The 60,967-nt window shown below is 38.7% G+C and overlaps 3 protein-coding genes across 4 annotated transcripts; 2 read left to right on the top strand and 1 right to left on the bottom strand.

Annotated features, from left to right (window-relative positions):
• Positions 1-2,622: 2,622 nt before the first annotated feature.
• LOC137281255 (serine/threonine-protein kinase PAK 3-like) lies at positions 2,623-36,991 on the top strand. 2 transcript variants are annotated; one of them, XM_067812400.1, is made up of 15 exons: positions 2,623-2,762; positions 14,526-14,626; positions 19,430-19,506; positions 25,130-25,239; positions 25,662-25,818; positions 26,359-26,420; positions 26,896-27,006; positions 27,667-27,839; positions 28,782-28,968; positions 29,349-29,441; positions 29,706-29,805; positions 30,374-30,470; positions 30,982-31,081; positions 31,806-31,943; positions 32,504-36,991. In XM_067812400.1, the coding sequence occupies exons 2-15, from the start codon at positions 14,571-14,573 to the stop codon at positions 32,585-32,587; spliced, it is 1,545 nt and encodes a 514-aa protein (XP_067668501.1). In that variant the 5' UTR covers positions 2,623-2,762; positions 14,526-14,570; the 3' UTR covers positions 32,588-36,991. The 2 variants fall into 2 exon arrangements, with proteins under 2 accessions (XP_067668501.1, XP_067668502.1); XM_067812401.1 differs by having other exon boundaries at positions 2,647-2,762; positions 26,908-27,006.
• Positions 36,992-40,745: 3,754 nt separating this feature from the next.
• On the bottom strand, positions 40,746-50,815 carry LOC137281256 (eukaryotic translation initiation factor 4E type 2-like). The gene is made up of 9 exons (XM_067812403.1): positions 50,745-50,815; positions 50,274-50,337; positions 47,394-47,516; positions 46,190-46,294; positions 45,367-45,519; positions 43,531-43,667; positions 43,207-43,245; positions 40,900-41,750; positions 40,746-40,835 (listed from the first exon to the last, which is right to left on the bottom strand). Exons 1-8 carry the CDS (start codon positions 50,762-50,764, stop codon positions 41,744-41,746), a joined length of 648 nt encoding a protein of 215 aa, XP_067668504.1. The 5' UTR covers positions 50,765-50,815; the 3' UTR covers positions 40,746-40,835; positions 40,900-41,743.
• Positions 50,816-50,911: 96 nt separating this feature from the next.
• LOC137282237 (mediator of RNA polymerase II transcription subunit 4-like) lies at positions 50,912-57,339 on the top strand. The gene is made up of 6 exons (XM_067813970.1): positions 50,912-51,034; positions 51,607-51,728; positions 52,998-53,113; positions 54,017-54,161; positions 55,783-55,893; positions 57,135-57,339. The coding sequence occupies exons 1-6, from the start codon at positions 50,970-50,972 to the stop codon at positions 57,323-57,325; spliced, it is 750 nt and encodes a 249-aa protein (XP_067670071.1). The 5' UTR covers positions 50,912-50,969; the 3' UTR covers positions 57,326-57,339.
• Positions 57,340-60,967: the final 3,628 nt, after the last annotated feature.

Consider the following 60,967-nt stretch of genomic DNA (forward strand, 5'->3'; position numbering starts at 1 on the left):
GAGGATGTCACACATAACACCGTAACTTGCAAAAATCTGTTTCTTCTCCTTTTCCTTGACAGCCGCCTGTACCTGTCCATGGTCAGATTGAAATGAGAATGATGAATACCCATCCCTGTCTTAAACCCATGTAAACGCAAATCCTTTTGCCCCTTTGCCCCTGGGGGTAAATTAACCCCCGGGAGGTAAAATACCCCGGGGGCAAACAGGTGTCATGTAAACGCGGCTGTAATGTTAATGTATGGCACTTACGACTATCTTAGCGCTAAGAGAGCTTCGATATTCTAGGCCCATCACTTTAACATCACGACGGGCCAGCAGAAATGGACTTACACAGTACAAAAAGTGTATGGAATCGAACACGCGTCCTCGGTGTGAATCAAGGTACGCTTAAACCACAAGGCTACCCCATCGCCCTCACAATAATAATAAACCAATACCCCATCATCACCACAATATCACAAACCAGATTTCACAAAAATATCACAAAATAGCAATTTAATTTCATTAAAGAATATTTCATTAATATTCTAATTTTTTAGCCCAAGAAGGAAATTAAGGCATTGTGTTTGTATATCCATGTTCAATTGTGGACAAATGTATTTAGATTTTTTTATTACAGTCCTTGAAAGGGCAAAAAAGGAGCTGTTTTCATTGTCCCTCAGTCATGCAGTGTGTTGTTCGTTTTTCATATCTGTTGATATATATTCACTACATTAGTTAGCTTTTGGGGGCTGATTTCATGTGTATGAACTGTTTAGTTCACACACATAATGATTGAAAGATGTTTGACTTGATATTTTTTTAAATAAGACATGATTTGTAGCTGTCCCTCAGATATTGTTCTTTCCCGTAACGACAGCCTCAAATTTGAAATAATGTATGATCCCTGATGCCACGATACCCAAACTTCTGAATGCTCTTTGGCACTCCCTGGGTTCTCACGATGACACAAGTTCCAGATGTTCTATTGACTGAGAGCTGCGGGGAAAGGACTTAAAATGTTAGGACTTGGAGCATATATTTATTAAGCATCTTTCCTGTAACAATACTGTTGCACCGTGACATGTACAATATTGCAAAATCTTGTTTCCATGGTTGCGTCTGAACTATGAAACATTTGAAACTTGGAGGGACATTTTTGTGAGGGGGCATTAATTTTCTCAGAATGCAATTTGTGTTGATGTACTTCTTTCCTATAACTTATCACTTATCATCTGTTTTTCACATTGTATAAATATAATACATTGAACCAAAAGTGTAACAGGTTCATACCTAACAATATATTAAGATACAAGTTTATATTATACATCGTTCCTATTTAGACGTCTGATTTTTTTCTTTCCAGATACAATTTTTAGCTTTATAGGAAAGAAAAATCAGACGTTTAAATAGGAACTATGTGTAATAAAAACTTGTACCTTAATATATTGTTAGCTATGAACCTGTTACACTTTTGGTTCAATATATTATATTTATACAATGTGTAAAACAGATGATTAGTGATATTTTTTTCCTCAGACTGTTACAGTAGAGAATGGTAATTGTTACGGGAAAGAATAGATCTGTCACTGTTATTATCATGTTCAAGGTTTTACTAATATCTCACCCCATGTAGGAGTAATCGTTACATAAATATTATTCTGTCTAATATCATATCAGTCTAATTAATTCTGTTACTGTAAAGAACGTGTATGTTACGGTAAGGAAAAACAGCAGTTCACAGAGGATCTTTGTATAAAATATGCATATGTCTCAATGTATTCTTAGGTGTAAACCTGTGTAAACTCACACTTTTTGGTTCAATATATTTGAATGTTTATGTAATGTGAAAAACAGACTGTTAAGCGACATTTATGTCTTTCCAGTAACAAGCGTATCTTTCCCAAAAACAACAATATTTTATGTATTTTAAGGTTTTAACAAATCATATTGATTTTAAAATACTGTGTCAAGAAGTATGAATGTTTTCATAACCATTAATATAATAAAATGTTTTGGGGGTGAGGTTTTGCTGAAAAATCCAAAATGGAAACTTAGTTCTATGTTTGATCTTTAGAAAGTATACATACAAATCTATTTGAACAAAGAAATCCATGCAAAGTCAAACATTTATGTGGGTATACATACATTCTAAGCTTATCTTCATGACTGTTACACAATATTGCTAGAAATATCATTTTCATAACATTACATCATCTAAAGTGTTGTTACGGGAAAGAAATGTAAATTTGGTGATTTGAGAAAAAACAACATATTTTTTTTTGAATAATTGCAATTAAGGCCGAGTTCTGTTATGTTTAGGAAGAGCAATAGCATATGATGCTATTGAAACAATGAAAAAATAACTTTTCAATCATTTCATTTTGTTATTTCATGGGAACCAAATCTTGAAAACGACTCCTATAACTCATGTTTTGTCATCGTGGCATTGTTCAGTTTCATTTAATAATTAATTTTTTCTCATTTCATGTTGATATATTGATATATATTTCTTTCCTTCACTTTGCCACACATTACATAACTCATACAATCCCGTGAACATCAAATGATAATGTTGCTCTAGATGAGCCACATTTTGATTCACTTTTGCCCAAGCCCCGAGAGAAGAGATGATATTGTCTTTCAAGTCTCGCACGCACCTGCGAGAGTTCAGCGAGATCGATGCAGCCATCTTGTTGACTTCCTGGAGTTTCGTGCTGCACCTAGAACGAATGTCTGTCTCACTGCCGTTGTAATCTGCATATTTATCCGTTCTTATCGTAAGTACTTTTGTGGATAGCATGCTCAACCTGATTCATATTATTTGTAAGATCGTATTGACTGTAGTTTTTGATCCACTGACTAATGACAAACCGGCATGACAGACGAAGTTCGTGGACTTGATATTTCGTATTGATCGTAACACAACTTATAATTTATCATCACCGATTTAATCCTTGTAACATTCTTGCACCGAATTTAAAACAGAATTTATGCGACTGCGATATTATGAGTCAACAGTCTTTTATGTACAGAAGACCTTTTAGCTCTAAACATGTTATTTAGTAAAATAATTTCATCGTTTTGAATTGTCTTTAATGTTCTTCAAAGACGTTGCAGTTTATACAGACATTGTGATCATGCATTGAGATAATTCTGGTTGTATATTTACTAAATCCTGTATCGGTATTCTCAAATCCATACGGTGAATTGTAGCTTGAGAGAGTATGATAATCCAACAGAGGATTAGTCATCAATTGTCAGTAGTTGGGAAAGTAGTGTGGCTGTCCAAGCTTGAGTCACCAGTCGCCCCACAAAGGATGGGCATGATACGAAATAAGTGAAGATATGTTTCACGCTTGTACAGATTATCTCAGTGAAATATATACGATTAATTCATGCATTGTGTAAAGTCAAAATCTCACATTGACATCAGTGAAAAGGTCCGATGAATGATACATCTCCACACCTCACATCCAAACATTTATGAAAATAAGAGTCATTTCAAGTCTCTTGAGACCAACTGTAATTATGACACGCTTTATTACTCGCTTTCTTGTCAATGGCAGTATAATAGATGTTAAATACTCACTTGCTGTTTTGATGGAATGATGAATGGGCCTTCAAAATAGGATCAAATTATTTAATCATGTAATGGTGTAATTTCATTGCTAACATTGACATATAGACTTGGTAGATATATTGTACAGATGGTGGACCAGTGTTCATGGCTACATGTATACTGCAGCTTGTAGAATTAAAAAAATAGTGGTTTAAGTTGCAGCAGGTCACTGTCGATGATCAACATGACCAAGACTAATATCCACTAGATTACATGATATTGTTTTTCAAACCCAATTTACCCCAATAAGTTCCCTCCAACTGGACAATGTGCTAAATGGGGTTTTGTTTTTAATAGTCATAGGTGTCCACTGTCAACAACAGTGTGGAATTTTTCCCTAATCATGACCTTTTAGCACTGATAACTTACATTTCCTAAGAGAATAGTGAATACAAAGCCACGTTTACAGTGTGTTATGACCTCAATGATAGTTATCAAGAGTCCCTCGTATTATTCTTGTCACCTATGGGTTGGATAAAGCAGTGAGCAGGTGCTAGTGCTTGTAGTTCTGTGAGTGAAGGTGGTTTACTGTTCTAGGTAGTAGTAACCTATCTAGCGCTTTCAAAATCCAGTAATGACAGATTATTTGTCTCACTGTCCTTGTCATCAGTCACTGAACAGCAAAATATTCACATGCACCAGTGCCAGCTGGGATATATATTATTGTGCATTTTGCGGTTTGGGGTTGCAGTAATGCAGGTTCTAAAGGTTCATGTAGAGTTCTGTGATGTCTCTGCATTTACGAGATACTGTGCTCATACTATTAATCACTAAGTGAGCCAATACAGATTGCCAGATTAGCTTAAACAAACTCTTCAGCTGTTAACATGATATATAGCACTCGCTTTCAGTGACAGATGTGACACTGAGTTATTTAAGTCCCCAGCAACCAGTCTGTATCTGAATAGTGACTGCTGGATCACATGGTGAGGCTGGGCATCTTGGCTGGTTGTATGCCATCATACGTCTTGTAATGCCAGTTGTTTCCCTTCAGCCAAAGGTGTATGGAAAGCCTAGAGGTTAAAGCCTTTGTTCCTCTCACCAAAGACCCGAGCTTCCCCACATGAGTACAATGCATGCTGCCCATTTTCGGTGTCCCTGTCATGAAATTGCAGGAATATAGCTAAAAGTGGCTTAAAAGTAAACTCACTCTCTCAGAGTCTCTGTTTTTACTTCAGTGCCCCATATAACATGTTACAGGTGGTTACTCCCTAATTGTCTCATTATTGTGATAAATGACAGATTAATCACTGTTCTAGGTATTGACCAAGCTGCTTGCACTCACTGACATTAATACACATTTTCTGTAGTTATTCTTGGATGGCAACACATTTCATTTCAAATGTGACTCAGGGCACTTGTAGAGATATCTAAGTGGGGTTTTATGTATATCGATACAGTGATTTTGATCGGGACAAATGGAAAAAGGACATTGCCATGATTTTATGACCATTTGATCATGTGAATGGTATGTTCTGCCATATCATTCTGCCATACCTAATTTTTAAAACAGTTAGGAAATGTAGGGCATGTTGGATTATTATCTTTGTCCTAGAAAAGGAACTTGATGGAAACACTGCAGGATTCACTTCAGTAGTAGTTCATGTTTTGAATTTAGTGAATGCCAGCATCTAGATCATATATGTAGATGTGTTTGTAACAACAGTTATGTAAAATATCTGCCAGCTTCCTTTTTATTTGATTTCCATTATCTATTTTCGGATGAAGCCTGAATCACGAGTTCCATTTTGTGAATGATAGGAAAAATCAATACTTACATAATTCCTTTTGTGTCTGTCTTTTCCTGCCTCAAAACACGATCACACTTGTAACAGGGTCACATAAACCTGCACTCATTATTAGAGGTGACCAAGTCGGTCAGGACTTGTGCCTTGGTGTAGGTTGTTTTAGCTTAGGTGTCATGTAGGATTGCACAGTATTGGATATTTGTATATATATCAATGTATCACAATTCCCCTTGCAAACCATACATATTGCAATTTTTTCTGGTATAGTGAGTGAGTTTGGTTATATGCCACACTCAGCAATATTCCAGCTATATGGCAGCAGCCTGTAAATAACCGAGTCTGAACCAGACAATCCAGTGATCAACAACGTGAGAATCGATCTGCACAACTGGGAAAAAGTGACAGGTGTCCACCAAGTCAGCGGGCCTGACCACCCGTTCCTGTTAGTCGCCTCTTACGAGCATAGTCGCCTTTTGTGGCAAGCATGGGTTGCTGAAGGCCTTCTCTACCCTGGGACCTTCATGGGGCTCTGTTATAGTAGGTAATAGGATACATATGAAGTTATGTGATCTTTATGGTTTAAGTCCATACACAGACCTTCATGCACTCTGACATTTTCAGTTGTCTGATTGACAAGACAACATAAATCATGTACAGTACATTTTATAAAACAGAAAATACATTCCCTCAAAATCAAATCTAAATTTGAAATATTTGTTATACAACCACAAAGTTTGTTTTCATGTCTTGAGTATGTAGAAAATAGGCTCTTTATGTACAATGGATATCATTCACCGTCAGGCACTTTGGCTCCTAATATGCCACAGTGCGTGTGGATATACAGGTATCAAGATCACAGTATACTGCAGTTTTTTTATCAATACACGGCTCTAGTCATATGCATATGTGTAACATTAAACAAGAATTTTTGTGTGAAAAGAATTTTACAGGTTTATTTAACAAATTTCTTCACAAGGTTTTGTTGTGAAGTTTCTGTGAACAGGTTATGTTTACAGAATAAATATGGTTTAACTCTGCTCTATGGCTATAATAGAAAGGAATTTCCAACTCTGTTGATCCAGTCCCGATGATTTACTGGTATCAAGTGGACAGTGTGTTGCTTATGACTAAACCACCAGAGCCAAGACAAGTGGTCATTAATTTAAGAAATGTAGTCATGGTTTCTCAGTTATAAATTGTGTAGGACTCCCCTGTTTGTGTCCACTCTCTTTTGTGTGTACAGATTACGTCAATTTTACCATGATGGTTGTGGTCAGATTATGAATGTAATTATGTATTCCTGAAAACTGATCATAGCTCATTATGTCTGCATTTAGCTATAGTCGCAGTCCTCTGTAACATGAAATAATTTTTATTGCTACTAATTATCCAAAATTAGTGTTACAAATTGAACAGTTATGCATTACAGAGCGCTTTTGTACAGCATGGCTCAGGTAATCAGCCAACAATTAGGATTAGCTACCCTGGAAGTCTGACTCCTCTAGTGATTATAGTCTAGTGGTGAAGGGACTAATATGTAGATAAATGTGATAGATTAATTTGCTACATTCCTAATAATACTCTTTATTCACAGTCAAAGGATGAATTGGTTTGTTTCCACAAAATTTTTATCTTTCAATATGTTTTTGTACATATTTTTATTTCTGGGAGGGCAGCAAACTGTCAAATGTCATATTGTCCTTTTTTCCATCAGGTTTATTACAAAATTAAGAATTAACCTCCCTTTCAGGTTCACCATGAACATAAAATATGCATGGATGTGATAATGTGCTGAATTATAATTTTTTGCAAATATATCTATCTGTTTCTTGTAAATAAATATGTCAACATGTGATGTTTTTTTCACGAAACCTGTAAATGACTTGAAATGAGGACATCTTTATGTGGATTTCTCTATCACATGCCCTACCTGCACATTTATTATTCACTACTGGAAAATGTTGTTCACAAGTGAAGTGAGCAAGCTAATTATATTTTTTTAAAAATAATCAATATTGCTCAGTCAAATGGCCTGGAATCAGTTGTCATGTAAATGTGATTTCTGTCTGGATGGATTGCTCCATAGATAACCTACTTTGTAAGTTAGGTCTTGTTTTATGTATTAGGAACTTGTGTTGCAATCTGTAACTGCAAATAATCCTCATATAGAGGAAGAAACCTTTGAAAATTTCCAACTAGACCACAGGACTAGTGAGTGGACAATAATTAGTGGTCCTGTCTCTGCTTCAGTGGTCCAAAATAACATTTACTTACCATCAGTACAAATTTCACTGGCCACCAGCACCTCTGTAAAATTGTCATTTAGTAGTTTAGTGGTCCTGATGATTTTTTACTAGCCATAGACCAGAGGACCAACAAATACTTCACACACTGTCATACTAACACCAGGTTTCACTCAGTGCATGTGAATATTTAACTATTCAAAGAACTCACACTTCAGTTAAGAAACAGAATGATGGGGAACTGTCTTGGAACATTGGCTCCATCGACTACATAGACAGACAGTGATTGAATAACTGTTGTTATTCAGGTCATGAAAGTTAATGAAATAAATTAAATTGATCTTACCAGACCCGTAATAATTTTGTTGTGATAATGTTATAAATTATCAACCCTTTAAGCATAATTGTATATTGAGTGACATGTGCAACCTGTTTTTGTCTGGTGCAAGAGGGTACTTAGTCAAGATTGCACCAGGTGCAAATAATTAGGTTTCATTTCCTTAAAATCAAACTGAACCTGAAGGTGTTGATATTTTCTACTTATACATTGTGTGGGAAGGTGAAACTCATGGAGTAGTTTTGTCAGTTGGTGGTCAACCTTTACAAGGAGATTATCTTGGATTATGTTGCAAGAACTTCACAAAACATACAAACCTTGTTTTTGAAAAATGGTCACTTCTTTAAATGCATTCTTACTTAGGTGATAATCCACACACGTTTTAACTCTTGCAACACTTTACAAGAAACACTAGTCCATGTTGTCATGCAGAGTGCTCCACACCAGTTATTCCTAAGTAGTCAGTCAGCAACTTCAGTTTGCAAATTTTGAAATTGATACTTTTTATGAAAGTGCAGTAATCAGCATGTCTGTCTGTCTCAGAGTTGATCTGTCTCAGAGTCCCTGAACTACATTATTTTCTCTACTGCCTAGCTCTCCCTGCAATGCTAAAGCTCTAAATAAAGCAATCTAGATTTCCCCGTGTCCTGAATTTCCAATTTCACTGGGGACTCCTTTTCAATTTGATTGGGTTTATGTTTTATTATCAAAAGTATATATATTTAGAGTCTAGTCTGGTCTGAACTGGACTGGTCTGGTTAACTGACTCCTGTTTTTAATGATCAAAACTCCTAAACCATTAAACATTTCTTGTTGCATCTTCCTGTACAGATCGTTGAAGTGGTGAACGAGATGCCTGTGGATGATTTAGGATTTCTATTTTATTCGAGATACTTTTTGTCGTTTGTTTTCATTAAAACATCCTTTTTTTTTCTATGATTGGGATGTTTTTCATGTGATTAACTCGGCTAGGGTGAAAATTGTTTCTGGCATCAAACTCCAAAATGGTGGAATATTTCTGGACGAAACTTGCTATACAGACCAATCATGTGGTACCTTTTGATGATTTGTAATTTTTCTGTTTGTTGTTACTGTGTTTTCATGGGGAAAACATGTATTTGGACAAACAGAAGGGTAGCTCAAAAACATGTTTTTAGGAAATTTCCCCACATTAGTGGGGAACTAATGCCTGTTATCCCAATTGTATACCTCAGTGCTCACAGTGTCAATTACTGGATTATCTGGTCCATACCTGATTGTTTACAGACCTGGGTCATATGGCTGGATTATTGCTCAGTGCTGCATTTAACAGCAAACAAACAATCACAGAATTGCCTGGTCCACCGTAGGTTTATCAAGACTTAAGTCATATAACTGGAATAATGCTAAGTGCAATGTGAAGCACCACTCACATTATCAGCCATCACTTTTATGCATGAGATCTGACGATGGTATCATGGGTTTTTCTGCCTTGGCTGCATTAATTCCAGACTCTTAAACCAGCAAAAAGATCATAGTGATAAAGCTGGAAGAAATAGCCCATAACAAGCATCAACTCTCCGTGCAGTAATTGTCTGCCTTGTCCAGACAACAGTGTCCCGGTATTGATTGCAAGTCTGCACACTGCCCATTGCTCTGCGCCTGCTTACAGGCAAGGATAGTCTTGACTTATTACTCTCCTTGACATTCTCAAGCCTTTGTACACAGAACATGCTGGTGCAGGTGCCCCCTGGCACTGGGTTTCAGGGACTGTTTGGTAGAAATCAATGATAAACCTATTACATTTTCCTATGCTGAGTCAGCAGACAAGAGACCTCATAATGTTGTAATTGATTCTAACACTTCACACAAATCAGAGACTTAGGATGGATGTTAGGGTGAAACTCAAGTGTTTGGGGGTCAGATGAGTTTCTTTTTAGGTAGTTTCATCACTGGAGAGGATGCACTGAGAGTGTTGCTAACCTCTTCATCCTCTTGTAGCTGTAGCAACGGATCAAAGGACTTTAAACGAAGGAGTATGAGATAGTTGTCAGGAAAGTATTTTGGGTTTTGTCTGACAAGGAGATTGTACACAACCTCACAGTTGTGGGTAAGTTCAGAGGAATCAGGTCTCTGGCAAGGATAGTTTCAAGGAGTCATATAGCATAAAGAAACATATGAAGTCTAGAGGATCCTTTTATTGCTATGAAGGGACACAAACCATCTTGTGCTGTGGCAGCACACCCGGAAGAGTTGTGTCCCTTTCTTGTGCCAGTGTGTCTCATCTGAGGTTCAAGTCCTAGGTATACACTTGTTACTTGGGGTGTTCCTCCCAACTACTCTCTCTCTCTCTCTCTCTCTCTCTCTCTCTCTCTCTCTCTCTCTCTCTCTCTCTCTCTCTCTCTCTCTCTCTCTCTCTCTCTCTCTCTCTCTCTCTCTCTCTCTCTCTCTCTCTCTCTCTCTCTCTCTCTCTCTCTCTCTCTCTCTCTCTCTCTCTCTCTCTCATCACTCACTCTTGTGGTTATCCAACATTTGCTTTGTTTGATTGTACTTCTTTCTGCTTCAATGAAATATCCACGTATGGTAGCCAGGACTCCCAAATAAACACTGAAAACTGAAAATATCTAGTGTTTGCTTAGTCATTGCTGTCAGATATTTACAAGAAATGTTCAACTGGCTGTTGTGAAGGACATCTAATAACATTAACAAGGATGCAGGAAGGGAATTTATCAGCCTTGATTAATGGTGGAGGCCGTCTGCTAAATAATAAAGATGACTGATTTGGAACATCTGAGACAAGAAAATTGTGCTTTTTTCCAAGAACACACGTCTTTCAGTAATGGATGAATGGATGGCCAATAGCTTGATGGTTGTTCAAAAAGATGGATTGACCAGATTCCTGTTTCATCTATGTCAGTGCTTTAATGGTTGTGGAGAGTCTTATGACATGCAGTTAGTGTGTCTTACCTTGATTAATGTTCCATTTGCTGCAAATTATAGACACAGAATTAACATCACATTTATCTACTCACAGCTGCTTTAGCTTTACCATTTGCTTGCTTAACTCAGATTTCACACACTAAACATTGACTTACACAGACTATGAGTCTATTAGTGGTTTTTCCCATACGTTAACATAGATATCTTAGCTATATTGTATATACTTCTGCAGTCTTAAAGTGGTTGGTCCCATGCTTTAATACATGTGTGGGTCTGTGCGTGTATGTGTGTGTGTATAATATTTATGAAATGGCTATTTATTATATAATCGTGAAGTCCTGTTTTAATCAAAGTGGGTCCAGATAATTTAAAATAATCCAGAAATAAACATGTTGAGATTTCAGTGAGCAACTGTGTGTATGTATCAACAGTGGAATCAAGCTGACCCTGACGTAGAACAACAGGACAATTACCATGAAACAATCACAAACAATTATCACTGTCTGACATTCCAGTGAAAGATATTAGTCTAATTATAGGCTGAAAACTATGAAAAGAACAGAACCATTTCATGCAGCATGTTTTAGTCATGTGTCATTGATACGTACACTATGTCAAGTGATGGGAACCCACTATAATATTCCCTCTCACAAGGAAGCTGGGTCATTGTTGTTGGAGGCAAGATGTCACTGACAAATTCTAAGAAAGGAGGTGTTAGCTAAAGGTGCCAGTTCCTTGGACAGTGGTGAAAAGTTTTAATTTGTTTGAGGGAGTGAGTTGGATTTGATGTCACTTTTGCTTTTAGCAATATTTCCTCAACATCACAATGGGCAGGACTCAAGCATTCTACCAATGTGGGATAAAAGGCCCAACCTTCGGTATGAAGCCAGCACTATGCTACCACTAGGCTACCACATGTATTGTTAGGAGGATTCGGAGGACAATATGTCATTTGTCGTGTTGTGTAATCATCAGCAAGATGGAAGAGTCCTTAATTTGTTGTTCATGATGATCACATTAGACAATAGATCGTTACATCTGATTGCCTGTTTAGATTTTCCGTCAACAGTCAAGATGGCACATGTTCAGGGGTTGGGGGGCAGTTTGCTTTGGTTTGCAGAGGTGCCATCCCATATGATTTTATCATATTCATCATGAAAAAAAACAACTCAAAATATGTATGATTGCTGTAAAAATCTACAGTCTTATAATAAAAAAAAGTCTAAGTAAACTTAGTCTCAGAACTTTTCGTTACACTCCACTACTGAGTCTAACAAAACCCAGTAGGAGGTCCCATCAGGTAACCTTTGAGCAACCAATGACCATCCAATCAAGCGTGAGAAGGCCAAACGGATTTAACCAATCAGATGAAGGCTATTGTTTAGGTTTTGGTGGGACTTAAAAAATGGCTAGTCACTGACACTGATGACATGGCTTCTTTATGACATGGTTACCATTAGCTAATATTTCCGCAAGCTGCCATCCTTGAATATTGATAAAGACGCTATTTACAGCGACTGTTTGCTCACTGTTTGCTGACAGTGTTGTAGCATGCTCCATATGCATTACTCGGTAGTGATCGTATGGAAAACAGCATTTGGAATCATTCGGGTAGAAACCTTTCCGAGGTAACAGTTCAGAAGGTATGTGCGAATGTCCACTTTCGCGATTTGGTAAGCTGTGTTCTGATTTGTCAGTGTCAAAGGTTACCTGACGCGACCTCCTACTATGATTTGTTAGACTTGTTAGTGGAATGTAACGAAAAGTACTGAGACTAAGTTTACTTAGACTGATGATATTCAGTATTAAGCTATATGTACTGATTTAGGTCAGTACAATGTTAATTAGAAATATTTAGAATATTAAAAATTAGAATATTTTTTCATATTAAATATGAAAATTCTTTAGGAAAGTTTATAATAATTTGGTCCCCAAATTTTAATTATTGCGTTAGTTTTTGGCCCAAATACTAATATAGCAAAGTTAAAATTGGCATCTCTAGGTGTGTCATACTTATGGCTGTCCCATAGTGAAGACACCATCCCTGCATATTCCTCATTTGGTCATCAATCACTGTGTTGATAACCGGGAGAGCTCAAAGTATTCAGCTTCACACAGTAGTGTGTGTGTGAGTGTGTTTGTCAAATTGACCAAAAACACTAAAGGAAGATTATTATTGCCTGATTGATACTCAATCCCACGTGTCCATTTCTGCAAGTCGTTATGCTTATTTATGCAGCTATCAGAGAATGGTCAGGTGAATGTAGTATTAATAGTAGGGATGTCAAGATACATGAGTTTTGTGAATCTATACGTATCTTGAACCCATGTCACTATCCTGTAATTATGACAATACCTATTTTCGCAGCATTATTGTGCAAATTAAGTTACGTTTTGAACATCAATATTTCATATCATTTCAATTGTCAATGAAAATATTAACATGTTTGATTCCCAGAGAAGCTATACCACATGATTTTTTCATATTACAGATAACTGAATACAAATAATATTGTCTGATAGCTGGCATTCTACTGATTTCAGATCACTTTTCCTTTTGAAAATCGGACCATAAATAAATATTTTAGGGGCCATTAAAGTCTCGAATGAGTCAGAGATTAAAAAGTTCTAATTTCCTACTTTTATGCATAAAAAATAATCATTTATACCTCTCATAGTAATAACATACAAAGACATTATACAGTTGCAAAATGTAAACAATACATGAACTTACTTTAACTGACAGTATGAATGTATCAAGAATTGCATTGTTTCGGAAAAGTATTGATGTATCATGGCATCCCTAGTAAATACATACGTTTATGTAATGAAAAATGTGAAAAGCATCCAGTTTCATGTTTATAGTGATTCAAATACATCAGCAGACAATGGCTTAAATAATTCATTACTTTATATTATTTATCTGAAAATTGGCACTGCCATAATATTGTTTCTAATGTCAACTAACTACTAAGTAAAGTAATATCAAGTTGTGGAACTTTGTTCCTGAGTCGATGACAGTGATCGATGATGATACTATCAAGATGTTTGAATATGATCTAAATTATTGCTCCATTTGCTGCAAAAAGGGAGGGCCTGCCTCATGCTGATTATTCTGTTATTTGATGTTTTGTCAGATTGATTATTTTCTACATAGAGGATGTTCCTTGTATCTAGTTTGTCTTCTGGCATTACCATGGTAACCCAAAGGAGAGCCGAAGTAAACTATAGAACATGTTCAGGGCACATCTAGTCTTCACACAAAATGTCTATTTTTTCTATACATCAAAACCATAATAGCCCCTAGTACAGAGTGAGTAGACCATAGAAAGGGTATATCGTGTCATAGACATGAAGTTTTGATGTTAATTTGTCTATTAAGTGTCACCATGGTAACATATAGTAGACCATAAATAGTCAGTAGAAACAGCACATCAAGGCTCGAAACCAAGTAGCAATATTAATGTTGTCTCGACAATGTAACCATGGTAACACCTATTAGACCATACATGGTTAGTAGAAAGGGCACATCATGGACAAGTGGCAGTGTTTATTTTGTCTCAAGTTGTAACCATGGTAACACCTAGAACTAGTAGTAGACCATGAATAGACAGTAGAAACAACATGTCAAAGCTTGACAACACCAAGTGCCAACGTTTATTTTGTCTCTACAGTGTAAACCGTAGTGGAGAGAGGGCACACCACAACTAGCTGAAACAATGTCGGAGGATGTAGACAAGCCCCCAGCCCCACCTGTCAGACTAGAGAGTGCCAGGTAAGACTCACGGCAGCACCGTGGAGAGAGTTCAGGACATGAAGAAAGGGAGATCAATGAAACATCTTGCATATTTACCACAAATCCAAATCCTGATTCTACCAAAATGTTTCCCTGCTGAATAAGAACAGATAGTAGTATGTTACCACAATTGTCTTCAGAAGTGATACAAACAGGTTTGGTCAGGCAAGCATGAAGTGTTTGACTCTGAGACTCTGGGTGCTGTTGTACAAAACAACCTCAGTGCTAAGACTACCAAGGTATGGGAGTTACGGTCACCATAGCGCTAACATCGCTTTGTGCAGCAGGACCCAGGGCACTAACTGTCATCACAGCCCTGACCCACGAAGGTCCGGAGTAGAATAGGCCTTCACCAACCCATGCTTGCCATAAAAAGCAACTACACTTGTCGTATAAGGCGACTAATGGGATCGGGTGGTCAGGCCGATGATTTGATTGGCACATGTCATCGGTTCCCAACTGCGCAGATCGTTGCTCATGCTGTTGATCATTGGATAATCTGGCCCCGACTCGATTATTTACAGACCACTGCCATATAGCTGGAATATTGCTGAGTGCGGCATAAAACTAAACTCACTCACTCTTAACTCTGAACTCGCTCTGAACTCACTAATTCACCCACTTTGAACACTCATCCTGTTTAGTATTTACCAAGAAGAAACACATTGTACCAATGATATGTAACAATACAGTAATACAAATAATTAAAGAATGCATACCTGTTTTAATTCACGGCTGAGTTCTTTGCCTGAACATGAAGATGAGGTGAGATTTTGCTATTTACAGCCTGCACTGTTAAAAATGACTTGTGCAGGTTACCTTTAGTAACAGGTTTCAGTCAATGCAGGTACCAACAAAGCTTCCAGCCTGTTAAAGCTTTCATGGTGTGTTTTAATTGGGAAGTAAGTGACTGGAAGTAATACGCCTCTCTCCGCACGACTTGTTACAAACATAAACATTTGCAGTGTTCACTGTAGGTTTTGTAGGAGTACGTGCAGAAGAGAAATAAAATAATAAATACATAGTCAAGATCTTTTGCGTATGAAATTTTCAAAATGTCTTGGCTTTTGTTTGTTGCTGTTTTAAGGTACCTTTTAAAATTAGGTAGATCAATATCTATATGTCCCAAACATGCACACCAAGTATTTTTTGCGTGTTTTTAACATTTTTTGGTGTGAAAAATGCAGGTTTCTGCATTGAAATAGTCACTGATTTGTGTCCTCATAAATCAGTAATGTAGACGTAATCATGCAACTGAGATTTATAAATAAAGTAAGGCAAAGTTACAACAGAACCATTGATCATTTATCATCATGGGGTCAAAGTCGTACTGGTCGCGGCCAGTATGTTAATGAAGGGGCAGATATGTAGGACCTACCCCAGATCTAACAGTAAATATTCCCAACTGGGAATTAAAAATTTCATTTCATAACAACAATAACAGCATTGTGAAGGTTTCTTGCAATCTGATAATAAATTATCAAAATATAAAGGAATAATAAAATGGATGGGGCTTTAACTCTTAACTTTGAATGATTGACATCAGTGCTCTGCAGTGTCAGAATGCTGAATTTGGAAACCAAAATCTTAAATGCTTAAAAAATGTCAGTGAACATTGTTTTCCAAAACTGCTGCTTAGGGCTTTTTGTTTGGAATCTTAACTAAGTCAGAGCATGACAGAGTAACATAAAGCAAAACTCACTCACTCACTGTGCACTAATGTCAGTGTGAGTCACTCATACTGAGGGCGTGGCTGATCAAGTACACCTGACTTATATGTTTATGAAACTAATTATCCCAGATCGATGTGCGTATACTCTACTCTGCAATGACTTTGATGGCTTTGAACCATGACAAGGTATGGATCTCAGGTGGCTGTAATGTCATGTTAATGAGAGGGTAGCTCCAGCCAGCTCCAGGAGACAGTCACCACCCTATCACGTCAGCAGTAGGTTAGGAATGGACAAATGTAGACTGAACACTGGTACTCACTGATCTACCTGATGCAGGCTAAAGTGTTGATGAGAAAGAAACATGGCCGGTAGGTCTCAAAATAGCATGTCATTTAAGACGTATGTAGTTATGATAATGTATGTCTGTATTCTCTATTCAGAAAATAACATACTTGGTGTTTGTAAGGCTGATCTTGTTCTAATGAAGACTATCTATTTTGCAAAATGTTTCATAAAGAATATATAGTTTTGATGCTTGAATCTATGCTTGTGTACTTGCCACATTTAAGCATGAATATGTATTGGTTGACCATAATTGGGCAGTAAATTGGGAGGGGGTACATGTTCTTTTGGGTTTTTGTCTTATTGCATCTATATGGCCATTAGTGACGGAAAAAGAGTGACTGAGTTAAAAATTGCTGCTGCATTGATACTATGCTATTGTAATACATACAGATTTGGACACCACACTGCAGTGTGGTTTGTAATACCAGTGTACTTGGAATACCGGTGTACTTGGAATACCAGTGTACTTGGAATACCGGTGTACTTGGAATACCGGTGTACTTGGAATACCAGTGTACTTGGAATACCAGTATACTTGGAATACTACGTTGTCTAGGCAAGTAGTAATGTCATAGGAATAATTATTGTGGAGCATAAACTTCTTTAGTCTTTTGTATCACAGTAATGAGCCCTGAATTTAAGACCTTAAAGAGAGTGGAAATTTTGAACAAATGTTTGTCTAAAAAAGCACTCAGTTTGTAGTACATGTATTAGCTGATTTCATAAATAGGCAGAGAGTTAGTTGTCACAGTATTGACCCCCAGCTCTTCAAGATTTGTATGTTGTTAACGCAGCATTCAGCAATATACCAGCTATATGGTGGCGGTCTGTAAATAATCAAACCTAGATCAGACAAACCAGTGATCAACAGCATGAGCATTGATTTGGGATATATTGACTTGTCGGGGAAGTCGGCAAGCCCGACTGCCAATCCCAAAAGTCACTTCTTACAGCATACGAGTACGTGGGTTAGTGAAGACCAGTTCTAACCGGTATCTTCACAGGTTGTTGGAACATAACACAATGAATGCATCTTCATGAGTGGAAGATATTTAAGGAAAGTGGAAATTATTTGTAAGAAAAAGCATTGTTTTTAGGCCTAGACAAATGTCTGAATTATTGAATAATTGATAGAAATATAATTATGATGGGCCTAAACAAAGTGAACGGATATGTTTCCAGCAGGTTAGCTGTCGATGGCCCACTTACTCCCACTACAAGTGTAGTGGTGTCCGTCAGGAATGTGGAATTATGTTAATGATGAGTTATTTTCTCTAATTGTGCTCCTTGCCTGCCCACATAAGGAGCAGATGGTGACAGCATCAGCCATACTTGGCCTTGCTGGACTAGCAAAATAGTAGCATTCTGTATGGACGTGTCCTACATGAGGGATACTTCACTGTGGTGTCCTACACCAGGGATACTTCATTACGTGTCCAACACAAGATCTGCTGGTACTTCATTTTGGTTTGAGACACCTGGATACTTCATTTAGGTGTCCAACACCAGGGCTACTCATTTAGGTGCTCTACACCCAATCTGAATCATTGTTGCCAGACTGAATTATGCTGTTTAGGGCTTTCAAAAAGAGGTAGGTTTACAAAGTGTGGTCGTTATTGCCTGGAGTAACGTTATTCATTTATTAAATTCTCTGTTGGACTGCCCCATGAAGGTCAGATCTTGAATTGTGGGTGGACGGCTTTTATCCAGTCATCGATCGAGCATGGAGAGCAGATGGTCAGTTACGGAACATCCTGGAAGCTTTAAATATGTTAAAAAGCACTTTTGTGACATGAACTGTTGCTTAGTTTGAGCAAAGGAAAGGAAGGATTGGTCATCTCAAAGTCTGAGTAGTCTATCTGAATAATGTATCTGTGTGAAACAGGGCTGTGTAGTTTGTCCAGCGTGCCCAGTTAGCATGGGTAGTGTTTTGTTTTCCTCAACAGATGTTACTCAGATGATATCAAGTGTGAGATGCTTTACAGGTTATTGTGATTTCACCACTCAAGACATCATGATCAAATGGCAATAACAATTTTGGAAGGTAAATAGATCATCCAACATTTTCAAAGTTCAGATACTTTTTAAGGTTCATTGGTGAAAGTGGAAACACCCTCTACAAGTGTGGGATATGTGTAACTTTTATCTTCCTGTCTTGGATCTAGGACATGTCCTAGATCCATCTATGTACTGTTTTCATACATACAACCTGTTCAGAGTGTACTGTACATCTTCATTTGTTCTGAACTATTCAACCAGTCATCAGAGGTGTGTGACCTGACAGAATCAGTGAGACACTGCACTTAGTCATGTGTGTGGATGCACACCAATTACCTACTAGCATACCAACCTCTCAATTTAATTACAGTTCTGACTTGTAACTTGCACTCTTCTGGAAGGTGATTACAATGGCTTTTCCAGTAGTTACCAAAGTAGTATGTATACCAGTGTTGGCTCAAGAGAGGGTTTTGGAGTGTTTTGACTTAACAAATTCAGTGAGGACCCCCTCTAATTTACATCTGCCCATCTACTTGATATTGGAGGGGGTCCAGAAACATTATTTTGATCAATTTGGACCCACTCAAAATTTCACTCAAATCTTAACACTGGTATACCTTGCAGTGTTTGTCATTAGAAGTGACAAAAGCTATTTTGTTGATCCGGAGAAATATGGTGGTTTGGGGAGAGGGTGGGGGGGTTGCAGGCAATGTACTCCTATTGTGGGATGGTTCTCATTATTCACACACACATTCCTGTGTTTCAGAGAGTCCTCCATGCCGCAGGAGTACAAGCCGCTCCCTAAGGAGCCAGAGGAGAGGAGAAAGATGAAGACACCTAAAGGTAAGTCCCTGACACAGCCTTACACAGATGGAGTAAAGTCCCTAACACCTTCCACAGTTAAAGATTGAATTAACACATTCTTACGCAGTGTGAGATAACAGTAAGGCCACTGTCACCTTCTTTCTCAGGTAGAATCAATAGTAAGGCCACTAACACCTTCTTTCTCAACTGGAGATTATAGTTAGGCCCCTAACACCTAACACAGATAGAATCAATAGTTAGACCCCTGGCACCTCTTTACACAGCTTGAGTCAATAGTAAGCCCCTAACACCTTACACAGCTAGAATCAATAGTTAGACCCCTGGCACCTCTTTACACAGCTTGAGTCAATAGTAAGCCACTGAAGACAAAAGCTGTTGCCATGTTCCAGATAGGTCATGTTACATATGCCACAGTGTGTGTCTAACACACAATCACACACATTAAAATGTAAATATATCTACCTGGTATCATGGTCTATCCAGGGTAGGTGTATGGATGAGTCCATGGGTGGCATGGTGTCTTTAGGCATGGTGTTCCAGTATCTCAAACTTGTCATGGCATCACTGTATGGTGTAAGTCCCACCACTGTGGCAGTGGCACAGTGTGGAGTGTGTTAATTAACGACCAGCCATCTGTGATGGGAGTAGCAAGGGCACTTAAATAAGCTGCTACTTCCTTCCTAGACCAGAGTCAAATATACATCTCTATGCAGGATGTAAAACTCCCATGGAAGAAGAGATGTATGTGTCAGAGGAAACACTGTATACAAGTAGAACTGACCAGCCCACTGCCACACCACGGGCCCACTGATACAACACGGATGTATATTAGAGGAAATACTGTATACAATTAGGACTAACCAGTTCGCTGTCACAGCACAGGTGTATATTGGAGGAAATACTGTATACAAGTAGAACTAACCAGCCCACTGCCACACCATGGGCCCACTGATACAACACGGATGTATATTAGAGGAAATACTGTATACAAGTAGGACTAACCAGTTCGCTGTCACAGCACAGGTGTATATTGGAGGAAATACTGTATACAAGTAGAACTAACCAGCCCACTGCCACACCATGGGCCCACTGATACAACACGGATGTATATTAGAGGAAATACTGTATACAAGTAGGACTAACCAGTTCGCTGTCACAGCACAGGTGTATATTGGAGGAAGTACTGTATACAAATAGAACTAACCAGCCCACTGCCACACCACGGGCCCACTGATACAACACGGATGTATATTAGAGGAAATACTGTATACAAGTAGGACTAACCAGTTCACTGTCACAAGACATGTATATTAGAGGAAATAGAGGGTATATATTGGGTATGTACTGTATTTAACGGGGATGGCAATTTTCTGCAGATTTAAATGCAAATGAATCAATCCTGGACCTTGATGAGGGCCTGCAGCCTCCAGACCCACAGCTGATTTTCAGCTGAAATCACTTTCACCTGTTACCATCCCTGATTTAGGTGTATAAAACAACTGTTACAAGAAGAGTGTTTGTAAGAAGGGAAAAAAAACTGTCACAAGAGGGTTGCAGATTGGGTAAGTAGTGAGCCTGTGTGGTAATAACCAGCTCACAGTTACAAGTTTATATATTAGAGTAGCTACGGCATGTAAGTGGGTAAAATATCTGTCACAAGAAGGATGTATTTTAGGTTACAAACTGTATAAAAGGAGACAATTGTCGGTAGAAGGATGTGTATTAGGGTAAGTACTGTATGTAAGGTGTAATTACAAGCTCTTTGTCACAGGTGCACATATGAGAGTAAGTACGGTATGTAACTGGGAGTAATCTGAGCCCACTGTTAGTGTGGCACAGGTCAGGGATGGAGTTGCAGCAGTCACATGGAACCCTAGTCACCATGACCACCAGACACCGACACTCCATATGACCACCCAGTTGTGATAGTCAGCCATTATGTTAGGAAACATGAGGCAGTTCACAGCTACCCTGAAACGTAGAAGTGGTAAGGTTGTACACTCAGAATCTAGGATCAGATATTCCGTGAAGACTTTTGGTGAAGATGTTATGTTCATTATGCTTGACCATTTTTTCATTCCTACTGTACAAGAAATGTATTGTTGTAGCCAAATGTTCCATTGTTGAAAATATGTGATGATATATGTTTATTTCCTGGTAATTGGGAAGTGGCAATTAAATACGATACCATGAAGTAACTTTATTATCTAGATTGGATGATTACGGTTACAAAAGTCTTTGGTAATGTATATAATTAATGGTAAGTGATTCTGGTCCATTTTTGTTCGTATTTGCACATAATGGTTGACATTTATGTAAGGTATAGTTGATATGATGTTTTAGGTTACATGTAAACAAACACGTGATGAAGGAAGTGTGTGTGACCATTGCCAGAGCTCCATGACACAAGGGTGAAGTCAGGTTATATCCTGTTACAGTGTTCAGTTAGTTAGACACTCATTTGTCTTTACAGTCGTGGTATTTGTCATACAGATGTATCGCCACACAGGGAGGGTATATAACCCTTGCAACAGCCAAAACATGACCTGTTGTGTAGTCTTTCTTGATTAGCAAGAACAACTTTTTATGAATAGGCAAGTTTTTCATTGCTATAGATGTGACAATTCAGTATAGATGCCTACCAGTAATAATTGCTTGATAATGGGAAACTGTCGCATCCATTGCAGTAAAGAAGCTGTGTATCCATAAGAAACTGTTCCTGTTCATGACACCAGCATTGAAATGCCACTCAGAGCAATCCATGATTAGCTTGGAGTATTGTATCTTCGTCTGTTAAGATCTTTCATATGATGTCTAAAGTATGTATATGTCATTATATATGACATATATGTCATCTAAGTATATTCTTATGCTATGCAGCTCGCATTGTCACGACATGGCTGAAATATGGCCAATGTGACTAAAATGTTAACTCCCGAACTAGTGCCAAAAACTTTATAATGTAATATTCTGCCAATAGACCACCCAATATATTACCATTATAGATTATCAAGAAATACTGTTGTGATGAAGTTGAAGGGACCTACCAAGATTGTATAAATAATCCGATACAACAAACCTATAGTCACAAACTAGATGTCAGCAAACATCATGATTGTATGCCATTGTTGCAAGCTGACTTTGTACGATGACCCTGTGGCCTCTTTAGCACTGGACTAAAAGAGATTTGATTTGTGGAATCTGATGTTTGAAACAATAACTGATTAATTAATAAGACAAAGCTTTTACTTGAAAACAACCATAAGCCTGACACATCAAAATTAGATGTGTGACTGTATTTACAGTGAAGCAGTCAGTATACGTTTCGGCTAGATTATTCCCTGGTTGCTATGGTAGACAGTCAGGTCTCACTAATCCAGCATCATCTGTTGCACAGCAAACTATCAGATTAACAAGGATGTTGGATTATCAAATGAGACTAAATAGCCTTTATTCGGTTTGTTACCAACAAAGGCATCGGATAAAGCAGATTGTCAGATAAACGATACTTGACTGTATGTGAATAATAACAGCTCTCTGAAGAAGATGTCCTACAAAACAGTCATTACTGATATGCTGACCAAATAGGTGTGGAATGACGCGACAGCCATGATACGATACATACACATACTGTGATACCCCTGGGTCCCCATCCACAAAGTGTACGCAACTTTACAAGCTGTATCTTAGTGTATCATAGGCTTTATAGTGTATCATAGGCTTATGAATAAGAGCTCCAGGTAAGATTTAGCTCATGTGGGTACTGTACCTACTGTATTTTATGCGGCTGGAATACACTGCTTATCTGGATCTCTGTGAATGTTGGTACAAATGCTTTGTGGATCGGGACCCGGAAGTCTAGATAATGTGGCAAGTATAGATTCCCTTACCCTCAGGAAATGAAGAAAGTCTCAGGGCTCCTTTTCATTATATTATTATTTTTTAACTATGAACATTTTTCAGTAAAACATGTTCATTTCAGAGACTAGATGTTAGACTTTATTATTACCCACGTGGTACTTCGTAAAGGTGTTAAATAACAAAGTGTTATGACACATATGTGTCATAACACCTTCGAGTGATTTGATTGGCTAATACGTGAACTTTGACATTATTAGCAACTGAAAATAATTAAATATTGATTACAACTTGATTCTGTCTTAATTTGTTTATTGTCTTGTGATTAGGTGCCGTATAGGAAATACATTGCCTCTACACAACAAACATTTTCCTGGAGTGAAGCGGTTGACATTCCAATCACCAATATGATATATTAATCCGCCTTACATTGTTCTGTATAGGAAAGCTAAATATTGCTTTATTTCAACAATATTTTCATTTTTTAAATAATAAGTAGGATACAAAATTTGTTCCCCTTTCATATGAAGTTTATGTCCCGAGTGAAATAATTTTGGTTTGTCACAACCTAAAGCTCTCGACAATCCAAAATTATTTTACTCGGGACATAAACTTCATATTAAAGGGGAAGCTCGTTTAATATCCTATAAATAATCACTGAGGAGTGCATTTTCATCCCATTCCACCAAGATATTTTACCTCAAAGGTGATCATAAGTCACAGGCTTACAAATGTCATTGTGCCGTATTACCTTTTATGTGAGTTAACACCCAGGGTAGTAAACAGTACACAGTGGGTAGGGTTATTCTTACACGGTGAAACCAAAGAGTACAATATATATATTGTTTCAGACATTGGCATGTACAGCAACATAAGTCATTGTGTGATATTATCATATCCCCCGGCATTACATGCCGGGGGATATAGTCGATTCCTCGTCTGTCCGTCCATCCCCCGTCCATCCGTAATCATTTTATTTCCGAAGCAATACTCAGAAACCATTCAATAGTTTTAGACCAAACTTGATAGATATAGTAATCTCAGCCTATGGTTGTGCCTTTTGTTATTTACAGATTTTTGGCATTTATATTTTTTTTTGTTTTTCCATGGAACATTTTGGTGTTAGTCTTATGGTGGGGTGGGCTTCGTTTCCGGAGCAGAACTCAAAAACCGTTCAATATTCTGCAAAACTTGGTAGATATATCAGTCAGAACCTAAAGTGGTGCCTTTTGCTATGTACAGGATCTTGTGATGTATTATTTTCTCAGTTTCCATGGAAACGTTTCGGACTTAGTCTGAAAAGTGACAGGTGTGTTTCATTTCCGGAACAGAACTCAAAAACTTCTTAATACACAATGTCCGTAAAACTTGCTCTCTATAGGATTTTGTGATTTATTATTTTTTCAGTTTCCATGGACACATTTTGGACTTAGTTTCAAAATGGATGGATGGGCTTTGTTTCCAGAGCACAACTCGAAAACCATTTCATATCTTTCAACAGATCTTGGCAGATATATGAGACAGATCTTGAAATGGTGACTTTTGCTGATTACAGATATATGGCATTTATATTTTTCATGAATTCCATGCAAACAATTTAAACTTAGTCTCAAAAAACATCAAGTAACTGTCAGATGATTTGTCCTTTCAAACAATTGGGGGCTGGGGGGGATATGTCATCATCTTGCTGCATCGAAGGCAGTGTGTCAGTTTTAATGTGTGACCAAACTTAGTGACTCATTTTTTACAATTCAGCAATACATCATACATATTTTTGTTTCAGGGAACAAAATTGCCAAGCAGAAAGAAAATGAAAAGCCAGTCATATCAGCCCCTTCCAATTTTGAGCACACAGTTCATGTGGGGTTTGACCCTCACACTGGAGAGTTCACAGTAAGTGACATCAGATCAACATGGATAGGATGTAGCCATTCAGTACTACCATCAACAGCGTCCTTGACCTTCCCCTAGTTGAACCTATCCAAAGACTTGGACTTGATTGGCAATGGATTTTCACTTGCTTTCTAAAATAACATCTATCTCAAGATATTGGACAAAAATACCCCAAATCAGTTTTAATAAAAAGAAATGTTCACAAAATATTCTGTTCAAAATCAAACCCCACCCTGCGCCATTTGGCTTTTCTTAGACTGAAATTGTCATTGTCTGTTGGTACAAATAGTAAACTTGTAACAACAGCTCAAAGGCCTACCAATGCAACCATCACTGGAGCTTCTAACCTGTTCAACTGGGATGCACTAGATATATTCCTCAACGAGTTACCCCATACATTGCCGCTGCTGCTGATGTTTCAGGGAATGCCGGAGTCATGGGCTCGTCTGCTCCAGAACTCCAACATTTCCAAGATGGAGCAGAAGCGGAACCCGCAGGCTGTGCTGGATGTGCTCAACTACTATGAGACATCCAAAGATGTGAAGGAGTCGAAATACATGCTCAACCTAAAACCTGCAAGTGAGTCTGTCAGCACATTAAAAATAAATCTCATATTGAAAATGAAAAACTCCACCCAGTGTCTCCTATCCTGAGAACCATCTGCAGAAAGTCTGATTTTCATTCTCTGAACCTTGACTGATTTTGTTTGTTACTGCAGTAAATAACTGTAAAGCTCACCAGGTGTGGAAAATATTTGTTTCATTTCATCTTTTTGGAAAGAGTATATCTGATTTAGACTAACTCCGGTTTATATACTTTCATATGTTTTTTGTATTGCCTAAAGACAGACTTTTGAGCCTGAGACAACTGGAATTACTCTGTGTAGGGACCTTCACATATATATGATGTAGTGATTAGGTCAGGTACAAGCAGAGCATTTATCTGAGGCAACATCCCTATGGCAGTCGTACTCGTATGTTATGTCAGCTCAAATAATATTTCTCAGATTTCTCATTGTACTAGGATCTTGTTATGGTAGTTTATATTCAAAATTCATACTTTTTGTTCTGGTTAATGTGTCACCAAGTACAGATTACAGTTGTCTAAATTTTGTTTCAGGTAGTGCTTCCACAAAATCCAACCTGTCTGACAAACTCTCGTCTCCAGTAGTACTCACACAGGTATGTATTAATGTTTGTTTTTTTTAGGTATCATGAATCTTAATACAGGAACTGAAGTTGTTAATGATCACTGATTCTTTCCTATTGAAATAGTAAACTTGATCAGTCCTGGCATAGTCCACTCAGGAGATACCTGGGTGATTCCTACTTATAATTTTGAGTGTTCGTAATAGGTTGTCCAGTTAGACACATAGACTAAGCTCATATATCTCCAACAGTCTTGTACAAGTACAGGAATACAACCATTGTTTTTGTTTGGAAGATTTTATATAATGCTTTCAAAATTAATCATTTAAAAGTTGAAAGTGAAATTGTTTAGTTGACATAATATTTCATTTTAGACCAGTGGAAATGAATTTCCAGGACCTTTTTCATATATCTCCAGACATGTATTGTGTCTGTTTTATTTTGTAAAAGCGGCAGATTAGTGGCATCAATGTGTTTCTCTTGAGGACTGTTGACTGAGTTCTTGTAGGATACATTTCAGTCGAAGGAGCAGAATTCGGCAACCCCCACCCCTAGTGAAGAGGAAGAGGAAGAGCCCCCTCCGCCAATAGCTGCCCGACCTGACAAGACCAAGTCAATAGTGAGTCTTGCACTGATCCGTCACCCAGTGTGTTGTATCTATGCTCTGTTAATGTTATTACCTAGGTCCTTGACACAACCAGTTCGCTTGTGAGTCTCATACACTAAAACAAGGCATTCTTTGTAAGGAAAAAGTTGTCTATCCATAGAATTATCTCCCATGTTCATCATTCAAACATCTGAAGGGCATGCACAGAAGTTATACTTTTAATGTATTAGAAAAACTAGGTAGCCCTGAAAACAGTTCCATGATACTGACATAACATGACTACTAAGTGAGGGAATTCAGATATTTAAAAAAAAATTATTTATTATTATTTCAAGCTTTTGGCCTATTGATTTTCATTAGGTACGCTATAAAGCTTTACTTGAAATGTCTCACATTCATATTAGTCTTCATACATAAAAACATTTCCATGGAAACAAATTAATAAATAAGCATTTATGTTCACAAATTTGTGTGAATATGATATTGATAAAAATGTTTTAGTGCAGAACTGATATGTAAGCATCTGCACATCATTAAAGTATAAAATGACATCCCTATTTCATGCCTTCAACTTTTGGGAATGAGTAAGATAACTCAGAGAAGACATATTGAAAATCTACACAATGTGTGAATATGTTTGAATGTAACTATTATGACATGTCTGCATTTCAGTACACAAAACCAGTAGAAGATGAACATCCAAGTGAAAAGAACTCTGACAACAAAACTGAAAAACCAAAAAAGAAGAAGATGACAGATGAAGAAATCATGGAGAAACTACGTACAATTGTTTCACTAGGAGATCCCAATAGGAAGTACACCAAGATGGAGAAGATTGGCCAAGGGTAGGTGACAATATAGAACCAGATGTCTCCTTCACGCGTCTGCTCCACATGTGTCGTCAAAACATTTGTAGGCATCTCCTACCACGGTTGCAGCAATTCACCCAGACTTTGATTTGATATTGACTTTCGATATTGGACCCTCGATTCAGTCTTCTTCAGTTTGATCCTTCATTCAAGTTAACCCATCAGAGTAGGCTTTGTTCTTGTGAAATCCATCATTAACTTGGTGATGTTTACTAACAACAATTCTCACTGGATAATTACCCCAAATCAACCAGTCATGTTGGCCTTATTTCAGCACTCCAAACTGCTCGAGTTGGAGTCAAAATTATATTCTGGCTCGATAGGTATTGAAATATTGATTCGAAATAGTGACAGTGGTCATTGAAAATCAAATCTAAGGTGACAGATTGAACAGAGTCTTTGCGCCTCCTCTGTCTTGTTTATATCATTAAGTGAAGAGGGCATTTATGGCCTAGCTTTTAGGTGTGTAAAGAACCTAGAAATTTGAATCCTAAATTTGCCAAGCTTTTGTTTGTCATTACCACATGACCCATGCAGGTCCCGGGGTAGAATAGGCCTTTACCAATCCATGCTTGCCATAAAAGGCGACTATGCTTGTCGTAGGAGGCGACAAACGGGATCGGCTCGCTAACTTGGCTGACACATGTCAGCCAGATGCACAGATCGATGCTCATGTTGTTGGTCACTGGATTATCTGGTCCAGACTCAATTATTTACAGACCACCGCCATATGGCTGGAATATTGCTGAGTGCGGCATAAAACTTCACTCACTCACTCACTCATCTTATGTATATTGGAGATAAGCATCACTTTTTGCCACTTTTTTTTACCCATCCACCCACCCATTCACTCACCCACCCACTCACATACTCACTCACCATGTCAGCTTGCAATTAATTCTGTTGTGTTAATTCCAGAGCTTCAGGCACAGTATACATTGCCATTGAAGTGGCAACAGGGCGCGAGGTGGCCATTAAGACTATGAACCTGTCTCAGCAGCCCAAGAAGGAACTGATCATCAATGAGATCCTAGTGATGCGGGAGCACCAGAACCCCAACATCGTCAACTACCTCGACAGCTACCTCGTCGGGGAGGAGCTCTGGGTAAATACGTCTGTACTGCTACTCACAGAGTCAAGTCTTCTGCCCAAAGGAGCTGACCATTTCATGGAGTTTTGAAATACTTGTGGTATGCTCTAAACAAAAATCCTGTGTGCGTAAAAGAAACATAATGCTTGAAAGCACACATGAAATGTCCTAATTATCGAATGGACTGAAAAATGCAATATCCTTTGGTGTTACGGAAGAAAGTCTGTTAGCTGGACATTTTTGGTGGTCGGCCAAGTTCCTAGAATAATGTTGAGTGTGGCATGACCAACAAGCAAACACAGGGACATTCTGACATATTGTTAATGTTTGCTTCTCAGTTGTTGCCATTTTTATGTCTTTCTCCCTCACCACTCACTATAGGTAACACTTTTCAGGTTGTTATGGAGTTCTTAGCTGGAGGTTCACTGACAGACGTCGTGACGGAAACATGCATGGACGAGGGGCAGATTGCTGCTGTTTGCAGAGAGGTGAGTTGTCACAGTGATGGAGGTATATTGGCTGTCACTGGGATTACTGACTGCTTCCCTGATGTCCAACGGGAGTGATACACAAACCATGAAGTTACATATTCATGTCACACCATAGATCAGAAACATTATACTTCTTTTAGCACAGCATCTCTTAATGTCAACCAGAATTTTCACAGTAGTTCTGAATGATTGAGGATGTGCTGAAGGTCAGTTACCCATTACGCTTTTAACATGGCAATGTCTACTTGATGTTTTCCCTAGTGTCTACAAGCCCTGGAGTTCCTGCATGAGAATCAGGTGATCCACAGAGACATCAAATCTGACAACATCCTCCTCGGCATGGACGGCAGTGTCAAACTCAGTACGTACCTCTTCCCTAGTTTCCTAGTCACTTGAGTGTGTGGGTTGAACCTGCAGTGAATTTGCTCATGCCTAGTATTAACTGTTGTTACTTCTTTACACCAGAGAGGTCGTGTTCAGTTCCAGTCTCTTCTATGATAACATGACAAAGGCCACACTGAAGGACACAATGGTGGCTTTCGAATTTGGTCTCAAGTGTCCCCTGGTCACATCTTGTTGAGTATTTAGATGCATTGTAATGCTGCCTCAGAAACTGTATTGATCCCAGCGAGGATGTCTTCAAAATATCCTCACATCAGACATTAGACCCCAGCCTAAAATGGTGACGAGCATTATTCCCCATTTCTGTTGTCATTATATGAGGTGAATAGCTATGGATAGGAGTCGGTTTTTATAGTGATCCTGACTGTGTTCTATGTAAAATTTGAGCAGACAATTCCAGTCAAACTGTGAACTTTTGATGTTTCAGATGGATTACAGAGCTCTGTGGCTATATTTTCATGATTAATTGTGTGAAGTTTCTATAAAACCAAGGAACCTGGTGATATGTGAGATTGTTTGTATTTCAGCTGACTTTGGTTTTTGTGCTCAGCTGTCTCCAGAACAAAGCAAGCGGTCCACAATGGTGGGCACCCCGTACTGGATGGCCCCTGAGGTTGTCACCAGGTACTTAATTCATCATGGAAATATAACTAACCAATATGCCTTCTCAACATGCACTTCTTTCTTGTCCCCATCTCCCCCCATCCACATGTGGATCATGCACCCTCATGCAAGGGGAGACAACTGATCAGGTGCCCACGCACGTGGCTGTGATGCTGCTTATGATGTCTACCATTGGCTTGTATAGTCAGACTTGGATATGTGCAAACCACTTTGATGTGGCTAGACTATTTCTCTGTATTTTAAGCGGTATGGAATACAGTTAGCTCCATTAATCTGCTTAGCCATGAGTATATGGCATCAAGTAGGACTTCATTGCAGCATGGATAGACTGATGCTTGCCCTATCATTCCCCCTGACAGGATTCTATATTCATTGAAATTATTCCTGTGTCAGAATTTCAAAGATTGAGATCTGTACCTAAAATTAGTTGTCAAACTGCTTGTATATTTTCTTGTCAGAGTGCATGATGGTTTGGTGTCATTTTCACACATGAAGTGTACATTTATTTCAGGAAGCAGTACGGGCCTAAGGTTGACATCTGGAGTTTGGGCATCATGGCTATTGAGATGATTGAGGGAGAACCTCCCTACCTGAATGAAAACCCACTCAGGGTAGGTACACTACATAACCGGTACAAGATGTCAAACATACTGTTCTCTTGGGGCACTCAGTTGTATGATGGAATTTGCCTTGTAGGGATGTGGTGGACCATTGTACATTGTTACATATTCTTCATCCATTCATTCTGTTCCTTAGCTTCGCAATCATGTCACGCCAAAGACCCAAGTTTCATTCCCCTCATAGGTACAACGTGTGTGAAGTCCATTTCTGGTGTCGCTGTGATATAACTCACCCAAAATCACATGGTCTTCAGATGACAATCCATTTGTGGTTTGTTTGTTAAATATCCATGTCCATGAGACCCGTGAAGGTCTACCCGGGGTAGAACAGACCTTCAGCAACCCATGCTTTCCATAAAAGGCAACTATGCTGGTCGTAAGAGGCGACTAACGGGATCAAGTGGTCAGACTCGCTGACTAGGTAGGCACATGTTGTTGGTGCCCAATTGATGTCATCGATGCTCATGCTGTTTGTCACTCGATTGTCTGGTCCATACTTGATTATTTACAGCCATATAGCTGGAATATTATTGAGTGCAGCATTAAACTAAACTCACTCACACATACACTCACTCACTCACTCACTCAGCAACTGATGCTTAGTGTAAAAGATGACAGGAATCGCCTGCCAGGATTTTGCTAGAATATATCTGATAGCAGTGTAAAACCATTCACTAGTCTTGCTCATGATAAGCTTGTTTTTTCCCATCATTAGGCCCTGTACCTGATTGCAACAAACGGCAAGCCAGAGATCAAGGAGAAGCAGAAACTGTCTCCAGTCTTCCAGGACTTTCTGGACAAATGTCTTGAGGTGGATGTGGAGAAGAGAGCATCAGCTTCAGAACTACTGAAGGTACTGGGAATAATGGCATTGTTTAACAAAGCAAGCAGGGGTAGTGGGGTAGCCTGGTTTTCAAAATGTTCACTCATATTACCAAAGACCAAGGTTTGATTTCCCACATGAGTACAATATGTGGAGCATATCATCCACCATGATACTGCAGTAATATAGTAATGTAAAACTAAACTTCCACACTCAAATGTGGTTTAGACAAAAACACCATGTCTGGAATATGTGGTCCTTTGGTTAACAGGGTTACTGGTTAAATTGTTAGCTCATTAAGCCGAGGGCCTGGGTTTGATACCCCAGATCTGTATGCAAAGCGCATTTCTTGTGTCTTGTGTCTTGACACAGCTGGAATACTGCTGAAAGCAGTGTGCAACCATACTCACCTGCTCACTGCTGAAAAATGACAGTTTCCAGTCATTTGAACAGGCCCATGTTTGTCCTGTTGTGAACAGTGAACGTCAGGTATTGATTTGTGACACATTATTCAAGACATCTTCAGGACACATCAACGGCTAATTGCAAATTTGACTGCAACTAGTTAATCTCTGTCATGTCTCTTTCAGCATCCGTTCCTGCGACTAGCCAAGCCTTTAGCCAGTCTAGTCCCACTCATCCTTGCCGCTAAGGAGGCACAGAAGGGACACTGAGTTGTCTCCCTTGACCTCTCATCCGAAAGGGAAGCTGCTTTCGACGTCTTCTATAAACGATGACAAAACGAGTTTGAGGCTTCTGTTGTACACTGAACCGAAGCATTACACAGATGAATATTCGCATGGCTGTGTTTTAAGTGATGATCATGTGTAGATCATGTGAATGCTCAAAGGACTGGTTAGATCTGGGATGAAATCGGACAGTTATGACTGATGTAATGTGCTGTAAACAGGCTGTTATTCTGTGGCAGAATGAATGTGTGAATGGCTTGTGAGCAAGTGCTTCAGGAATGGAAATCCATTTTTTTTTTTTTTTTTTTTTTTTTTCTTCAGGTTTCATGTGTTTTGGGGTTTTTTTGTTTTTCGGAATAGATGAGACGAGCTTTTGAGCAATACTGATGCTTTTTCAGAAAGTGTTCAATTCTTAAAAAGAGTTGCACCCATATGTTTGTTTCTCAAGTTTACAAATCAATTTTTGCTTGATATTGTTCTGTTTTTATCTGCTTGATGCTCAAGAAATTCATTTGATTCTGCTGAGGAAACCATACCAAAGACATCAGCTTGCTGAGACACGGCTCATATCACATCAGTCTTTAGCAGATAGAAAGGGCCTTTCTGTTACCGGTTGCAACAAAGTATGATACTGTCTTGGGATCCGTTTCTATGGCAACCAACACACTTGACATCAGCATCCATAGCAACATGTATCAGTATCAATAACTACCCTCTGTCTTGAAATCAGTATCTATTGAAACCATCTGTGTTGATAATTAACCTCTGTCTTGAAAACTTTACTCATTGAAACCACAGTATCCATAGCAACCAGTACATGTGGTAGAATATTTTGAGATGACACAAGAAGTGTCATTGGAGTGTCGGTCATCTCTTGTTCAAAACATGATAGGGGTTTACAAGACAGCTTCTGAGTGAAACAGCTGAAATTGTTAATGAGAGATTTTATTCAGAAGCAATGTGTGAATGATTAATGTATGCTTGTCGGCCATTTTTTTTGGCAGTCCGTATGAATGTGTGAGCGCATCTTGTCTGGAGTCATTGTACAAATTTCCCAATGTTCAACTTATAGTGAAGAGTCAGTGAGCTCATTACAGACTTTGTCTATAGTAGCTTTACATGTTCAGCTTAACACAAGTATGTAGTGTCTGCCAGGTTAGACTGGTCAGACCTGTGTGGAAGCCATTTTGTCCTTTGGCAATAGAATGTGTATTGGATGGACAGTGCTAAGGATGGGTATGATTGAAGACATGATTCCGTAGCATGATCTGGCTCATTGTGGTAACTGATTTCTGGCAGTGTTGATCACTGCTCACGTTCATCACTGGATAGGTCATCATGACCTGGTCTCAATGGTCCATGCTCATTCTATCCACCACTGGTTTGTCTTTCCTGAATTTGGCTGGTTGTCATGACATAGCTGGAATATGCTGAATTTGGCAGCACATAGCCAGATCTACAACCCTTGACATTTGTGTGGTAGAGATCAACGGGCTATTTGTTCAAGAGTGTGATGTAATTTTTCCTCTCTATTAGTGATCACACCACATAATACACAAACTGTTTACTTAGCTCTCGGAAGATGTGTTTATCATACCTAAGTCCGTCAAGTCATTGGAATATTGTCTCACTACAGACTAGTATGATGAGCATGAAGCTTTGTCAGAATTCCCTGCAAGATTCGACAGAACAAGGTTTGTGAACAGAAGCTGTCTGGATAGTAGTATTTGTCTCAGTACTACTTCTGAGAAAACTGATTAGTTCAGATAAATATGCTGCTGAAAGAGCTAGGGTCCTTTATTTAAGGGAATGCTATGGCTTGTAATGCTACGTGAATGTATTCTATGCATTTAGTCAGTGTTGTGAAAGTTGATATTGTACTGTGTAATCCCATCTTTGCAGTAGATTCTTTCATCTAAAGCTAAATACATGTTTATGTAAACATCTAGGCTCTGTTTAGGTTGAGAGACATGTTGTTGACTTTCAAGCAGAATGAGGATCAGTTTAGAAAATGTCACACCAGGAAGATGCTATTGTCATAAAACTTGTTAACAGATGGAACAGGTTTATGTTTTTTTATGGGCAGACTAATTTACCTAAGTTTAATGTCAAATCTACACTAAAATTGGAAAAGTATTTTGGGGATTTGGGTTTGTTTTTTTTTTTCATTTTTTCTTTTGTCATAATATTATTGAAATAAGATGGAGCTTAACCTTATACATGTATTTTGATTATTTTGCCTGATCTTGGTGGGTTTATTAACAACAGATGCATTACCCTGTCTGCACTACCACTCAGTGAGGAAGGCTATGGTGCAATTTTGATTAATGAATCTCCTGCATGGCTGTTTTCATCGTGTTGACATATATTCTACTCAAAATATTTATGAAAATATTATCGTCTCATCCTTCCTATTCCCAGTCATTACAATGGAAAAAAATTCAGTCTGTGTGAAATGGTATTACTCACCCAATCAAAGTGAAAACTATGATTGTTTTCTAGACAACTGTCTACATGATTGTTTTGTTCTAAACTGCTTGTGCTACCACTAGCTTTGTGTGTTACAGTGTTGATGCCTATCACTAAATGTAATCAAATTGTTTCTTTTACACCATTATGTATAAATTGCCATCTTTCATTTTATGATCATAGCCAAATCATGACATCAGCCTTTGTTTATGGCGCCTGTGGCATCCTGTTTCACTGTCTTTATATCAAGGCAGGCCTTGGTAGCCCCACGTGCAGTGTTATTTGGTTGTCACTGAAATAAGTCTTTAGGGTAACAGCACTCCGACCATTGTAGCATGGTTTGTTCATATTCTTGCACACTGACAATTTTAAGACTACTGATCACTAACTAGGTAGGTGTGTATTCTCATCTTGCACCTGCTGGTAAACAAACTTCACAATAAAAAATGGAATGCATTCACAGAAATGAATTACACCTGGGGTAATAGGAATTACGGAGGAAAATTAAAAACAAACTGGGCTAAAGTTTTCCCCAAGTGCGCCTACTTCCCTGCAGAAGCATTAATTATGCCTAAAGAAGCAAGCTCTCATTTGTCTATGGAGTAAACTTAACAAACTTAAATGCTAAAATTCAGAGTTGTCAAATTTCCCATTTCTGTGGTTACAATAATGTGATTATATATGATATAATATATATAATATTACAAAAAAAACAACTGGTCCTTGTGGAGAGTTGAGAAAGAATGTCAGCCCAGAAACTTTCTTGGTATGACACTTTAAATGATCACCTGCATTTTACAGGTCTAACATATCGAGGTTTTGCATATAAAATCATTTTCCTTTTACAAAAAAATAAGAGAGAACAGAGTGGGAAATCATTAGCATGGTGTTAGAAATTACTAAAGTTAGGTCAGATATTTCTTACCATCTCAGATTAGTGTGGATATCTCATGTTATAGTGTCTGTCACGACTGCTAGTACTACCAAATCCATGTTAATTCTGAAGACTGTTTACCATTAGCGCTATAAATTGGCTTCATCCACTCGGCACTATGTTTTGTTTCAGTTCTGGCATCTTCAATGGACCAAGTTACATCGTCAGAGAACCAATGTAACATTTTGGAAATGTCATATGTAAATACAAGAAAAGGTTTGGGTTGTGATCAATGTTGTCAGAATTAATCTCGTGGAACTTGTAACTATGTATGTTTGTGATGTTACCACTATAAATCATTGCCGTACTATAGACATATTTCGGATGCATACAATTAAAAAAAGTAGGGGATATTCCAATTGTGAGCATACCACTAGCCAATGCCAATCCATATGGTAATATCCATACAGATGAAACTAAGGAACGGAATAATTTGTCAGTTTCCCTTAATATCTCTCCCATCATCTGTTTCCTCCTTGACTTCATATCATATGCATTTTATCAATCTTGTCAATCCAGTATCCCCTAGTATTTTTAATGGTATATATGAAAAGGGACTTTTTCAATAATTTTTTTTCTAAATGAATTGAGATTTTATTAAAGTTGAAGAAAAAGAAAATCACACATAAACAATTACCTTAAAATGCAAAGAGACAGACCTGGTTTGACCCTGAATTAAGATTGCCATGCCATTGAATGCTGTTTCCATTTTGCCTCCAATGTAGAAGCTTGCCTAATGTCTGTGGACAGGCCTCCCCTCTGTTTGCTTGCAGTCAGCCACTTATACATCACCGAGGCCTTTCATTTTATATGCTTTGTATGTTATTGGTGCTACAGGTTTATTTGAGAACATGTACAAGTATTTGCTAGCATCTAGATAGGTGTATACTCCAACATGAATGAGTTTTACATTGCACAAAGTGGTCATGGAGGCTACATTAACATTATGTACGGGCTGAACTGTACATTAAACTTTGTCATGTCAACATGTTTTGTTGTCACTTGTTGAATAGCCAGTGAAGAAGAACCAGTTACGTAGGATGGCAACAGGGAAATTTATTTTCAGCTAAAAAATGTTTCATTGATAAGGGGATTCATTCTAATAGAATTACAGCTGTTTGAAGACTATTCTGGAATTTCAGTTGTGAATGGTTTATTTAAGCAATGTCAAAGCAGGGAATCAAATCAAAAGCTATAGCATAGCAAAAGAGATTATTTGGTAAAAGTTTTAATTTACAGACACAATACACAAGGTTATGTCTAAATGTATTATTTGCATAAATGTCACCAGTGATGTTTGTTTGGGTTCATTTTTGCTCTTATTTGATTAATATTAAGGTATCAATAAGCAATCTGTTCTATATCAATAACTAAAATAGCAAGGCCACTGAGGCAGCATATCAGATCATCTTGGTGTGATTTGCAATGGCAGTATAAAGACACGTCTTTACAGCTTACATGTGAGACTCCATGTGATGAAAGGAGATAGTTAACCTCTTTGTTACACCAATGCTGCCAACATATACCATATGGGTGAATCTAGTTTTACAGCATTGATCGTTTTTCTGATATGAGGGACCACTCTAACGGAAACATATTGTGTGCTGTATGAGTGATCGAGGATATTTTAGCAATATTCCAGCAACACCTGAAATGGATTTTACACATTGTTACCGTGTGGGCGATCAAGCTCAATTCATCAACGCGACATGTGAACACTTTAACCACAAGCCCCTCTTCAACCAGCAGTGAACCACGGAGTTTAATTTTATGCCACACACATCAGTATTCAAGCTAATGAAGCAGTCTGTGATCAATCAACATTCCAGTGATCGATAGCATGACCATCAATATACACAATGGGATACAATGCTCAAAACAGACATAACACTGACTTAAGACTTTTTATTACATCTGTACACTTTTTCAAAAATATACACAACAGTGACAAATAAGAATTCACCCGATCTCATTTGTATATAAGGTCATGTACAGTAAGTGAGAGAACAGGATGAATTCTTATATAAAGAAAATTGATGACATCAGATGTTTTTTCTAAACCTAAACTATCATCACTTTCAAACTTGCCATTTTCACATCTCCAATCTGTAAAACAAATTCTGTTGTATAAAAAGTCCAAATAAAATCATGCATTCATATCAGGAGTGCCACAGACAGAAAAGGAGGTACCAAAACCATGGTAACCTGATCATTTGTGCCCAAGTTCTTAAGTTGTGATCTATGTAACATTATTTTGTTGCACATACTACTCAAGACACAGCATGATTCTTTCATAATAATACTTCACATGTGAAGAAATATGGTACACTCCTAGTGTTATGTATAGGAGAAAAAACGCCTCCGAAGTTTTGGTAGAGAATGTAAACCTGAGGGGTAGGGAAATCCCGACCCCCGAAGGTTTACATTCTCTACCAAAACTGAGGAGAAGTTTTTTCTCTTGCTTATAAACCGTCATTTTAAATATTGCGTTATAAGGAATTAGGACCTCACTATACCGCGAACATTCGGAATGACAGCAATGTCGCAACTCTAATGCACAAGTTAGAAAACGCACGGGATTTTCACGCAGTGCACGTGTTTTTTGTGAGTGAGTCAGTTATATACCACGTGGTTACTTGAATCCGCTCATTGCTAACCATGGCAAACCAGAGCGAAGACGAAATGTTTTTAACACAGTCGCAGTTTAAGAAAGATGATGACAATGCTGCTGCTGCTGCTGCTGCTGCTGCTGCTGCTGCTGATGATGATGATGATGATGATGATTTTCTGTTCCGTTTCGCGGCACCTTTGACTGAGGAAGATATTGAAAGGAAATTATCTCGATGTGTTCCAAGAACGACAAGGTACAAAAATGATTGGGCGAAAGGAGTATTCAGGCGATGGCAAGAAGAGCGTCGGACGAGGTCAATGGATGCAAACATCGCGCTGTCGTCGTCCGTCTTGACTGAAGACTTGCTGGATATGACTGCTAAAGATATAAATACAGCCCTAAAGTATTTCCTATTCGAGGCGAGGAAAGTGGACGGGACTTGCTACCCAGCTGTTACTGTGTATGGGCTATTCACGGCAATAGCGTCACACTTGAAAGCTAACAAATCTCCTTACAATCTGATGGAAGGCGAAGAGTTCCAGGACAGCAGACAGGCACTGGACGCATGCATGCGTGAGAGGTCCACAGCTGGTCTTGGAGCAGACGTGAGAAAACCTACAGAGGTGATAACTCGAGACGAGGAGAACACTCTGTGGGAGAAGGGGGCTCTTGGAGAAGGCACGCCGCAAAAACTCCTGGACACAGTCCTCTACTTAACTGGTGAGTTGCATTTTGCATTTGATTTCCCTGTCGAAAAGTCGGATATTAGCAATTTTGGCATTTACAATCAAACCTTCACATCGAAAATAAATGTGATTAACTGGAACAAAATGCCCGACTTCACTTTGAGGCAAACCAAACCAAACAAAGTTTGGATGGATATTTTGAATCCCGTGTTAAGACCAAAATAGATAAACATTATATAATTGTGTACGGAATTTTATTTTCCAGGACTTAACTTCGCCTTGAGAGGTGGAAAGGAACATCGGAGTTTAAGACTACACCAACAACCTCAGATTACAGGCCCACATACAGACCAGAACGGCCGCAGGTACCTGCAGTATGTGGAAGACGTCTCTAAGACAAATGCCGGGGGAGTGAAAGACAGGAAACTGCAGAAGAAAAAGGTGCGAGCGTATGAAAATACCAAGAACCCGGAACGATGTTATGTGCGCCTTTTCATGAAGTACAAGTCACTTTGGTATGTATTAGATGTTTTCTGATACATTTCTGATACATGTTATACATTCTTTAGATATACCACTCATTTAATCACATCATGCGGGTGACTTGACCCATACTGCATGTAAATTGTCTTATAATTTTACTCCCTGATGATGATTGCACGCATTGGTTTAGGGGCATATAAATGACAAATGCAAACATTTCATACTTAATTGATTCTATGTCAACACAATTTAACTTTCCAGCCTACCATCTTCAACTCGAGCAAATGCGTTTTACTTCACCCCGATGAAGAAACCTAAGGATGGAAAATGGTACCTAGAGTCGCCCATGGGCCACAACACAATCCAGACAACGGTGAAGAGAATATGTGCTGAAGCCGGAATTGAAGGAAGGAAAACGAACCACTCGCTCAGATGCACTGCTGCTACCCGTCTCTACGAGGCAAACATAAGCGAGCAACAGATTTGTGAACAAACTGGTATGTAACTCAATGAATATCTGCAAAACACGAATGAAACTTGAAGTGACTGGGCCAAATTGCAATTTGGCGATTTTAAATGCTAGAACTTGTGATGTCAACATGTGTTATGGTTAACATGCCAAGATCCGGGTTCGAATCCCAATGATGGCCCCAAGCAAAGCGATTACAATATCATATAAATTGCTTTTCAAACGGTTATGTACAATTTGAAATGACTTATCAAGATGAATTCTTTTATTGTAGGTCACAAAAGCGAGGCAGTGAGGGTTTACAAGAGAACCAGTGATCAACAACAAGCAATGGCGTCAGATGTTCTCTCATGTTCAGCTCCAAAGAAAACTCAGACGTCTGCGACAGTGTCGGTTCCTACTTCAGAGGGAGATTCCGGTACAACACAAACTGTCGCTCACGGAAGTGTTACAATGACGTTCAATTTCAATTAAAACACTGTTGTCAGAGTTTTTGTTTTTCCTTTCCTGTGAATGCAGATTTCGGTGGCTGATCGCTCCAAACCGGTACTTTCGGGACGAGGGTTTACTCCTAGTAAAACCTGGGAATAGGTTTTACTTAAATCTAGTTAAACCTATTCCCAGGTTTTACATTGGGAGTAAAACCTCTTACCGGGTATTGGTGCAAGTAGAAAGGATAATGACCATTAAAGGCAGTGATCAGAATTAGGTTTATAAGAATGGTTTACATATGCTATTTAGTGAGGCAGAGTTTTTCACGTTTTCTAGAAAATTAAGAACTGTACTTAGTTGCCACCTTAAACTAACTAGTCAATCTATTCAGCTAACACATGCCCTCATATCTAGAGACACTATATCAAATAAATAATCACAAGGTGACAAGCACAATGCATAGTAATAATTTTTCTCCACAAAACTCAAATTTTGATTATAAAAAAAACTATAAATGTCCTCCAAGTCACATTAATTTGTTAAAAAGATACCTAACCCACAGGAATATTGCACTGGAAATCGCCAACTGACGCAACCAGTTTCAAATGAATTCCTGTGCATCAAATACTCAATAACACCAGGAAATTGGCCAGTGGATGATGACTATCTCCTGACTGTTGCATAACATTTTCAGAGTAAAGAAAGTTTGAATGCACATATCAATAAAATTCAATGTACTTGCATTTAATAGCTAAAACCCCTAACAGTTAAAACATTTTCATTTTAACCTATTACATGTATTGGAAAACATACATGAAATGATGTCAACACATGGCACATTTACATTAAAGTACAATGTTCACGTGGATTTGTAACAGTTTCACATAAAAGAATTTCACCAGCACAATCACATTCTCACACTGTTGAGACATTCAAGAGTCCTGACACTTCAGATTCTTACACATTCCCTTTCAACGAATGCATTTAAAACGACTAGAGTATCTCTAACCCACACCTGAATTTCCACCTGTTTTATGTACTTGTCATCTTGCCTTTGTTAAAACCTGAAACAAAAACATTACAGTTCAAAGTTAGCCTTACCTATGAACACTGGACAGACAGACAAAAGACTACAAACTTTATTATTGACCTTAAACTTTAATAAAGAACAATCTCAAACAAAACTGGTTAAGGTTATCACCACACACCACAATGGACCAGACAATGTCATGATTGACATTATCTGCAACTGTCCACAACCCCAGGTTAACGAGACAAACAATCAACCAAGTCCACCCTAACCCAACAACCTGATCCATTCGTCACCCTCACGATGTCATAGATAAATTTGACAGAAACATTTAATGAAGGATTTTGGTATATGTTGAGTACCAAAATGGCAGACTTTTTATCATCATCTGGATAATATTATCAAGACAGTGATTCATACTTAAGTGCTCCCAAGTCAACAAATAAGCAGCAATAAGGGATCTACCTGACAAGGATGTAATATTAAGGGTCATCCAACCAAGCAAGATCTACCCCGTCACCACTCCCCACGTTAAGTGAACAGTAGAACACAGGCAAGCTGTAGCGCAAGTGGGGTTGCGCAGCGTAGAGAATATGACCAGTCTTCATATATGCGAGCGAAGCGAGCAAAGGTTGGCAACACACTTCCCTCGCTTCGGTTCAAAAAGTATTTTTCTTGTCAAAATAAAATATCGCCACCATCAAAGGTATACTCCAAATTCCTCACTAGCTTGTGATCTCAGACTTCCAACTCCACATTTAACAATTACTCACGTGAAGTATGTTTTATTCAACATTTTAAGCGCCACTCCTGGTACATCAGACCGTTCTTCGCCTCCATTACCCCTGCCAGCTTCCGGTTCAAAGCAGTGAAGGAACAAGTTATTATTCCGTATGGAATACATAAAGAGTTACCTCCCATGCTTCGTACGCCTACTACGCCAGAAGTGTGTTTATTGTAGAATAAATGTTACAAAAGATCTAACAACAACGCCGACACTTGAGACAAATACATTCCAACAGAATCATGATAAAATTAGGCAATATGGTATATCTTAATAATTTCTGCTTATTCTTGTTCCTTCACTCCGTTGAGCCGGAAGCTGGCAGGGGTAATGGAGGCGAAGAACGAACTGAATACCACGAGTGGCGCTTAAAATGTTGAATAAAACATATTTCACGTGAGTAATTATTAAACATGGGGTTGGAAATCGAAGAGCACAACCTAGTGAGGAAATGGGAGTGTACCTTTGATGGTGGCGATATTTTATTTTGACAAGAAAAATACTTTTTGAACCGAAGCGAGGGAAGTGTGTTGCCAACCTTTGCTCGCTTCGCTCGCATATATGAAGACTGGTCATATTCTCTACGCTGCACAACCCCACTTGCGCTACAGTTTGCCTGTGAGTAGAACTAGGCACCACTTACAAGCCAGCAGTAACAAATTATCAATTCTATCATGTAATGACTGTTTCATCAAGGAACTCTCACCTCATGAAGACATCAGTGTTGCGGAAACTTGAGTTATCCCTGAAAGAATGGAAACATCATCATCATCATCATCATCATCATCATCATCAACAACACCACTATCGATATGTAAATTGTAGATATATACTTTACCGGTTTACAAGAACAGAATATTTAATAGGCGCTTGATAGCAGTTTAAATATATAATGAATGCATTCATAAGATTCCCCAAAGAATATGGCAATTTCAAAAAAACTACTTTCCAACTGAACTGAACCACTGTCCCCATTAGCTTGTAAAACATGTGGGTTTTCTTCTCAAGCAGCCTGAGAACTTTTCCTTACTTGATGCTGTCTGTGTGCGTCTTGTACTCCATGATTGTGTTGGGTGGAAGGTTGAGGACTCGTTTCAGCGTGTCTCGGATTCTGGAGGTAGTCACTTGGTCATAGGCTGTCCGGTTCCACAAGGCAAGGATGTCCTCCTGACAAGACCACAACATGCATTGGAAATTACACTGTATTTACACATCAGTAACTCTACAGCGATGCATGTAAACAAAGCAGCCTCCACATTGCAATGAACTCAATTGGTAATTCAACATTACTCTGCAGCTGCGGGCTTACCAGGTATCTTAAATATAACACAAATATTCTTCATATGAAGGTCTCAATGTGATCAACACCTAGGTATGAAAGTCTAAATCTGTAACATATTTGAAAGTCACAATAGGATTATAATCTGTAACATATTTGAAAGTCACAATAGGATTATACGCAACATGTTCCACATGTTTAGAACCTGGGTCCAGCAAGGCACACATTTACAACAAATCTGATGCTGGAATACTTTTCAAGAAAGCAGGCACAAAGATGGATACATGTCCGAATATCAAAAGCTAACATACAAACTATGGACACAAGTCATGTTTCCAGCCTAATTTCGTGGTTTGTATGATACACGATCTTACAAATATAACTTACTGAGCAGACCCAACACAGTGTAGCGTTTGTACTGTTCCCTTGGAAGTTGGATAGCCTTTGTCGTTAATGCTGCACACAGCAATATTCAAGCTATATCAGTCCCTCCTGGATTCCGTGGCAATTTTTTATGAATTCCACGGCAAATTTAAGCAAATACTGCACCCTATTTTTCAATATTCTACAAAACATTCTGCGGTTAAAACATTTAGGAAAAACAACAAAAACATTATACAGACCTTCATAGTTCATTCTCAAACACAGATATAATGTTACGTCGACAGTACACATCACATCTTGAGTAAGCACCCACACCTTTTTCTGTGTTTGAGAATTAAACACTCGCTGAAAGTTATTTCACTCCTCTCATTTGTTACTTAGTTGAAAGACCAACAACTTCGTGTTTCATGCAAATAACAATTTCATATTTAAACTAAATCTGCAAAAATTTCAATTTTCAAAATGATCGATTTTGAGAACGTAATTGCAGTCTCAAGGTCACTTAATATTATTTGAAAGATGCCTAAAACTTGCTTTATCAATAAAATATCTTTAATCATGATTATTTTGAAAATGTTGTGACAGTAAATATGTCAGTTTGCTTTATGTGTAACCGATCCTACTTTTGACATGATCTCTACTTTTCATTTCGGCTGTCAGCTCGTTTTCACTCAATTTTTAAAATAAGCAAATTCCATGGCAGAAAAGTGTCAAATTCTGCACAGATTCTGCAAGAAAATGCGTTTTCCACGGACCAGACATTTTTCTGCATGGAAAGGTAAATTCCGAGATTTATTCTGCAACTGCGGAATCACTGAATCCAGGAGGGACTGCTATATAGATAAAAAACTGAGTCTGGACCAGACAATTCAGTGATTAACATCATGTACATCACCCTAATCAGTGGGGACATACTGATATGCAACAAGCACTCAGAGAGTATGTACAGCCAATCCCATTAGTCAGCCCTTATCATAAGCATTGCTTACTGAAGACAAATGTTCTCTCTGATGTTGTAGTTGTTTCCAGTTAGCTGGGTCCCAGTCCTCAAAGCAACCGTATCACTACAATGATCTCATACTTTAACAGACTTATGACAGTCGTAACGATACAATTGCTTTCAGGAACGGGGCCCTGGCCTTTTTTTGCACTCTTTTACCCTATTCAACTCCCTGGGGATCATTCAAATGGGTTTCCAGGTACCTGGTATCTGATGGAGACGACGGCACCACAAATCTCCTCCCCTACCATGAACTGTTCCCCCAGCATGGCCAGCACCAGGTTCTCCCAGCACCGAGATGCCAATCCTTTCTTCAGACGGATGATCCACTTGCCTCCAGACTTGTTGGCGCTGTCCTGAAGTAGCAACAGTGAGAATCTACTATCCCTTACACCAATACTGTCAACATCATTATAATATACCACAACATTGTCTGTTGTTTACCACATTAATCAAATAATTGGATTAGAAACAAAAAACATCAATGTGAATCAGCCACATCTCTGTCTGACCACCAATGACTCATACAGCGAGTCTCTGCGGTGTAGTGGTTAGTGTGTCCACCTGGAGAGCGGAGACCATCCCTGGTCTCCTCATATCATAAGTCTGGTCCCTGTCCAGCACTCTGCATTAATGGGTGCAACAAGAACTGGTCGGCTTGGAGTCAGTATAATCACGTTTCTGAGTGGGGTATTCATGCTTAACGACGACACAGTATCTCACTGAGCTAGCACTAACATAACCAGCATTAGTCTGGGCCAGTACAAGCAGCCATACATACACATAAATGCACATCGTCATATGAGCAAAATATTCTTAAGTGCAACATTAAACCCATTTTCACCCCACCTCACCCTATACACCAAGCATGAGCTGCACAGGTGAACAAGATCAGTTGAACTCAAAATGCACAATGCACAAAGCAATCTTAACACAACAAGTGTCTTAGGCCTATGTGTACTGGGAGTTTTGGTCATCATCTTCGTAATGTCGTTTTGTGCAAACAGGCCCTGGTTTTTAAATTACCTCCCACATTGGCCGGATTCCATCTTTAAATAAGTGATAGTCACTGTGACCTGACAGATCTCCCGGTCGGACTAGATGACTGTAGTACATCCAGAACTGCTCCACCTGCAACCCACCAACACATATACCTGTACACATTGTACCCATGTCGTAAGGCTGAAACGATTTCCCCAGACCTCGAATCCATTCGATTTTAGATAATGGACAGTCGAATCGATCATTTTCAATTCGATTCTTCAAACAAGTAAAAACATCAGATTTTATTTAACCCTAAGAGTTGTTTTTTTAAGCATGAAATCACTCGTCAGCTTGGCAATATCTACTAACAAAAATCCCCAACTGACAATTAGCCCCTAATGTTTCAACTTATTTGGACTAGAAACTGCTGAAGTTGGAATCACATTTAAGTTGGCTGTGTGGAAATAATTTAAATAGAATCAAAATAGTGATACTGTGATACTGGTTATCGAAAATTGAAACTAAGTTGTCAGATTTGATTCTCAATGAATTGAACTGAATCCTTGCAACCCTAACACAGTAACAGAGAATCAAACCATGATCTTGATGGGACAAATGATCACTTTACCCACTTGCTTCCCCACCATCCAAGGTGACAAACTAAATGAGTATAAGTAAACATAACATGTAACAAGCATTGTGTAATTCACTAGCAATGAGTGGTATTGTAGTGAGTGAGTGAGTGAGTTTAGTTTTACGCCGCACTCAGCAATATTACAGCTATATGGCGGCGGTCTGTAAATAATCGAGTCTGGACCAGACAATCCAGTGATCAACATCATGAGCATCGATCTGCGCAATTGGGAACCGATGACATGTGTCAACCAAGTCAGCGAGCCTGACCACTCAATCCCGTTAGTCGCCTCTTACGACAAGCATAGTCGCCTTTTATGGCAAGCATGGGTTGCTGAAGGCCTATTCTACCCCGGGACCTTCACGGGTCGAGTGGTATTGTAGCATTTAACAGTTGCAGTATTTCAGACTACTATTTTGTTATTTTTAGCGCCATGCGCAGCAACATGACAGTGGCTCATAAATTTGGTCCAGTGATCAATGGGGCCCCAAAATACACAATAAAACATATCATTAAGTCTGACAAATTCCACAAGTCACTGCTCAGTGTAAACCTCAGATGGACAAACATCCCAGTCCAGAATCCCATTAGTTTATGATGTCAACTACTTACAGATGCAAATGATGCCACCAACTTGAGATTCTGATCATAACTTGTTGTCTGTTTGCCAGGCGTTCTCCGGGAGAACCAGAATGAGTAGTTGTATTGCAGAGGGTGTTCACCAGGACCTGGTTTCTGAGAAAACAAACCTTGGTAAGAATTCTGCCAATATCCCACGTAAATTTTAACAATGAGCAAATATTTCTTTGAATGGCGTATTTAGCATATAACAGAAGTTGGACACGTCTTTTAGTATGTTAAGATACAGCTAAAGAAACATGTTAAAACTCACTGTTATAAGATGAGTAATGTACATTCAGGTGATGATTTGACTATGGGGGGATACGGTGAATTTCTTTCCCAAACCTCTGTCAACAGGCCTTCTTTAATCAAAACTAACCTCAGTCAGCAGTCCTTCTTTTGAGAAAACAAACCTACAGGATATCGTCTAATAGAAGCACAGTAGACTTACTGGTCTTTTGTATAATAACATAATGCCATAACACAGAAGCTGAATGAGGATCTGTTTCTTAGCTTTCTAAATGATAGTATGGACTATTTTGATTTCTGATTAGGTTTTATCTCCACATTTCAGATGCCAATTGTCAATTTTATTCCTAGCATTGTGAAGAAAAACATAACAAATAGGTACTCAGTTTTACTGGTTTCACAATGTCTTAAAGGGGCACTGATGCGGAGCAATTTCCGTGGACTGGTGTAAACTTTTGTGATTGTTTTTCTCCCATGAGTACCCGGATGATATCCCAGAATTCGTGACTGGTTCGTGAACTCTGCTGCGCAGTCCGTAAGCGCAATTGATAGTTTAATTATAGACAGATCAACTGAGGTGAAGTCATTTGTACTTCATTACAAATGTATTATGAAAACAAATGAAACACTTTGAAGGTTAATCATCTGCCAGTAGTAGAAATGGTAAAAAACTATTAGGACGGAAAAATAACGAAGCCAATGTACGTCTCTATATTTTGTCTCATAACCCTAATTAGTTTATTGTCATATTTGTATGATTCTGAAAATTAATAAAAGAACACACGATTTGCTTATACTCATCGTAAATTTCTAACATAACAGCAACATTTATACATTGTATAGATTGCCAATGTGGATCCTATTTCACACACATACGCGATCTAGTGTGTGTTTTCTGTCATACAGATTCTGCTGAATGCTACAACAAATAAATTAAAACAAAATGCAAATAATGAATGTAAAACAGACTAATTTTATAGCAACAATGTCAGGCTACTACCTTGTTCAGGAATGTATCCATCAATATCCACGTAAAAGAAATCGTATTCCATTCATCTGCAGCTGGTAAATAATCCTGCTCTGTGTCGCGTGTCTTACAACTGTCTCCTTTGCGAAAAAGTAACACATCGTTTCACGTCTTTCGTTGGTGAAAACTAGATAAACCTCTCATTGGTCTCCCAAGATAGCACACCTGGCAACTAATTGTATGATGTCAACTATTCGAAGTAATTTAGTTCACCAATATTGAGCAATCAATCAATCAACGCAAGCGTGGTTAATTCTTTGAAGGGAGGATGTTGTTTTTGCACTCACACTTTACGACAGGGTGCAGTCATCTACACACACTGCCTTTTGACAAATCCGCTAGATGATAAAAGTAATTAACCAATCAGTGTGTTATCGGTTAATCCTTTGATCGATGTTTGTTTTTGTAACTCAGCTGATAAACCCTCTTGCATCACTTACATGCACATATTACATAACATACAATACATTTGCCATTACAGACCTTAATTTATAATGTTGAGTATTTACTCCAGACAGGAGAAATGCCAAATGGGAACCTTTGTTGAGTAACCGAAGTGGTATTGCTACTAATTATACCTGTTATAAATTCATGAATTGACCATCAAGAGAATGATGACAAATAACACGTGTAGGTTTACACCATCAAACGCGAGTTACAGCAAGGAAGATGTACTCTCTGTGTCGCATGCAGCCTGAAAACACTTATGGGCCGAAACTGTTTTGAGGATACCAACGGAATTTCGTTACATAAGGAATACACACAGGCAATTTTGTGTACTTTGGTAAATAAGTGAAATAAGTTTTTTTTTACGTAAGACAATTTTCAGATTTCTCTACCAAAGCCAAGGTCATCGTTTTTTTGTTTACAAATTCAAATAAATCAACTGTGTGTTTTATTATCATAAATAATAAACCATTGTAGCTACCATAGCTACCAAAATTTACGTATGCTATTTGCTATCACAGCTCAACCAACACTCAAAACTACCTAAATATAAAGCTTTGCAATCTTCCGTACTGAAACAAATGGCTTGCTACGTGCCTGTAGACATCATATTTTCATGTAACATGATTAAATATCGAGGTTAAAAACACAGAAATAGGATCAAATTGGATCAGTAAGTATACCATCCAAGCATCCGAAAAGAACTACACTGCTGGGATATATGGTTACGATCAGACAAGGAATACCATGGATATTTTTAAACAAATGGCATGTGATGGGCATCCGGCCTCCTGACTGTTTAAGTGAAGAAATTTTGCTAATATGGACAGGAGCCCAGTTCCTTTGTCCGTCACGGTCGAAGGAGTGGGCGCTGGCCAATTTGTGGTCTGCTTTCGTAATTAGACCGTTGGCGAGAAGTATTATTCGCTCCGCATCAGTGCCCCTTTAAACTGGTTTAGGCAAAATTGAATTGTAACTGGTTAAATATCTTCCCCAAACTGGCTGGTAATGCTGGGATCTTCACATAATTCTCAAGTATTCTGGAATAATCCATGTCTTCAACAGCATGACTCAACATTTTCAGTATTTCAGTTCAGATGCCATTCCAAATTTGAGACTATCAAAGCACTGGGAAACCAAATACATACTGGTGGTGGCCGAGGTGGTGAATCTGAGTTGTCTTCCTCTCCACTGTCATCCGCAACTTTTAATCTTGAAAAACAAAACACCAGCTTTATGTACATATATACATAATATATACCATCAGCCTCATCGATCAAATATTTAGAAATGAATGTTTACAAAATACAAATGAAGGTCCAAATGAATACTTGCAGTCAACATTTTATGGTCTTGTGTTTTAATCAATTTCTTTTATGCTTCCCGAACCGACAATAAGTAACATGGTTGTGCAAAATCAAATATCAACATTCAGTGATCATATGTTCAGTGCGGTTAGGTGTGATGAATCTACATCAAGCTCATCCAGACAGACTGGCGGAGTGTATATTAATGAAAATGTATGTACACGTAGCCTGGACTCATCATATTCGTTCCTGTGCTACGTAGCGACTGACTGCGATGCTGGCAAATTGTGAATGATCACAAAACAAGCTTACGCATCAAATTTGTTGTTCATTTTCTTCGTAAAATTGGAATATTTCGTGCGTAGGGGTGGTTTCTTAAAATGTTTTCCATTGGTCAGACTTTCCCTTCCTTTATCTTTGAAACCCATTTTGATTGGTTCAAAGTATTTAGCTAAAACCGGCTATGTCATTGGATAATCATTCCGACAATAGGCAGTCACACGTGTTTGGATTGGCCGTCTCAGAAACTCAACAATCATGGCGGCAGCAAGTACTCGATTGAAGTTGCTCTCACTAATAGAAGATATTGAAATTATATCTAAGTATGATAAACAAATTTGTAAATTACTTTAGTTTACATTTACGCATTTTCCCATCATTTCATCATCTCTATGCCCCACTTGAAGCTTTTTATCTGAAAATATTTAGTCTCTGCGGGTTTCAGCTTTTCGATTTCATTGTTTGACAGCGATCACGATTTTTTCTGTATTAAGATATGTTTACATTGTTGACAGTGACTTTAAATTTTCCATCCTGATTTTAACAGCCTCTGTACTCTGGAGAAATGAATAGCAAATCTCTCCAAAAGATATATTGAATTGAACATGTTTTTGTAATTTACTGTTGGTTGTTTACACCAAAGGCCCTGATAGTGAAACAGAATTGTAAAACGCGTTGTGCGGCTGTTTTACACATTGCATCATATGTGAATAGGATTGATTTATCAGCAACGCGTTTTCCAATGACCAGCGGAAACTGTTCGAGATAAACAATGATATACCACCATAGGTTTATTGCACACCTTGTTAATAAAAAGATTAGGGGGGTGTGGGACGTGTTCTTTTGGGATATTTGGAATGTGTCACTAAAAGTTCTGAATGCGTTCCCTTTTCAGAGAGTTGTTTGATTTGATGAGCACGCCTAAAGGGCAGCAAAGATCAGATGCTCCAGACACAGTATCTCTGATGGAGCTACTGATGGAAAAAGATAAAGATGTCAAGAAGACACTTCAGCTAGGTAAGAGTCTGGGGATTAATATTTAAAACATTATGAGTGCTTACATCAAAATGTATCTGTGCTTCATAGAAAGTTCAATAAAAATAAATTTATTTGAAAAGTAAAATATTCATGTTATGTTTATGAAGACTCCTGAACTGCATGTCCATTCACAATTACACAGGACACCTTTTGGAAGGTTTTGTGTTTGTTGAGGGCATGACATTCACACATGTGGCATTGAAGTGTGAACAGCATATACTCATTTTAAGACACTCCTGTTCTGCAGTAAATAAAGCCCACCCAGATCCTATTGCCTGCTAAACATTAATGTGTACATGCTGTTGTAAAACAGATTTAACATAGCAGGTACTGCATACATTTTAAGGTTTATTGTAACACAATATCTTCTCCTTGAAGATGTTATCTATGGCAAAACAACACCCATTAATCCACCCCGTTTGTCAGTGTATGATCTCTGTTCAACGAAAGAAACATATACAGTTGGTTCATCCATGGAATTGATTCCAAACTGCAATTAGAATTTGATATGCAACCAGGACAACATTGCTCGTGATCATGTCCCAGATTTTGGACATGTACACTTGCACATACATAGCATCATTGTGTGGCAGGAAAATGCCCGAACACATTGTAGGAAGCATAACTTTGCTGCACCGTCATCGCCAACTTTTTCTCCAGACCTCACCACCTCACAACACATGATGAGATGGATGCCTTTGAAAGGTCAATGCCCCATACTGTTGTATGTGTGCTGCTGTCATGTTTGTCACATCCATAACTGACATTGCCCTTCCCCTCCTCTATCTGTTTCCTGTTAATTTGTTTACAATGTTTTGGTTTTGTCCATGAACTTACGATGAGACTTAGATCACATGAAAGATGAGGTGTTGTTATTTTTGAATGATACAACATTTCCACTTCTTTGTATGAATGCATATGCTACATTTCTTCTGGAAGCATCAGCATGATCAACAGAGAAGTAGAGTATTGGCCCACTACTGTGTTGGGATAATGATAAAATCTTTTGACTGTTTTGGGGGAGGATTCTGCTTTATGGTCTTATGGTAACAGACAAAGTGAGTTTGATTTACATGCATCCAACTCTATTTGCCAAAAGACTCAAGCCAAGGTCTGCTTTTAAACTAATTCAAACTTTCAGCTGCAACTGGTGTTAGTGTGAACCATAAAATAATAATTTCAACTTCTGATTCTTTGGAAAAATATTTCTCTTTCCTGAAATTCTCATTATGTATTAAAACTTTTCAGCGGAAGAACAAGCAGGTATACAGAAAGTATTGGATGCTCTGAAGTCAGAGGTTGACAGTCGGGACCAAGATATAAAAAATTTACAGAGGAATCTCAAAGAGGCAGAAACTATTCTGGTTGGTTTGATGATGTCCATGATATCTTTTTCCCATGATGCATAACACAGCCTTCTCCACGGAAACAGCAACTAGCTATGTAGAGTTACATCCCTTAGCCATGTCAGGCCCTGCTCATCATATCCCATAGTAACCATGGTAACCTGTATGATCCTTTCATTCTGTCAATATCTTTCCCGAAGAGGAACACAATTTATTGATATCCAACTTTTTTCTTGCAGTGGATGCAACATTTCAGTGTAGACCCTAACATCTAGATCATTAGGATCTACATGGAAATGTCACATCCACTGCAAGAAAAAAGTTGGATATCAATAAATATGTTCCTCTTTATCATACCAACTTCTGTATGCAAATAAGGAAGTTAAAACATCTTACCCATTTTAGCGCAGTGTTTGCAGTTAATCATTTAAGTCATAGTGGCCTTTTTAAAGTCCTAATTTTTAAAAAAAAAAAAAGGTATAAATTGCAAATACTTCATGAGCAAATGCCAGTGAAAGTCTGTGTTAGAATTAGTCTTCAGTCTCCCATGCTTGTCATGAGAGGCGACAAAGGGGATTAGGTGGTCAGGTTTGCTGACCGTGTAAACACGTCACATGTGTATATTAATGCTGATGCTTTTGATATCTGGATTGTTTGGTTCAGATTTGATTATTTACAGACCTCTGTCATATAGCTGGAATATTGCTTGATGTGGTACAGAGCTAAACTTATTCACTCACTCATGAGCAAATATCAAGGGCTGTACATGATCTCAAACATTGCCAGTATTTCTCTGCCAAGTGAGTGAATGTCTAATAGCTAAGTAGATTATGATTAAGACGTATGTTTCACTCTCAGTACAGCTCCATATTATTTCACCAATTCCTGATTCTTGGAATGTTGTGTTAAACTATGCTTCAGGAAACAGCTATGTACCAGGCCAAACAAAAGTTGAACACAATATCCCAAGCCAGCAAGAAGGCAGTATCGTCAGAGGAACTTATCAAGTTTGCACACAGAATCAGTGCCAGTAATGCAGTAGCTGCACCAGTCACATGGCAGCCAGGTGAGTGAATGAGTGAGTGCACGGTGACTGAGATTAGTTTAGCAGGGCTTTTAGCAATATTCCAGCAACATCATGACAAGGGACACAAGAAACAGGCTTCACACATAGTCTGGAGGAATTGGGGATGCATAGGGAAATCGAGCCCAGGTCTTCAGCATAACGAGCAAACACTTCAACCATTAGCCTACCCTGAGTAAATGGCGCAGTAGAGGAGCACAATGTGCATGTATGCGGCACATGTCACCAGCCATGCTCATATAGTTATAGCTAATGTAGTGTCTGGTAAGAAATGTTTTTATCAGTGATAACAGGATAACAAGAGAGGGAGAGGTTTTAACAGTTTTTAATGCACAGTTTTGTTTTAGGTTTATGTAATGTAATGTGTATTAATGTAACTTTGTACCTATGGTAAAATACCATGTTAGGATAATTGTGTGAAATAGTTCCTCTGAATTTCTGAAAATATTCACTTTGATAAAGTTTTGATTAAGATCATCCTCGATATCTCCAAGGTCTACGTTCCGAAAAGTCTCCACTATACCCTGGACGCATCTACGGGTCGGTCCGATAATTTTATTACCTCCTTTTGCTGACTCCGCTTTCTCACAGTAGCCAATAAGAGTGGTCACCGTTATAACCGAACCTGCGAAGGTTTGTTCGCCGTACGACTCACAATTTGGGGGAATCATACATGCAACTTTATAGGTCCGAAACCTTTTTTAAAACATATGCAAGAAATCCATCTAATACTTTCAGAGTACGCATGGTTTGTTTGCCAAGTTTAATCGGTTAGAGAATTTAAAAAGCGAAAGTGAGTTGTGATTGGTTCGCTCAACTTCCCAGCGTAGACACCTGATTGGATAAAAAGCCAGCCAAGGGAGGTAATAAACTTATCGGGCTGAGCCGCAGATGCATCCAGGGTATAGTGGAGACTTTTCGGAACGTATACCCTGGAGATATCGAGGATGGATTAAGATATGTTACTGATTATTTTTTCTTTCCCAGTTAGCCTGACCTGGGTATGTTGTTGGAAATTCTAAATACTTTTGTGTCAGAATGGTGAAGTAATAACAGGAAAATATGTCATGCATTTATCTTCTGTATGTAACAAAATCAATTATATAATTGCATCCTTTAGTTTTAGTTGGTTTAAGTAGGATGGTGGACATGTGTGACTCTCCGTAGCCCTGCAGGTGTCGCCAACCTCCCCATCTTCATTTGGATCCTGTTTAAAATTACTCTTCAGTGAAATATGTTTGTCATAAAGGACAACAAACAGGATGGAGTCATCAAGCCTGCTGACTATGTTGATATGAGTTATCATATCCCAGTTGTGTAGATCCATGCTCAAAAACTGGATTGTCTGACACAGACTGGTGTCAACTCAATTATTTTTACACACTGAGTGAAGTAGGAAAAAACAAGCAAACACATCTATAGGATTTTGAAAAAAATTGTGAGTAAGAGTCAGCCAGTGATGACTGAGTGGGTGTACTTGACATCGGATCTCACCTTCAATGGGTTACTGTCTTTTTCCCTGACCATTGATATGGTTGGGATGTAGCAATGTGTACTCTTTTCAGGTTATCCTGTAATGATTTCATCTTGATCATTTTTCCAGGTGATCCACGTCGACCTTATCCAACGGAGCTGGAGATGAGACATGGAGTGTTAGCTCAGGGAACATATACAGATGCCTCAGTGTCATCCAGACCGGGGCAGCACAGTCAAGGTAGGTCAATGCTTAGTGTCATCTAGAACAGGTAGGACAATACTAAGTGTCATGTAGAACAGGTGGGACAATACATAGTGTCATCTAGAACAGGTGGGACAATACTAAGTGTCATCTAGGACAGATGGGACAATACTAAGTGTCATCTAGGACAGGTGGGACAATACTAAGTGTCATCTAGGACAGGTGGGACAATACTAAGTGTCATCTAGGACAGGTGGGACAATACTAAGTGTCATCTAGGACAGGTGGGACAATACTAAGTGTCATCTAGGACATTTGGGACAATACTAAGTGTCATCTAGGACATTTGGGACAATACCTAGTGTCATCTAGGACAGGTGGGACAATACTAAGTGTCATCTAGGACAGGTGGGACAATACTTAGTGTCATCTAGAACAGGTGGGACAATACTAAGTGTCATCTAGGACAGGTGGGACAATACTTAGTGTCATCTAGAACAGGTGGGACAATACTAAGTGTCATCTAGGACAGGTGGGACAATACTAAGTGTCATCTAGGACAGGTGGGACAATACCTAGTGTCATCTAGAACAGGTGGGACAATACTAAGTGTCATCTAGGACAGGTGGGACAATACTAGTGTCATCTAGGACAGGTGGGACAATACTAAGTGTCATCTAGGACAGGTGGGACAATACTTAGTGTCATCTAGAACAGGTGGGACAATACTAAGTGTCATCTAGGACAGGTGGGACAATACTAAGTGTCATCTAGGACAGGTGGGACAATACTAAGTGTCATCTAGAACAGGTGGGACAATACTAAGTGTCATGTAGAACCGGTGGGACAATACTTAGTGTCACATAGACCAGGTACGACAATACTTAGTGTTATCTAGACCAGGTAGGACAATACTTAGTGTCATCTAGAACAGGTGGGACAATACTAAGTGTCATCTAGACCAGGTGGGACAATACTTAGTGTCATTTAGAACAGGTACAACAATACTTGGTGTCAGCTAGACCAGGTACGACAGTACTTAGTGTCATCTAGAACAGGTGGGACAATACTAAGTGTCATCTAGACCAGGTAGGACAATATTCAGAGGTAGGATCCTGTGTCAAGAAGGGTATCTGTGTAAGGCTCCTCACTGTAGCAGCACCACACACTCACAGTTCACTAAATATCTGCAGTGATATGTGAAAGCCCATTTCAGTTTGCCTCGAAGGATTACTTTGTGACCACCATTTAATAATTTAAGAATTCTCTTCTTTCAGATCAAGGCACACCAACAACAGTTGGTGCGAGTGGTGGGTTGTCATGGCAACCACCACAAGACCTGCCTGTATCGCTACCATCAAGCACACCCCAGCCCCCATCCGACCCCCTCAAGGGACATAACAAGGAGAATGAGGAAGTGGAGCTTATGTCTAGCGATTCATCTAGTAGTAGTTCTAGTGATGAATAAAACTTGTACAGTAACAAGTGTCTTGTGATGTTATGTAATAGAGGGGATGCTTTCAAAGAGTTCACCACCAGAAAGTTTGGGTACAACATTCAATATCCTAAGCAGACAGAAAAGCATGACCAAAACATCATAAAATGGCCTATGCCATGGACATAAGCAGATAGTACATGATGAGAACAGTCTTGTGTCACGAACTGTTTACTGAGCTGCTGTTTTGTCCTGATTGGAAGGTCTTGCAGTTGCTACAGATTGAATGGTTCAGTGTTATATTCCAGTGTTTCATGAATTAAGTGGGAACTTTGTGACTGCCCTGGTAAATATATTAATCTCACCAGCTTTATGTTCAACGACATAGCAGTTGGGAATTACATATTTTAGGTGTTGGACACTGGAACCGTCTTATGGTCATTCCAAAGCCCACATGGTTACAATGTGCGAAACCTGTTTCTGGTGTCCCAGGCCAAGATATTGCTGGAATAATGTTAAAACCAGTCTAACACTAAACTCACTCCCATTTGTTTGGTGTCCCATTTCAATCATCATGATACAAAGGCTTATTTAGGGTGCTAGCTTAATGCTTGATGACATCACAAGAAACAATGTATGAAGGTTCCCAACATTTACCATTTTGGTGAAGCCAACAATCTCTATTTCATGCTGGCAACCTTTGAATCGAGCAAACTATCAGCCATGATAGGATTAATGGTTGAAAGTGGTTTCTAGAGACCAGTGGTCGTAGCAGGTGTCATTTGAATGAACCAGGTGGTAGAAACTGGCAATGTGCATATCATAGTAACAGGCGAATTAAACCAATGCTTCTACTTTCAGCCACTGGTTTCCGAGTTCAAGGTCGATCTGTTATACACGGCCGTATGTTATGTTTATTAGTTCTCGAGATAGATTGCAATTCATCGGTCCGCCTTTCCGTCAAACGGACTATAGTAACAAAGACGGACATTTCCGAGTAAAAATATCAGTTTAACTTGAAGCACCCGTAAAATAAAGCAGCGCTTTACATTTCACAGTTGTCATCCTTAATCATGGCTGTCTTTTCGATTTGTATGATGCCGAGATACCTCACCATGTATATCTCAGGTTTTTATCGCGATTCACAAACATTGGGGTCCCCGTACCCGAAATTATCATTATTTAGAAGGGAGTGTAGTGTGTAGTGTAGTGTAGTGTAGTGTAGTGTAGTGTAGTGTAGTGTAGTGTAGTGTAGTGTAGTGTAGTGTAGTGTAGTGTAGTGTAGTGTAGTGTAGTGTAAAATGAAGTTGAAAGCTGACGTGAAACAGTTCATGATTAAAGTGTATGATTTTTTTCCGTGCTAAAGCCAAAATGGGCAAACCATTTTATAAATTCCGTAAGCGGACATCAAATGTTTTAGGAGTATCAGCAAGGGTACTGACAAATCTTCTGGAACACAAACATTGTGAGGGTGATGCAAAGCAGGTAGGGGTCGTGTCAAAATCACACACATTAAAACATTTGGACAACTTTCAAAAGAACCTTGGAAGGCAGTCTATCCACAAGCTCTATTCTGAAAACAAATACATGTCGCTGAAATTTTTTAAATACGCATTTGCATCAAGAACACATGTACAACCTCCGAGTATCAAAGTATATTCTCTGGCGACTCTTACACTGTTTCAGATATCGTTATAAGAAAATTTCAGGGGAGAATAGGTCAGTACTCTGTGAACGCCCTGATATTGTTCACTTGAGAAATAATTTTCTTAGGGTGATGAAGAAACGCGAGGAAGGGTTCGAGCCAATGTACTTGGACGAGACCTGGGTCAATGCCTCGCACACTGCCAGCAGTCAGTGGGTACCCGATGGGGGTGATAAGGGGTCACGTGGAAAGCTGCCTCTAGGGAAAGGAGAGGGACTAATCATTCTCCATGCTGGATGCATGCAAGGCTTTCTCCTAGGCTAAGACTTGGTATTCAGGGCAAAGTCCACAGTTAAGAGACTACCATTCCGAGATGAATGGTTCGGTTTTCCTCGTTTGGATTAAACAGGTTGGTACCAGCTCTACCAGAGAACTCTTTTATCGTAATGGTCAACGCCCCATACGACAGCGTACACGAGCCCGCCAGTAAAGCCCCGACATCGAACAGTCGAAAAGGTGATATGATATCATAGCTCGAAAAATTTCAGATCGCATGGCCTTCAAAGGCAACGAAGCCTCAGCTTATGAGATCATAAAAAGAAGACACAAAAGTGAACCTTTCTGCGAAATTGACAGTTACATAAAAAGTAAGGGTCACGATATTCTGCGATTTCCACTTTATCACTGTAACCTTAACCCCACTGAAATGATGTGGGGTATTGTCAAAGGAGATGTTGTCAGATCAAACACAACTTTTAGATTACGCAACGTAGAGGTTTTGGTTAAGGAATCCCTTAACAAAATCACGACTGGAACTTGGCAAAACTGTATCAACAAGGCAGCTAACGTCCTTGAACAAGGATACTGGTCTCGTTATAGCTTACAACAGGCAACTCTGGTACAAATTGCCATCCCTTTTAGTCTTGACTATGATCTACGACAGACGAGGAACCGATAGGTCTCCCGGAATAGATTTTGAGATGTCCCCTGGCTGTTCCGTTTCTGCGGTTTCACCCCGTCGCGACAGATAACAACTTCTGGGTTTTCAGTGATGACAGTTTCTTAAACAACGTCTTTGGTGGAGTCCGAAAACTGTTCAAATATAAGAAAGCTGTTGGATACTAGTAAATGATAAACGTGTGTACTATTTATATTTATGTGGCAGTTTTGTTCAATGATAAAATTTGCAATTCATGAGTCCGTTTCTGACTCAAACGGACTGTAGAGACTCGTGTGGATGGTATGCATGAGATAAGGTAAATATGAATTTGCTTTTCTAAAGTATACAAATATAATATATATGTCTTATTTAGGATTGCACTTTCTCAGTGAGACATATTTTGTGGAAACTTTGTCGAGTTTCAGCAGGAATTCGAACCCTGGCTGTCAGGATTAGGCACCTAATCGCCTGCACTAAGGGCAACAATATAATACATCCAGCAACCGCGGTTTCGACAAGAAATCTGTCTTTACTGGTACTAAAAATTGATCTAAGAAGTGTAAATAGGTACGGCTCCGGTTCCCGTATACCGAAAACTGTAAACAATATACCTTTTGTGCAAAGGTTGGTATACATGAGAAACAGAGGAAAACATACTCAGTTGGAATGCTTTCATTTTTACTATAGAAGTGTAAGAGGTTGTATGTGATTTTGTATAAAAAATATACCTGTTGTCAACAACATGTGTGTACCCCCAGTGTGTGTACTTCATAATACGAAATGTCAACATCCACAAGCAGTGTTCCTTACTTCAACGTTATCCCTTTGTCGATTTCACGTAGCAGGCTGCGTGTCATTGTACATTTCACGTTACCGTGAGTCAGACGGGCCGGACAGGTCTTTCTTTGTGTACATAACACACAACCTCCATACTCCGGCTGTCTATATAACCTAACACACTTTTGGTAAGTGGTGTCCACGCCAGGTGAGTTTTTTTTATGCGATATTTTGTACTGTGTATTATCCACATGTTCTGCTATGTTTTGTCATGTGTACACATATAAGCATCTAAAACAATTGTAACAATATC

The sequence above is a fragment of the Haliotis asinina genome, chromosome 4 (assembly GCF_037392515.1).
Source record: "Haliotis asinina isolate JCU_RB_2024 chromosome 4, JCU_Hal_asi_v2, whole genome shotgun sequence".
In the NCBI taxonomy this organism is placed as follows: domain Eukaryota; kingdom Metazoa; phylum Mollusca; class Gastropoda; order Lepetellida; family Haliotidae; genus Haliotis; species Haliotis asinina.

What these genes read in the sequence shown, in the direction of transcription:
- LOC137282237 (XM_067813970.1), top strand. Translation starts at nt 50,970, where the DNA reads ATGGCGGCAGCAAGTACTCGATTGAAGTTGCTCTCACTAATAGAAGAT. An exon ending in CAAGAAGACACTTCAGCTAG is followed by an intron (nt 51,729 to 52,997) that starts GTAAGAGTCTGG and finishes AAAACTTTTCAG; the next exon opens with CGGAAGAACAAGCAGGTATA. An exon ending in ACCGGGGCAGCACAGTCAAG is followed by an intron (nt 55,894 to 57,134) that starts GTAGGTCAATGC and finishes CTCTTCTTTCAG; the next exon opens with ATCAAGGCACACCAACAACA.
- LOC137281256 (XM_067812403.1), bottom strand. Translation starts at nt 50,764, where the DNA reads ATGAACAACAAATTTGATGC. An exon ending in ATGAACAACAAATTTGATGC is followed by an intron (nt 50,338 to 50,744) that starts GTAAGCTTGTTT and finishes TTGTTTTTCAAG; the next exon opens with ATTAAAAGTTGCGGATGACA. An exon ending in ACGCACACAGACAGCATCAA is followed by an intron (nt 43,246 to 43,530) that starts GTAAGGAAAAGT and finishes CCATTCTTTCAG; the next exon opens with GGATAACTCAAGTTTCCGCA.
- LOC137281255 (XM_067812400.1), top strand. Translation starts at nt 14,571, where the DNA reads ATGTCGGAGGATGTAGACAAGCCCCCAGCCCCACCTGTCAGACTAGAG. An exon ending in GTCAGACTAGAGAGTGCCAG is followed by an intron (nt 14,627 to 19,429) that starts GTAAGACTCACG and finishes CCTGTGTTTCAG; the next exon opens with AGAGTCCTCCATGCCGCAGG. An exon ending in CTCCAGTAGTACTCACACAG is followed by an intron (nt 26,421 to 26,895) that starts GTATGTATTAAT and finishes GAGTTCTTGTAG; the next exon opens with GATACATTTCAGTCGAAGGA.